General features: G+C 42.8%; 1 protein-coding gene across 2 annotated transcripts; it reads right to left on the bottom strand.

The window, feature by feature from the left end:
• Positions 1 to 17,177: 17,177 nt before the first annotated feature.
• On the bottom strand, positions 17,178 to 36,094 carry Prdm1 (PR/SET domain 1). Of its 2 annotated transcripts, XM_027401898.2 has the most exons (7): positions 35,877 to 36,094; positions 34,071 to 34,322; positions 27,581 to 27,700; positions 24,348 to 24,600; positions 18,465 to 19,570; positions 18,101 to 18,229; positions 17,178 to 17,753 (listed from the first exon to the last, which is right to left on the bottom strand). In XM_027401898.2, the coding sequence occupies exons 1-7, from the start codon at positions 35,916 to 35,918 to the stop codon at positions 17,178 to 17,180; spliced, it is 2,478 nt and encodes an 825-aa protein (XP_027257699.1). In that variant the 5' UTR covers positions 35,919 to 36,094. The 2 variants fall into 2 exon arrangements, with proteins under 2 accessions (XP_027257699.1, XP_035294986.1); XM_035439095.1 differs by lacking the exons at positions 27,581 to 27,700; positions 34,071 to 34,322; positions 35,877 to 36,094 and adding an exon at positions 24,819 to 24,827.
• Positions 36,095 to 72,089: the final 35,995 nt, after the last annotated feature.

Raw genomic sequence — 72,089 nt, forward strand, 5'->3', positions numbered from 1 at the left:
CAAAAAGAAACAGAACCAGCCAGCCAGCCAGCCAACCAGCAACAAAAACCTTCCAAAGAAAGCAAGTTGGATAAGCTGCCAGACCCTCAGAGAGAATATGCCAGCAGGAAGACAAAAGCCATGGAGCAGCTTCTCAGGGGAGGGGCCAGGGCTGTCCTGTGCCTGCCAGGCCACCAGTGTGAAGTGCAGTGTGCAACATAGTTCACTGGGATGGAAGACTTCATTGCTGGCTTTCCAGTGCCCCCAGATCTCTCTTTGCACAGGGGACTTGTCCTACTTTTCATTCCAGAAGCATCTGATTGGAGCAGGAAGCACTTTCCCACTCTACCCTCCTCTGCCAGCACTGCTATTTCAAGGTTTCTTAAAGAGAATCCATTCCATTCCCTAGACCTCTATGAAAAAAACCAGTCATTCACCAGCTCCCTGTGTTGAGAGCCAGCAGAGATTGGGGTGCATTTTAGATAGTACATTTAAAAAAAAATATATGTAGCTGGGTCAAAATTGAAAAGATCCAAAATAATTGCCAAGGTAGTCAGTCTCCCACTGCTCACCCTCCTCTTCTCCCCTTTCCAGAGGCTCCAATATTCCCTTAAGTCTTGCGTATCTGTTCAAAGATCATCAGCACAGAAGTGCAGGGTAGAGCTCAGAGGTACAGCCATTGCTTAGCCTGTGCAAGAGCCTGCATTTAATCTCCAGCACTACAAAAGAACATACTTAATGTATAGATAACACTTCATAAATCAACTCCTCTTTTCCTACCACAAGCAGAAGCAGGACACATGTCAATATATACTTGCTTTTCTTTAACCTATAGTCATGTTTGCATTTTTTTTGAAGCCTTGGCTGTCTTGGAACTTGCTCTGTATACCAGGCTTGCCTCAAATCCACACAGCTCCACCTGCCTTTGCCTCCCGAGTGCTGGGATTAAAGGCGTGCACCACTACTGTCTGGCATTAAAATTCTTTTTAAAGCAGTGTAATATTCCACTATGTAACTGATCATTATTTATTTAACCAGTCTTCTATTTAGTAGACATTTGAATGGTTTCCAGAATGAAGTCATAAAAAAACAGTGCGGAAACAAATGTCCCTCATACCTCTGATAGTGTCCAGTCATGATCTGCCTTGTGCTGTTATTTTATTCTCATATGTAAATATCTTTTTGATGAGATTGTAAATGCCTGGAGACCTGGAAGACCTGTTACACCATGATTGCCAAAGCAAGAAGCAGCAGGGTGCACATAGTTTATGTCTTACAATGCTGGGTGAATGAACCAAAACTCCCCAACCATTCCAGTGACCCTTTACACAGATAAATTCTGAAAGGTTAAATGGCCTGCCCAATTTCACAGAGACCCAGTCAGTCACAGCAAACAGCAATACTGATAAAGAGGTGAGTAAAATAATGTTGATATTTAGAATTTGTTCCTAAAGGGAGAATGTTTTCCTAGCATTCCCTTGTGCACCAGAAGTTATCATCTCATTGGCTAGCCCAGCAAGAAGAGTAAACAACTTCTCTGGAAAAATCTGTCATCTTGGGTGGTAGGCAGGTGTCCCAGCGTTTGGAGTTGCCCTTGGTATTGACTCCAGTTCTCCCAGTAGTGTCCCAGTGACCTGGAAACACTCAGGTTCAACATCGTCCCAAGATCCTGACTAGTGAGTAGGTCATTCTTCTCAGTAAGGGGACTAATATAGAGCCCAGAAGAGGACAAAAGAGGAGACAATGAAGAAGTGGGGACCAGGAGAAGCACCCTGTGAGCACATGCCAGCTCTGGAATAAATCAGGGAAACAGGGAAGGAGTGGGTGACTCCGGTGCTGCCGCCTCAGCTGTTGTGGGTGATCCGTGGATGGAATGCTCCTTTGTTAACAGACAAGGAGGGTGTTGTTATCACAACACCTAATGAGCACTCATTATAACCGGGTAGGGCAATGTGTGGTCTGATTGGTGGCCCTCAAAACAATTATGTCGACATCTCATAGCTTAAAGATAGGGCTCTGTGGTTTCGCAACCCCACACCCCTAAAAAACAGAAAGATTTTCATACACATCAGTGTTGCATGAATCTCTATGACTCCTTTCATGGATTTCCAAGATCCCCACCTAGAGTGACTCCATAGGACACACCCTTGCCTTTTTGTTTTGAGATAGTAAGTTCCCTTTGCCCTCACCAGAAAGGGAAGGGGAAAGGGTTCCATAGCTGCTGCGGCTGCTTTTCTTCTGTTTTCCTCTTTCCTTCCTCTCTTTGGTGACATGGATGAGCAGGCCCAGTTGGATTTGGAGAAGTCTCCCAATTCACTCAACTGGAAAACAACACTTGAACAGCACACCAGGGAAGAGGAAGTGTGGATGCCGTGCAACCCTGAGATGCAAGAGTCAGTGGAGGAGTGTAATTACTCAAGGCTGCAGTCTGATGGATGGGGATGGAGGGTGACACTCCTCAGCTTGAGTACAGTGCCCTGGAATCTGAGTGCCTATTGAAATAGCCCACATCGCAAGTCTCTGGCTCACCTCAAAGTGCTGGCCGCAACCCCATACCAAGGCCCACCTGGGTACTTGTAGCCCTGACCCATAGGGCAGAGAGCCACATGCTGAGTCATCAGTCCCTTCAAAGCAGAGCCAAGAGCTACAGGACAAGGCCACCCGATTTTTCTTTGCTACCTTGACCAAAACACCACAGAGAGCAAAGTGGCTGAACCGGAGTGCCACAGGCTGATGCTTCAATGATACTTTTAAACTTTAATATGTCTTTATTAAGATGAGCAATATGTGTTTAGCTTGCTAGTTTGTAGTAATAGACTCAGAGGTCACCTGGTTTACTTGAGGCATTTTATAGATGTGGAGAGGTGACATGTTTTGCTGAACTCATCCACCTGGCCAAACCAGTAGCAAACCAAGTGTCTTGGTCACCTGCCCTCTAACAGCCCCTGATACAATGCCTGTCCATCTCCGGATACCAACAGTCCCCAGGATACCAGCTTTTTATCACCATTTTTTCAGAGTACATTTTTTGAAAAATAAAATAATGTCTAGTTACAATGACTTTAAGCATCCTTATGAAACAGTAGGCTGGCTTGAAACTAAAATCCCATAGTATCTCAGCAAGAGGTGTTCCATGTGATGCTGGAAAATGAAATCAAGTCAGTGTTTTGTTTGTGGATGGACATATCTAGAAACTCATGTCTATGAATAGCCTCACAGAGAGCACCAACTAGCCACACCCGAGTCATACTGTCATCACTCACCTTTTCATTGGAAGACACAGGCAGATTTGCCAGTGGTTGATAGTCCTCTAGCCTTGTCCCATTGGGCCAGTATACTAAGTGTTATACGGAATTTTCTACTAAACATCTGAACCTAAATATCAGCAGAATGTGCACTATTCATATTCACAAAACCCCTTGAGTCCCAGATGAAAATATGTGATGATACTTCTTAAATATGTAAAGTTAAAAGCTGGGTATTAGTCTCTTGATATCAAGGTGATCCCCCTTAGCATGTATTCATATAACTACTTGACTTAAAAAATACCAGTGACATGAACCAAATTACACACTGCACTTTTCCCCCTGAAGCAGGTAATTCCAAGGTCAAGGTCCTGGTCTTGTTCATATCTGACTCTTGACCTGGCCTGGCCCAATACCTGAAGTGAAAGAGGCAGGCGATAAGGGTCCTTGAATGAGTGAGCAGACAGCTTGGAAAGCATAGTTTCCTTTTGTTGTTAGGATGACAAATCCATAACCTGGAACAAAAATAAAATCAAATAATCTGAAGGCTCACATCTTTATGTATTTGACGAGAGGACTTAAAATTATGAGGAGTGGTAAGAAGGATTTCCTAAGCAGTTTCTCTTGGGGAAAATGAACCCAAATGCACCACAGTGTGTCAGCCCTAAGTTTCGGCTCCTTCCTAAACTCTCTAAGTTGGTAATACACAATAAAATGTAGGTTTCAGTATATATTGTAAACTTTATCTCACTTCAAAGATCTAGGCCTTTTTTTCTTTTTTTTTTTTTTAAATAAGGTTGAACTTCTGAGAAGGAAAAGTGTTGGCCATAATTTAGAAAGGTTTTGGTCAAGTAAGTATGACATTGTTACTCAAAAATAGTTTTGGACAGGGCCTTTTGGTACACATCTTTAATCCCAGCACTGGGGAGACAGAGGCATGCAGATCTCTGTGAGTTTGAGGCCATCTTGGTCTACAGAGTGAGATTGAAGACATCTAGGACTGTTACATACAGAAACCTTGTCTGGGGAGGGGAGATTTTTTTTTTTTTTTTTTTTTTTTTGAGTAGCTGGGAAGATGACGAAGTAGTTAAGAACACTTACTGTACTTGCAAAGGAACCATACTGGATTCCCAGAATACCCACGTAGAAGTTCATAACCCCAGTTCCAGGGATCTGATGCCTTCTTCTGATCTCCATGGACACTAGACACACATGTGGTACAAATACATGCAGGCAAAACGCTAATACGAATAAAATTAAAATACATACATCTTTTTTAAAAATATATTTTTACACCAGGCAGTGGTTATGCATGCCTTTAATCCCAGCACTCAGAAGGAAGAGGCTGGTGGATACCTGTGAGTTTGAGGCCAACCTGGTCAACAGAGACCTAGTTCCAGGACAGCCAGAGCTATACAAAGAAACAATGTCTCAAAAAACAAAAGCAAAAACAAATAATAATACTAGAAATAATAATAATAAAACAAAAAATATTAGAGCCATGCCTAGTGACACATCCAGCTACTGAGGCAGATGGACTACAAATTCAAAGGTTACCTAGGCCAGTTAGTAAGACCCTGTCTCAAAAAAATAGAAAAGTAAAATTACAAAGAGAGCTGGGCATTATGGCTCAGTGTTAAAGCCATAACCTGTCCTATGAGGTGCTAGGTTCATCCTTCAGTCATATAAAGGAAAAGATTCTTATATGCACTGTTGATGTTTCCCTAAATCATCTAATGTTTACCCTTTTGGGTATTCTTTTTCTATACAAGTGAAATGGACCCAATAAATTAACTTTAAGGGGCATTTGTGAGGATAAGTTAATGATTGGAACCAACTTGGTGACTTCTACAGGAGCTCGAGGCACTATGTTGAGAACTACTGGCGTCACAGAAGCTGTGTTTAAGGTTCATTTTTACTTTCTGTTTGTTCTACTGGAACCATGCCATTTTAAATGAATACTACGGAGGAAAAACAGACATGACTCATGAATCAGATGCTCTTTGGAACCTTAATCTCTTGCTTTCTTCATTTATCTCATGAAGGAAATGAACCAAAGAAGGAAAGACAAGAGTGGACACAAAGTCACTACAGGGAGTGCTAGGCTAATTTCTAGAAAGCTCATCAGCCAGCAGTGTGGGCAACTAGTTCAGGGTACTTTATAGGTCTGTGAGATGAGTGGAGTGTGATTTGTATGTCTGTTCTTGTCATTTATTTCCCTGGCATTTCTACTTAAGTGTCTCGGAGTAAGAAGCGTGTTGTAAAAGCCTTCAAGCTTTGTTCTGTTCTGGGCGGGACTATGATCTATTGAAAAACAAGTTAACTTCATTCTGAGCCTTGAAGCTTGACAGTGTCATTTACAGCGTGACATAGTCATGTCACGCTGTAAATGACCAGAAACATTCCAGAGTTCATGACTGTTGTGTAACAACAACACTTCAAGGGTGGCTGCAGGCACGAGGTACAGCACGCCCAGTGTGCGGTGAATGCGGAGGAACCACTCCCCTGGAATGTGGCCTTGCTCAGAGGCAGTCAGGCCTTCTCTCCATCCCCACCAGCCAAGCGTTGCTGGGGGTGGACAGGCCAGACTGGAGGGACAACTCTATTTTCAGGGAATGACAAACTGTTTGTGCTGATTGGGTGAGAGTACTTACCTGCCCTTGCTCTGGTTCCAGGGACAACCAGCAGGGAGGATTTGCTTTGTAGTAACTTACATGAGGAAATGCCACCACACAACCTGCTACCGAAGAGGGAAGAGGACTTCAAACGATGTTGACACGAAAATTCTCCTCCTGACAACCCTACAGCCACCAGGTTGAAGAAGAGGACATTCCATTCCTCTGAGAAGGAATAGGAGACAAGATGGCAACTCTAAATTACATGTGCAATAGCCCAAGAGGCTTATAAACTTTTAAGGAGTTGATTGTTATTTTCATTCCTGACTAGTGTGCTGGTGCAAATAACAACTCCATAAACTGCTGCAGCCCACTGGAGTGCTGAGCACATGGGTTTGTGATTGAGGTCTGCAGTGAACAGTGAGCACTCAGAACGAGTGAATCTGAACTGCTCCTACAGCATGGCAGTTGGTGTGTGAACTCAAAACAGGCCTACATATGGAAATCAAGCTTATAGACAGAACTGAAGAAAAGCACTCACCATCAGTGGCATGATCAAGAAACATCAGTACCCAGGGGGGAGGGGAATGAGAACTAGAGTTTCAGTTTTGCAAGATGAAAAAGATCTATTGCACAACAAAGTACCTACAGTAGATACCACCGTACTAAACACTTGTAAATGCTTAAGATTGTACATTTATGTCTTTTATAACAATAAAGAGAGGTCACAGATGTCAGTTGATAGAAGGCTTGTCTAATATACCCTGAGTCCCGGCTTGGATTCTCAGCATCACATAAACTGGGTGTGGTCACAGACACCTGGAATCCTAGCACTTGGGGGTAGTTCAAAATCACTCTTGGCTACTTAATAACAGGTTTGAGGGCAGGCCAAGATACATGAGGATCTATCTCAACACAAGAAAAGAAAAGTAAGAGAGAAGACACACAGTCAATCAGACAGACAGACATGGCACTATGGAAATTATCCCCAAATAGGCACCTGTGCTCCCACCTGCCTTTGCCCTTCTGGGCCCCATTAGCACCTGTGCCAAAGAGTCAAGCATAGACTGTTCTTAGGCTACCCAGAAGTCATTGTGGCCACTCTATGGGCTTCTCAGAACCACAGAGCTCTTGAAGTTAGTGTTCTTTTCTTTGTCTAATGATATATTTCTCCTCATCCTAACATGATGAGAGGTAGAGTGCACACCCCAAAAGACATGCTCGGCTGACTAGAGGACTAAAGTCTGAAGTCTGTGTAGGCCAGAGACAAGCTTCAGGCCCTCTCTGCTACCCTCTCCCCTATCAACCCTTCTCAGTGCTCTATACCCTCTCCCCCCACAAGCACCATCAAAGGGACTTTCCCTCTCTAACCACCAGGGTCTCCAGCGGTGAGCAAAGACGATGACAAAAGAGGTGATGTGGTTTCTTCACAGTTAGAAGTGCAGAGAAAACTTTCAAGCAGCCCTTAGAAGGGAGAAAGAGCAAGTATGGAAGGAAGTCTGTGCACCTTCAGCACACGCTTTAAGGTTTCTTCTGAATCTCCCAGAAGGACCTGCTGTTTTGGAGAAGGCCTTCAGCAGAGCTCAGGGTAGAGTCTATACCAGCAAGACTCACTTCCACCGCTTTCACACTCCTTTCTCTGATGTGAATCAAGATTCAGGCCAAGATTTATGAGGTGTTTCTCGCCTCTAAGTTTTAAAGGGGTCCTTCCTTCCTCCTTCCCTGCCTTCCCTCCTTCCTTCCTTCCTTCTTTCCTTCCTTCCTTCCTTTCTTCCTTCCTTCTTTCCTAGTCAGTTTTTGAAAACTCACATAACTCTTCAGGCTACAGATAGACAATAATATGTTTTGTTACTACCTTCAAGTTGGAGGAAGGGTTGAAACAGCTGGAACTTAGCTGATATGGGCTGGTTTACCTCAGATAATGTAAGTTTTAGTCAGGGACACACATGTAGGTCAAAACCAGAGGAGATAAAAACTGCCAATTTGAAGGAATACAACTATAAATGTTCTAGGGTTTCTGTCGGTTGCAAAAGCTGTGTGACCGGTGGCCATGTGAAAAGTCTTCACACAGCCCCGAAAGGAGTTGTGTCTGTTGGGATCTCATTGCCTAAGAACAAAAGGTTGATCAGACCTTTCCTTCTAACTTCTGTCTCTGCCTCCAGGTACACTGGTTAACTCCACATGGGGAATATTCAAGGCAGGGAATGAACCACCTTAAACTCAGGAGCAACCTAGGCCCTTTCTATGTATCTGAAATAGAAACATGTTCATTCATATGTCTTCCTTCACGTGTGGACAATATCCAGGCTCCATGCTCAAAGCTGAAGGAACATTTAAAAGCAGTTTTTCTAAACAACAAATGCCTATCTAATACCTGCTACCCAGAAGCTGAGGCATGCTCTGAGGTGTGGGCTAACTTAGTGCCTCAGTTTCCTCTCTGAAAAACAGTTGATCTGAGGCTGGCTTACAAGCCTGACACCTACCTGTCTACAAAAGCAACAGAAATACAAACTCCTCGAGGGAATCCACAGAGGACTTGCCAACCTTAGAATGACTGAAGTGGGGAGCATTCAGAATAAGAGGACTGTGGCAGGACATGGTTCTCCAAGACTCCTTTCTCTTCCTTCCTGACATGACTTACAAATAGTTGAGATTCCTGGCCATGTGGCTGCAGGTCTAGTTCAGTGGTAAAACACTAACCTAGACTCAATACCCAGTACAGAAGAGCTCAGCATCCAACAAAGCAACAGGCAGCAATGTAGTTCCATAAAGCCCTCACTTTGGGTACCTGTCTGAAGTACAAGCAATACAGCAGCTCCTTTGTTTGCTCAGCTACAGCAGGAGCTAACATATTGCGCATAGTCAGTTTCCAGTTCCAGCATGCAGGTGTTAGATATCTTGACATCTTCCTTGACCCTTTGCCCATGTCTGGGCTGGAGATACTCCAAGCCCAACCCCTTCTACATCCTTCATGGAAAACCCCTGCAAGGAAAGCACATAACCTTTAAGCTTCCCACTAACAAAGGCAAGGGACATCTTCTAGTCTAATAGGTACCCAGGGCCCTGTGGGGTTTCAGGAAAACCTCAGCCTCACTGGCCAGTGGACAGAACTACATCCACATGATAGTTGTTAAAGATGAAAGAGGTGCATTAGGAGAAGACTCATCCTTTGGTTGTCCACCCAACTGCGTGCATGGGTTAGTAGTTCCTTGGGTCATCTGGGTCAAATGTCCCCTGGGCCTAAGCTTCCCGAGTGCCTAGATCACTAGAGAGGCACTTAGATGAGGGTGTGCTCACAGAAGGAAGATGCTCTCCAATGGAGTGGACAGAAAACACATCCACACAACTAAGCTTGGGATGTGTGGCCACCTGCTTCCCACCACCTAGCTGTCTGCAAACCCACAGTGGGGAACTAGCTATGGATCTGGTCCTGGCCATTTTCCACCACACCAGGCCTGGCTGATGGGTACTTGGGCACTTCCTCTGGTATCCCTAGTCACAGGAGGGTAGACTCATACTGGCAGAACTGGTCCACTTCCTAGTGCTGCCTGTACTTACTTCCCCAACTATGCAAAGGGGTGGAGGAGGGAAGTCTGCTATGATTGGCATCTTTCTTGCTACACCTGAGCCCAGGTGTGCTCAGGGAAGGGTCATCTGTTGGTGTCATCAGAGAAGGGACTTGGGGCAAGACCACCATGACTTTGTTGGGATCATTCTACCTTGTGGGAAAATACCACCAGGAATGACAAGAAGCCCTGAACAGCAAAAGGCAGGTGCAGGTCATGGCTTCAGGTCTCATGAACCCCTCTGTTTCTTCTTTATCACTCTGCCCTCACCCTTGGCTTGTCCCATTGGGTGTTGTTTGGCTATCACTTGCCTGTCATGTCAGCAGGTTGGAAAGGTGACCAGTCATGTTTTCAGTGATCAGGGCGGTTAAGTGTCCCATACCGTCTGTGCTGGAGGCAATCACAATGAAACTCAACAGTCAAGTAGAAAACAGTGTCCGCCCACAGGCCCCGGCGAGCCAAGTGCTGCAGTAGAGGGTAGGGACTAGGACTGCTCAGGCCAGCCTCTGCCACAGCCTGTGATTCAGTAATAACTGGAAGTGTGATTGCTTTTTCACTCACTATTTTTCAACGGTTTATTCATAAAGCAATTTTTCACTTTTCACTTATTTTCAGCCCCTTTCACATCTATCTACTCACAGTTTCTGTCTTGGCTTAACCTTTCCTTACTCCTCCCTCTCTCTGCTCAATTTTTCTTTATTCCCCTTTTTAAACTTTGAGCCGTTAAAGTGGTAGCAAGGCCTCAATGGCTTACTAACTGAAATATTTCCTTTCAAGGTCTCCTTTGGGATCTCCCTACTGTGTTCTCTTGTTCTTCCTCAGCTGTCAGGGTTCTGTCTCCTGAAATTTTGGGGGCAACAAACTTCAATCTTCTTCACTTGTCTTGTAAAGATGACTTTGCTTTACAGAAATTAAAAGAAAAGGGAAAAGACAAAGAAGGAAAAACAAAAAACCCATTAGACACTCTAGAATTCTGATATTGCAGCCTAGCAGGGCTTTGGCTTGACTACAACCCATTATTTCTATTAAGAGAATGTCGGTTTCTTTCCCAGGAGCATATGAAAGTGCATTGTTTTCACATGTTAGATGGGCCAGCAAGCTCACTCACTGTTTTTTGCCAGAAGACACAGTAGTTGGCTCCACACCAGTTTGCCCCTCATTTCTGAGTCTCAGTCTTCTACTCTCTTACTTATAGCTGCCTTCCTCAGCAACCAGACTTCAAAGGACAACAGGAAATCATGGAACCTTAGCATAGCAAAGGTATAATACTTCAGAGAGAGCTGGAAACAACTCAAGAATGGCTCCTCGTTCTAAGGACCAGGACAGAGGCCCATAAGGCTCTAGGGTTTTCTCGACACTTCTGATGACGGGCAGACCTAAGGCTAGAGCTATCCTCCTTATTCTGGGTACACAGTGTGTCCTAGGAGAGGACGGGTACAAACTCAGTTTGCACCTTGAATGTATTCCTAGACTATGGGCCCAAGACACGTGGGAGCAGGAGTTAGGTGATCCCATTATTGACCTTCAGTCAGTGGGTGTTTCCTGGCATCTCTGTCAAGTTACTTGTATTAAAACTGGGTGAGAAAGGTTCACAAAGGAGAAGATGCTGATGCCCCATACTTCTTTGCCTGTGTGGAAGGGAACTTATACTCAGGACCATTGTGTTAACACTGATGGGAGAGGAGAGGTCTGAGGGCCCCTTCTTCCCAAGTAATTACTGCTCCTGAACCTACTTGGTTGGGGGTTTCTCTAACAGTGTCAGATGTTTTCATTGCCCTGGGAATTGCAACATGGAACTTTTTTATAATTACATAACTTTTTTTTGCACAGTGTTATGGGTTCTTCCTCAGAGTTAGGTAGGCTCTCCTAGTTTGTTTACTTATACACATCACATCTGGGCAGTAGTGGCACATGACTTTAATCCCCACAGTTGAGAGGCAGGGGCAGACAGACCTCTGTGAGTTCTAGGCCAGCCTGGTCTACAAAGTGAGTTCCAGAACTGCCAGGGCTGTTACACAGAGACAAAAAGACCTCAGGTATGTTAAGGAAACTGAAGTTCTCCACAAAAGCTTTGTATGTGTCTTGGCCTTCACTTGCACACAGAATCAACAAATGCTTGGATTGTAGCTTTAGAAGAACTTGCCATGTCATCTTAGGCTGAGCTTGTGTTTTCAAGCCAAGTGAGTCTTCCTTAAGTCCTGCAAGCAGGGAGGCTCTGTCCCTTCCCTGGGAGAAACTCTATTGCCAACCTCAGAGTAGTTAGTTAAGTTAGTCTCAGTTTAAACCAGTGGTTCTCAACCTTCCTAATGCCATGATCCTTTAATTAGTTCCTCGTGTGGTCTTGACCCCCAACCATAAAATTATTTCATTGCTATTTCACAACTGTAATATTGCTACTGTTATTAATCACAATGTAAATATCTGATTTGCGACCCCCAAGTTGAAAGCTGCTGGTTTAAACTCTTCTGCTGAGGGCTAATTTCCTTTCCTTTTCACCATCCTTGCTCACAATGGAGATCAGCTGCTAGCCATTATCCACAGGTGAGCCCTTCTGATGCCTAAAGATAGGGCGTTTTCCTACCATTTCACCAAATGAAGAATATCTTACCAAAATTGCTCCATGGTGCTTATCTGTCACTTCCTCTTTCTTTCTCGATAGGGTAGAGGAAAACTAAGAGATGACTATGCCACACTTGTACTGAATAACACCTTCTATCTTAAATACACAGAGGGAAATGTGCACATGGCCACTTCTGACTCAGCATTGGCAAGCCTGGAAGGGGCAAACAAGGAGAGGGAGGGCTTGTTAGTTTACAGTATTCTGAGAAGCTGGGCTGAGCAGAGAATATTTGCATAAATCTGGTTAAAAATAACTTTCTGGAATCTTGCTGCAGTTCTTGTCTGAATCACGATAATTAAGGCTGTATTGAAATTAAAATCACTTCTCACTCATTTGAGGAGGTGTCAGCTGTACTTTGAACACTTGGACTCAGGGGTTCCGAGGTCTTGAAAAGGGTGTGATGGGAGGTTTTCCCATTGGTTCAGAAACTTTACAATCATCACTCAGCTGGAAGTGGATTTCAAGAAGCAGCCAATGCCCCAAAGTGGCCTGGCTGAAGGTAATGAAATGGACATATTATGGGAAAAGTGCCCCCTGGTTCTCCAAGGAAAAGGGGCACCCGCTGGCTGCTTCAGTGAGTGGGTTGTGATTTTCCTGCTATTCACACTTCTTTTAACTGCCCTGCCTGCTTCAGCCTTTCTTTCTAGATAGATCTCCCTGCATGCCTGGTTTTATGTCAGAAATCCTTCTCCATGTGCCTCTAATCATTGTCATAGTTCCCTCTGTCCTGGCCCTTTCTTGTTATCTGTGTGTTTATGTGTGTGTGTTTAGAGACAAGGTTTCACTGTATAGTTCTGATTGCCCTGGACCTCCCTATGTAGACTAGGCTGGCCTGCACTCGGAGATATCTGCCCACCTCTGCCTCCCACTCCAGAATACTGAGATCAACAGTGTGTGCTATCACACCTGGCATCATCATCTTTTAGAGAACACACATACACAGAAGAAGAAGAAGAAGAAGAGAGAGAGAGAGAGAGAGAGAGAGAGAGAGAGAAAACAACTTCATTTGTACCACTTTATGGGACATGAATTGATTTCATTTTCCCCAAAGAAAAACCATCAAGAGATGTGTTCATAAACTCCTAGAGTGCAACACATACAGTCTGTATGTTGTCCTTTGGGAGGAAATATCTCTGCATAGTTTTTATGTAATTAAAGAAAGGTTTGAGACATAGTGACTTCTGCAGACTTGTTTTGCCCCACAGAGGGCCGTGATGCCTAAATCTAACAATATGGACTTGGGAAGGTCTTGAACTCCTGTTGTTACTAATTTTCCGTCCACGTCAATCCACAAGTGTTCCTGAGACAGGCAACACTCAGGAAAACAAGAGTTTTGATTTATGCTAGTAACTGTTACACCCTAGATCTTATGGGGGCTTAAAAAATTATTACAATGGTTCTGCAGAATTTAGGCACTAACCAGCACCACTTGGTAATTATAACGGGGTTCTGGTTTCCTTTACTATACCATTGTATGTTGGCAGCACTTCAAATTCTTGGCACAGATATTCAAGTGAATTTAAAGAAACATGGAAAGCAAAGAAAACATAAGGGAGTCTTGAGTGTCTACATGTAAGAAGAATCATTTTCTCAACATGCAGTCAGCATGGACTCATGAACTTGGCAAAATGGGAACCATGACAAGCTTTTGTAAGGGGCTTTGAGATGTTCTCCAGAGAGCGCTGTCACTTCTTTAAACCTGTCTCTTGTTTTTATCCACCAAAGGCAATCAGATTTGCTTGAGCCTTCTCTCTTGGGACAGGTAAGGTTCTGGAACATCCATGAACAAGAAATGAAACATATTCCCACTGTATGATCCATGAGACCCAGAGCCATGCCACCATGAACCCTGGCATTCTCACTAAGAATGACTAGATTTGCCCAGAGTTTCGTTTTGGAAATTTACATTAAATATCCAAATTGCAAATGTGCTTCCCAAATTGATGGGGGGTGGAATTTAGAGCATTCCTTATGGCACACTTTGTATTAGCTTCAAACTGTAGAAAGAATACTGCTGTCATCAGTGGGAAATGTTTCTGAACCCAGCTTCCCAGTTCCCCTCATCCCAGGGCTGAGTAAACACATGCCATTTCTGAAATAGATCCTAGTGTTCCTTGGCTCCTCCCTGTGACCTCAAGTATATTGATAAATCATCATAACTCATAATGAAAGAAAAACTGCACACTATTGAGAGTCATGACATTACCACCCTGAACAGTCTTGGAAGCTAAGCAGGTTCTGGCCTGGCTAGTACTTCAATGGGAGCATTGAGAGATACTACAATCAGTAATGTTCACTTGCTTTCTAGCAGAGCATAGGAAGGTGGGAAATAGGGTGTTGTGGCTGGTACTGCTGAGACAAGAGGATGGCTGATGGGGCAGGGAGACAAATTTTAAAAATCTTCAAAATGGGGTTCAGTGACACCCTGGCAGTAGGGACAACAGGACAAGGTATCTTATTTCAAAACACTAGACAAGCATCGGTAAAGCATGAACATTTATATTTAATTTACATTTTAACAATTTGCACATAAATAACAATGTAAACCAGTACGTAAACATAAGATAGTTTGTTGTTCTAGCAAAGTAAAAAGCCATAACTTTGGTCAGTCTTAACTCTGAGGGAAAAAAAAAATAAAACCACTGTTAATTGTGGGCTCAACACTTACATGTAAGAGGCCTAAGAGGAAGACAGATGGCAAGAAAAGCAATTAGTCCTTGTAAAAATCCTCCCAACACAAGAAAACACAGGAAGAAAAACATCATAAGTTCACTAGAAAGAAAACCTATTTGGTGTCAATGTCATACCATGCTTTGGTTTACCTACAATTAAGGACAATTTTCAAACATGGATGCATCCAGAAATGTCAGTCTTGAGTTGGGCTGCAACTCAGTGACAGCTTGCTTGCTAGCATGTGTAGTATCTCTGGTTTTGATCCTTGTAGGTGAAGAGAAACCCATCTTGCTAGTCACAGCAACAGATAAGTAAGGCTCTCGGTTTTCCCTGGATGATTTGAAGTTTTCCTCTTTGTAAGCTGATAGATATATACAAAACACTACCCTAAGCATTAGACTGCAGATCGAGGAGGTGTCAGGATTCCAAAGGAAGGGGATGAAGAGTGTATAGTGGAGATGGAAAAAACGTTTTTCTTTCTGTGACCCAACTAACACAAATGTAGCAGAACAGTCAAATAAGACAGATGATATTACAAAGCAAAATGCTGTTTCCAGCTGGGCGTTGGTGGCACACGCCTTTAATCCCAGCACTTGGGAGGCAGAGGCAGAGGATCTCTGTGAGTTCAAGACCAGCCTGGTCTACAAGAGCTAGTTCCAGGACAGCCTCCAAAGCCACAGAGAAACCCTGTCTTGAAAAACCAAAAACCAAAAAAAAAAAATAAAAATAAAAATAAAAAAAATAAAATGCTGTTTCTATTCCTCCCTAGTCGCTACACGGCCCTCACCTCTGCACCGTGGTGCTATGGTCTCTGGTAGTAGGCAGGGTGGTGCCCGAGCACCAGTGTGATTGTGAGGTCATGGAGTTTCAAGCAAACCCTCAGAAAGAGGTTCTTTTTACTCTTTAGGAAAAGTAGGTTCTATTACATGGCTTGGCTCACAATTTAAGTGGTTATAAATATATATACACATGGTATAGTTGTATAAATAGATTCATAAATATACATAATTCTTTGCTACACCTTGAACACCAACAGGTAACCTTTGGGCTTAGACGAGTACAAGACAGAACAACCCAGCCTACCACTCCAGAGCACACATGCTCAGCTAAGTAGCAAGTCATGAGATAAGACATCACTTCCTGCACTCCTACTGGATACACTCAATGAGGTAATTGTTGTTGAACAACTTTGCAATGCCCTTTCATCTTCAATTAAATTAATTATAAAATGCAGAAACACAAATACTGAGAAAAGCTGAGTTTTACAGAAATTACAATTGATGTGTTAGGAATAGGAATGTTCATTACCCGCTTAACCTAAGATGACAAGAACACCCGTTTTTTATTTGTTTAGTTTTCAGTTTGTATTTTAAGTGTGGTCTGAGCTTATCTACATCAAATCCTTCTATGTAGGGCACCACCTTTGTGCAATTTTGACATTAAAAAACAAAGACAAGTCAACAACAAAATGACACCCAGCCTCAAGCCACCAACCCTCTCACACACACACGCATACACACACAATCATCTGTACTTCAAGACAGATTATTGGTGGTTTGTACATGGCATTTTTATCTTCTTCACATTTTCAGATAACACACTGGATGCCAAAATCATATGGCCACTCAGAATGGTCCTATGACACTGGAGATAGGAAGACCCTATGTTTTTGGAGGGACAGGCTGGCGAAGCCTGTCACTATTTTGGTTAAAATTGTGGCTAGGAGGGGAAAAAATAAACTATCATCGAAAAACATAAAATACTCTTTTTTTGATTCCTTCCCCTCAAATTATTGCTGAGTAATTCTGCACACATACCCTCAACTTACACAATGTTGTTCAAATGGTATTATTCTCTGAGTTAATACACCAACCATATGACTTTGGCAATATCAAAAGCTCATTTTAAAGCATTGTTATAGAGAAAGGCTGACTGAAATCACACGGTTGACATAAGTCTCAGGCATTTCAACAGATGTGCAGAAGTTATCTACAAAGAATGGCCACAAGACAATCATACATTTATACTCAAATTACAAAGAATCTTTCCAGTCATTGTAAACCTTTTAATTATTGCTTTTTAAAAGATAAACTGTATAATAAATTATGAAGGATTATCATTGAAAAAATAATTATGGCTAGGCAATAGTTTTAGTAATAGTAAGGCTATGCAAACATATCCACACAAATATTCAAAATACACATGTTCAAATATATAGACATGGCTGTAAATAAGTATATATATATATATATATATAATATGTATATGTATATATAGTTGAGTCTTTGCCTCATTTATGCCCTGAGATTTTGGTAACTTTGGAGTCCTTCTTAAATTCCAGAGAGGTGCAGGGAACCACCTGCTGCCAGGAGTTTTGCAGATCTGGAATTGTTTACAAGCAATTCGATACAGGCACCCTGACTCACCAAGTCATAACCCAAGAAGCAAAGCAAAACAAAACACTTATTTTCTGAAAATCTTAAGGATCCATGGGTTCAACTGTTTCTTGTTTGACCTTTACAGGTACCAGAGGTAGTGGGTTGCTGTGAGGCAACTTCATGAGGGGCAGGTCTGATGACTCATAGAGGCCACACCCTGAGGAGAGGAGTCCGTTTCCCAGGTTTCTTTGCAAAGACACTTTCAGACCAGTTTCTTCTTTCTCTTTTCTGACCACAGCTAGAATCTCCTTCTCCACCATAGAGGTCACATCCATGTTGTCCTCCATGTCCTCAAGACGGTCAGCATTGTCACTGATGTCAAACTTTTCAATCTCGTCATTGATTCGGGTCAGATCCTCCAAAGGCAGCCCGGCAGCTGGGGCCACGGGACAGTTGCCCTTCAGGTGGACCTTGAGGCTGCTGAGGTGGATATAGCTCTTGTGGCACTGGGCACACTTGTGAGGCCGCTCCCGGGTGTGCAGTCGCTTGTGCAGCTTCAGGTGCACAAACTGGGTAAACTTGGCAGGGCACACCTTACACTGGTAAGGTTTTTCTCCAGAATGCAGTCGAAGGTGGGTCTTGAGATTGCTTGTGCTGCTGAATCGCTTGTGGCAGACCTAAAGTGTGAAGAGGAAAGAATGCAGAGAAAGGAGAGAGGGAAAATTGTAAGATTAAATATTGCCAGTGGGAGCCCAGAAGCCTCATAATGGCACTCATGGTGGAGTATGCAATAAGGAGGGAGGGTGTAGTTTATCTGTGGCCATTTCCCCACCCATCACTGGAAGCTAACTGTCACCCACCCATCACTACAGCCTGTGAGCAGCCACAGAGGGCCCAGGAGCTTCGCTGTTCCAGCAGCCTGTGGCAAGGCAGGAATCGTGTGTTGGTGGAAACAACACTGGAAAGTAATGCCACAGATACTTTCTACAAAGGTCAAAAGTTCTACCCAGAAAACTCTGCCCACCTGGCATTCATGTGGCTTTTCTCCTGTGTGTACCAGGTAGTGTTTCTGCAGGTGGGCCAGCTGAGTAAAACCCTTGTTGCAGGTCTGGCATTTGAAAGGCCGTTCTCCACTGTGCACTCTCAAGTGGACCTGGGAAGAAGCCACAGGGGTTAGCTCTGGGGTTTGAGATGCAGCCTACCACTTAAGCTTCTGCTCCAAGAGCCAGGTGCTTCGATGCAACGATCTTAGGAAAGGCATCAAAATAAACCCTGCATTTTCATTATTCAGCAGGGAGCACCCGTGCAGCTCAGTCCCAAGCTGGGTCTCTTATAGCTCAAGTGCAATTAATAATCGGCAGCATGGCAGCAGGTGTATGGAGGCCTACCTTCAGGTTGGAGAGCTGACCAAACGTCTTGGCGCAGACATTGCACTCATACTTGATCTTGCCGTTCTGCTTCTTCAGTGGGTAGGGAAGAGTCTTGTAACCAGTCATGTTTCTTTTGTTTTTGATGAGATTCATGGCTCCATCAGTGCTGGGGGCTGCCATCACTGCTGAGGTAGCTTTGGGTTGTACCACGTGTTCTGACGTGGCTGCGGTTCCCGCCGTTGGCGATCCGCTGGGGGGACTACTCTCGTCCTTCATGCTAGCAGCAGTCCCAGTAAGGGAAAAGGCACTGTGGGGCGCGGGGACAAGCACCTCTCTGGGGTGCTCCGGTGGAAGCAGCCTTCGGGCTCCATCCGAGGGCAGGGAACTCGGTAGAGAAGCCGGGCTGAGCATGGGATGAGGCAGGTTGCCCCCACTGAGGAGGTTACTGTAGACAGGGTACAACCTGGGGAAAAGGCTGAAGTTGTTGATGCCATTGATGTTGTTCATGGTGCTCAAGCCATTGGAACTTATGCCATAGGGTGGCAATAGGAACTTGGGGTAGTGAGCATTGTAAGAGGGGATGAAAGCTGGTGGGAGGTGGGGGGCAGGTGCATAGCCGGGGTAGGAGCCCAGGCCCTCAGAGCCATAGGAGGCATTCAAGTAGGAGTAGGAGTCCCGGGGTTCTAGGGGGCCTGGCGCCAGGGGTGACACGGTGTTCCCTGGGCTGCTCTGGGGGCTGGAGCTCTTGAGGCTCTGCTCGGGGCTGCTACTTGCTGGGGGGCTCGGAGTTGTGGAAGACGGAAGGGGACTGTTAGTAATATAAGTGGGTCTCTCTAGCCCATAGGCCAGGGATGCTTTCAAAAAGTCTTCGGGCAGTGGTGCCCGGATGGGGTAAACAACCCGAGGGTAGAAGGGCATGTCAGGGCTCCCATTTTTCCTGAAGCCATCCATGTCCTTTTCTGAAGTGAGGGATGAAATGTCAGGACAGTAGAAGTCCTTCCTTTTGGAGGGATTCGAGTCCAGTTTTAGAATTTCTTTCACGCTGTACTCTCTCTTGGGGACAGTCTTTGGGTAAAGTTCATTTTTCCCACTACTGTATTGCTTTGGGTAGCTTTCCGTTTGTGCTAAAATGAAGAAGAAAGGACAGTTACTCAGAGACTGTGGAGAGCCGAAGTGAAATCAGAAAGCATCCTCTTCTTGAGAAACCCTGAGTAGCAGCTGGCAACACAAAGGCTAGACACCTGGCCCCTGACGCCTCTCACTCCAGAGGGCTTTGGGCCACCCACTCAGAAGCCTGCTCCATTTCCTCAGAGGGGAAAAAAAGTGGGAACAACAACAACAAAAACGGGAACAATGGCAGCCTCCACAGAGCCACAGCACCCCTTGGAAGATCTCCTTTCCGGTAGTGCAAACTATGACAGAAAGTGCTGTTCAAACTGGAACAGTAGAGCGCTCACTGACATGGGGTGGAAAAATACAGGGGTGGGGGGTTGTCACAGGTTAATAAGTCCTTCTGATGTTTGCAGTTCACCTAAAGGAAATAGGCACACTCTGCAAACTTAGATGGGAGATTAAAACTAGTTTTAAGTAATGAACAGTCATCAATTTTCAACTTAATTCTTTAACTAGGAACTCCATAAAGCCCTGTTCAAACCGCCTATGCCAAATAGACTAAGGACAGCACCAGAATTTCACCAAGCTCTGGTCTAACTAGGCTACCATCTGGGCTGTCTCCTGGAATTATGAGGCGTGACAGCCACCTCTGCCAAACCACAACAGGTACTTCCCAGGCCAGTTCAATTACTTACAGCACCAAAGAAAACAGAGGCAGCTAAGAGGAAAGCATTTACTCCTAAAGACGCATGTATTCCCTGGTAAGGCTCAGAAACAATGAGGCCCTTCCTAGACTGTCCACCGCCATCTGGCCCAATTACTCAGGGAAGATGAAGCCTGCAGGAGAAGCCTCAGCTCAACTTCCCTGGCCAAAGATAGCACATACGATGCACAAGCTGAGCTATGGTTCCTGGGGTGCTCTCTCAAACAGGCACTCCTACCCAGGAGTAGGCTGAGGGCAATGGGGGTGGCATGGGTACAGGGGAGGGGTTACACATGCTCTGAATAGAAGCAAGATTCTTGGCCTCTGCAATTGAAGATGTGGCAGGTTCAGGATGACATTAGGACACACACACACACACACACACACACACACACACACACACACACACACACAAAAGGAATCCTCTTCAGTCTTATAAAACAGCCCTGTCGGGCTTAACTGAGAAGGAACTCCAGGCTTGCTACCTGATAGGTCTGAAGATGAACTCTTTGGAAGCCCAGAATTAAATCTTCCCAATCTATTCTCCAGGCTGACAGGCTGGAGGGATTCAATTCCAGTTGGAAAGCCCTTTATCTCCTGCCAGCTATTATCAGTTCCCCCTGGGCAGCCAGAGCCCCAGAATAAACACAGGGGCCAACACTATCAGGACGATGCTGGTGGGGTCAGTGATGGAAAGCTTTCTGTGGGAGAGCAATTTCTCAAGCCTCTAAACCAAAATAAATATCCCCTTATCAGGCCAATATCAGTCTTTCGGTGAGGCCCAGCAGGCAGGAAGTTCAAATTGTCACTTTTGTTTTTTGAAGCTAAAATGGTAAAGGAAGAGAGACAAGTAAGCTGGAAAACTGATAGGCAAGGCATCCCACAGTCACAGGAAGGGATTTACAAGAGGTTAAAAAAAATAATGATTAGGAAGCATCCTCAGGTCAAAAGAAAAGAAAATCAGGTTGTGTGTGTATAACCCTCCTAACCCTGCCCTTTTCTTGGTCGGGGGAGGGGATAGGTCTTACTATACTATGCAGCTTTGGTTGGTCTAGAACTTGCTCTGCAGACCAGACTGGCCAAGAACTCAAGAGATTCACCTGTTTCTGCCTCCCAATTGCTGCCATTAAAGTTGTGCTCTACCACTTTCAACTCTGTGCCATTTTTATGTGGCAAATCACATCGAAGCCTCATAATGTTTTTGTTAGTAGCCCCACTGTGGAAATGTAACAAATGAAAGTTCTTAGTATAAGGAATTAGGCTCTTCCAATGCTGAGCCCATGTTTAATCATTGCTAAGCACTTCAATACTGAACTCATCTGAAGCTAATGGTTGCGCCACCACACAAAGAAGTCAGAACTTCATTTTCTCTGTGACACACACACACACAGCATCGTGTTTGGTGTCTCGTCTTCAGAAAAACAGGCCGCCAGCTTATTCGGAAGGAAGATTTTCAGGAAAATGTCAGTGTCTCTAAAATACTTCACAGCTGGAAATTAGACTGTATATGAAGGTACATTTTTAAAAACTCAGCCTTCAGCAGCTGAGTAATCAGAGGAGCTGGTATCATTTCTGACTCTCCCACTTAGCAGCTTGAGTTAACATGAAAAAGAAAATCAAGATCTGTTTTTGTTCTTAAATCTTAAATGGCTGTAGGCGGACAGAGTCATTTCAAGAGTGAACTGCCTCTGAGGTTCTCAATGGCTTCATTATGCCGACTCACATTTTCGATCTATAATAAGCACCCCTAGGACTACAAGAAAGAACCTAGAAGTTCTGCAGTAGGCAAAACAAAGTCTGTTTTCAACTGAAACCGAGAAAGCAGATTAACATGCAGAAGTCTATAATTTGGTCAACTGATTTCTAGATGGGTTAGTTAGATAGATAGAAAAAAATTACCAAAAAGATTTGGAAGGGAAGGAACTAAATTTAATAGTTCTCTTTTAGCTTCTTCCTTCCAGTTTCTTTCTTGCCAGTTAGCCCCTTCTTTCCTTCACTCCATCTCCACTCTCTCCCCCATGTAAGCCTTGGCAGGTTTCTGGACAGAACTCTATTGTGCTTTAAGCATGGAAATCCAGCACAAGTCATCATGGACACACTCTGCCTATTAGGCCTGATGAAATGGTGGAAATTTCCCTGATCACAGCCTCAATCATCAGTTACCACACCTGAGCCAACGGGTTTCACAATCGTGACAGGAGCCTTGTAGTGCAATGGTATTGTTAACTCTTTCTTTAGTGGGAATAGCAGACAAAGGAAGTGCTAACCTGACACTCAGAAGAACCCTGAATAAATCAAAGGGAGTATCTGAAGAAAAGATGTCGTTTCACAATACACATGACAATTACTTCCAAACACAAAGAATCAATGCCCCAGCCAGGCATGGGGGGCATATGCCTGTAACCCTAGCACTTTGGGAGTGCAGATGGGATCAGGAGTTGAAAGGCATCCTTGGCTACCTATCAAGTTAGAGGTGAACCTAAGCTGAATGGGGCCCTGTCAAAACAAAAACAAAATAATAATAAAAAACAAAACCCAAACACATTAGCCAAGCTGGGTGGTATCACCATGCTCAGCTCAAGGGTACTGAGTTAAGGGCCCTGGGCACAGAACCTATAATGGGATCCCACAGGGAAGGTACTGAAGCTATGATTTCCAGAAAACTGAAAGTTCCTGAAAGCCTGAACATTGTAGAATGACCATAGATAGCTAGCCAGTCAGAATTTGCTATCACTAGATCATTGGCCTTAAGGTGAAAATACTAAGATGAACATTTATTTCCAGTGTCTCAATGGTAAAATGTGAACTATATTTATCCTCCCGGGAAAGCGAATGAGGCTGCACAGTAAAACCTGGGTAAACAATAACTTGGAATTCTCTATAGTTTTCTGGAAATTTTTCCTCTAGCATGAGATAGTATCAAAATGAAAACTTGTGCTGGAGGACGGTGGCCCATGCCTTTAATCCCAGCACTCAGGAGGCAAAGGCAGATCACAGAGTTCGAGGACAGCCAGGGTTACACGAAGAAACCCTGTCTTGAAAAACCAAAACAACCTCCCCCCAACAAAACCAAAACTCTTTTTTTCTTTTTTTTTTTTTTTTTCTTTTTTTGGTTTTTCAAGACAGGGTTTCTCCGTGTAGCTTTGGAGCCTATCCTGGCACTCGCTCTGGAGACCAGGCTAGCCTCGAACTCTCAGAGATCCGCCTGCTTCTGCCTCCCAAGTGCTGGGATTAAAGGCGTGAGCCACCAATGCCTGGCTCAAAACCAAAACTTTTAAACCTTCAACATTTCATTTTAATCAAAGGATGGTCATTTTAAAAAGTGCTGCAAAATTTATCAGTATAACCCAGAAGATATATATAACCACAGAGGTTAGAATTGTTGATTCTTAAATTGTTGTTAAAACTACTTGAGAATGACTAAATAAAGGAATGCTTTGTAAAGGTCATGACAACTTTAGAAAAAAAAAGTAAAAGCTTATAAACCTAAGGAACCAAGAATCTGTCAAGATAAAGCGATAGGTGGTTACCGTAAGACTGATTCAAAATCGAGATTAATTCATTTTACCATAAGGAAGGAAGCCGAGATATGAAACCTTTTAGGGCTATTTGCTTAGACGACTTGAAAAATTATGACAGTTTTTCTAGAATCAGCCTTTCACATTAGATTGTGGCTTTATATCCACAGGTATCTTTATAAGATTTCAATGAACACTCTAAGCCCTGGCACAGGAAGGCCATAAGGGACTACAGCTGGCAGGTTCGACATGCCCATACCAGTCTGCATTATGTCTGCCTCTAGTCGCCCTTTTGTATAAATTAGAGTTGGGGATAGATTTCCTCTTGTAACTCTCTGAAATCAACACTCAGAACAGGTCACCATATATAATAAACATGTAATAAATATTTGATTAAATAAGGAATAGGGATATTAAAAATGTTTTCCTCTTCCTAGTCTTAGATAAAGCCACCTACTTAGTCCAACAGGTGATGAAGCCATATAATTAAACAACATGTTATTAGCTCACAGGGGCAGAACTGACATGACCGGCATTTTTCATTTTTTTGTTCTGTAATCCACTTACTAGGAGTCACCATTGTGAGCTCTCCAGGATAAGGATAGTGAAGCCTCTCTGCAAAGTCCCGACAATACCACACAAGAAGTTCCTGGTTGGCAGGGATGGGCTTAATGGTGTAGAAGTAGATGTTCATCCCGTTCTGACAGGCAGCCAGGTTTTGCTCCCGGGCAGAGTGAGCCGGATTCACGTAGCGCATCCAGTTGCTTTTCTCCTCATTAAAGCCATCAATGAAGTGGTGGAACTCCTCTCTGGAATAGATCTGTCCAAAAGAGAAGAAAGCTGTAGTGTGAAAGGCAGCTACCCAGAACCAAGGAAAGCCCCAAACCTCTCAGAACAAACACAGGCAAGGAACGCAGTCTCTGGGATTCCAGCCCTCATTGCCTAGTTAGAGAAAGAAGGAACTATTGGTCTGCTGGGAATCGCCTTGAATCAGCAGAAATGAAGGGTGAAATAGGTAAGGTACATTCTGTCAGCTACCTTTTCCATCTCAATGTTATGGTCTTTTCATTTTGGGGGGTAGGCAGCAAAAGAATGAAACAAAAAACTCTCATCTGAAGAGCAGCCTGGAGTGGATCAAGAGTTCTCTTGATACAGTAGCGAATGGGCACGCCTGTCAGCACACTTCCAACTATGCTGACTTTTAGTGCTTTGAGTCACTGGGCAGACCAGCCAGCAGAGGACTGCAGCAAACCGAGTCTCAGCTTTTTCTATGGCCTCTGTACTTGTGTTTCCTACACCTCCGCCCGCGGCGCAGACTCCGCAAACATCCTCCACCCCCAGCCCTGAGTCCCACAGCAACACTTGTTCAGATGAATACTTGGAGCCCTGCCTTTTTGTGGAAACACTGGGTGGGGCAAAGGTGAACTTCACCTGCCATAACAGAGTGAGCCACTGGCACAGAGGCCAGAGTTTGGCAGTCTGAGAAGTCACTTTTCCTCTTGGTAAACATGTGCAGCCCTGTGCCTCTCTTTCATGCCAAAGGAGTAGAGATTCCTCGGTATCTGTGAGGAGGCTGGCTAAAACAACACACACAGAACCATGTTTGGGGGCTTTTGGAAAAAATCATTCATATATATATATATATATATATATATATTATATATATATATATATATATCCTGTAAAGAAGAACACAGAGTTTGTGCTTCAGCAATGCTAACAGCTGCACTCACAATGGTTGGTAAAAGGCACAGTTAAGGGCGGGGGGGAGGGGGGACGACAACACTCTTATTGAAACCAAAGGGTAATAAACTCACTCCTTATCTTCTCCAGAAAGTTCCTTTCTTTGAAGAGGCACCACCTTCCTTCAGTCCCCAGAGCTTTCTTTACACACAGTCAGTCAATATCTGGAGTCTCCAAGAGGTGCCCTGCTTGCTCACCCCAGAGGCTGCTACAGGGCAGCAGGCTATTGCTTTATTCTTAGTCACACACTGGCTGTGTGATGGTTTCTCTATTTCTCTCCAATGTTATCAGAAATGAAAAGGAGCTCTGTCCCTTTAATACAGGCAGTAAACAGCAGAATCAGTTTCTTTTAAGAGTGACTTCCTGTGAATTGTGAGGGGGATGTATGTGGCTTCATCAAAGCAGCCTGTGAGAGCTTCCGCGGTGTGTCTTGTTAAGAGAAAATGTAACAATACTGGGTGAATTCAGCTATCAAGAGGGGTTTTCAAGTTTGTTTACTCTGACGCGCAAACTTCCAGGAACATGGGGTTCCAGCGCTCTCGCACTAGGGCAGAAACTGCTAGCCTAGGGTGTGTTGATCCTGGTTGGCTTTCCACAACTACAAATTTACTGTATCCTCATTTAAAAATAGACAGTTGGATGTCATAAAGTCACACACACCCCAAGAAAATAAAATCATGCATTTGTAAAACACACCCTGATGCCTGCCTTTCCATTTATTATCAAGAAGATTAAACACGTGCTGACTCATAGTACAGTTACAAGAAATGTCACTGGTTTCTCAACTTGAGCATCTCTTTGACTGTGTAATTTGCATGAAACCCCTTCATTCCTCACAACAGATGTTCATATTCCTGCCCTGCTAATCAGGCTCTTCCAACAAGTGAGAAGCTTTATTCCCTATACTGTCTTTGTTGCATGTGAACAACTGATTTAATAATTCCTCAAGAAAAGCCTTTCAGTTATTTATATTATTATAGATTTTAACACCCAAGTGTTTATTAAATAAATAAAAATTGAGAACAAATAATTCCTAACAAATCCTACAGTTGTAGGAGTAGCAAGTAAGTGTCTGGAAATAAAAGTGTCTAGACATAGAGGAATCTCTCAGGAATAGCTTCATGAGTTCCTAACCAAAAGTCTTTGTAAGTTACTTATGCAAAAATATCAACCAGGGCAAGCATGATCCAGTCTTGGCTACTAATGTATCTTCAGGTGGTATGTGCTCTGTGTTGTATGAGGAAAAGTGCTCACTAAATTTATATAAATAGCTCTTCATTCCCAAACTGAGCATGCCAGAGGCATCTTGGGGAAAGGGAGGCTGACTTTTCTTTAGAAAGGGAGGCTGACTTTTCTTTATCCACTCAATTCAGATTTTATTCATGAATCCTATCTCCTAGGTCCCCCACCTCCAGAGTCCTTGAAAAACCCTGACATTCCAAGGGAGAGTGCATAGGCCAGACCTTTTAAATAGCTGTATTAGCCAAGTCTATCATCTCACGTGAGTATGAGCATTTTCCTTAGGCTTAGCAACTTAAGATACTGTCAAATGTAACAGTTTTACGGTACAGATGGATTTAACGAAATGACTTCTGTGGTTCTCTGCCCCACTAACCCACCTTCTACCTATTCTTTCTTAGTGACATTTCTCTTCAAGATAATTCATTTATCATAACTCTTCCATTCAATTCAAGTGAACTCAGCAAGAAATCAAGAAAGGGTGAAATCTAAGACTCAGTGACTCATTACTACTTCCTCGAAGAGAAATGCAAATGAACCTGCCCTTGAAGCAAGCAACAAACTGTTTCCTTTCATCACAAAGCTGTGTGTAATGAGTTGCAAAAATCTAGCTTCACATGCAGTCCCATCTAACCACCCACAGCTACAGTTTCCAGGCAGAGCATTTAACCAGTTTCATCAAACTTGCTCAGAATTCCAGGGTTTTCTTGAGTGAGCCCCGCCCCGCCCCCATCACAGTCTGAAAAGGAAGGAACCCTGCTCTTTAATCTCCATCTACCCCCAATATTTAAAAGTCTTAAAAATGTTTCCTTACTTACCCGCCAAAAATATTTCCTGTTAGCATTCTTGGGAACTGTGTCATTGGTATAGATTTCACCTATCAGGGGTCCAAACCTCGTTCCCTTTGGTATATACTCCTTACTCACCACTCCAATAACCTAAAAAGATAAAGCATGAATTCATTACTCAAACTCTGAGGTGTCAATCTTGTATGTCAGTTATTGAATTGTCCAATGATAACCCAGCAAGACATCAGCGATGCCTCCACAGTTAACAGCAAGCTTCCTTAAAGTCATCTGGCTACTGAAATAGTCCAGGGAATGAATTGCTTTCTGATGTCTGTGGCTCTTTGCTGTATTGCTTTTCATGCTAGAAGACCAGATCAGCACTCTGTTCCAAGAGAATAAAGCAGCTAGGGAGATGTCAAGATTAGACCCTTCAGTTCCCTAGGTCCCTCCTTCTCCCTCAAACCATAAACACAGTGTGTTTGGGGGTGGGGGGTTTTAACCTCAGAAACCAAAATAATGCTCTTTACTTGTTCTACAGAGGCCAAAGGAACCAGAAACCAAACACATTAAGTTTTTTGTTTTTTTTTTTTTTCATCCCAGATGAGGTTTTTACCCCCTCTTCTTTCCCTCATAGCTTGTAAGAGTTCTTTACTAGAAGAAAGATCTTGCAAGTAACTTTGTTCTTCTCTAACATCTACTCAATGGTGGTCAGAAGTCCCTCTTTGAAATGGAATGTGTAATGAGGAGACTGTGGCTTCTAAAAGATGTGGCTTCTAAGATCTGAGGAAACGACCTGTTCAGACTAAAGGCTTCATGCATTACGACTCTGTGGTGTTTGCTGAAGAAGCATGGTAGCTGTGGCAGTTTTTTCTTGATCAAAAAAAAAAAAAAAAAAAAAAAAAAAAAAAAAATCCGACACAAACTAGGAAGCAATTCAAATGAACTCCTAAGAACTGCTCAGCTTGCCTCTCACAGTACAGATGGTTCTCTTAATTTTCCTTCTGGCTCAAAACAGAAATACCTCACTGAAATGACCAAGGGCAGTGCAAAACATAGGATTTTTATTTCTACTTTTATTTTTCTTGGTGGCTCTTGTATAAATTATATATCTAAAATAGCAGGTGCAGATAAGTGAAGGACTGTTCAGATAGTCTGCAGTGGAATCCAGGACTTTGGTTATAATACATGCTGGTACCTCATTCAATCCATCAAAAAATTAACCACTGTCTAACACGGAATAAGCAAACTTGGACAGGCCACTCTTTCTCATGTCAGTTTTTTTTTTAAATCATCAAATACCCTTTATCAAAATAATATTTAATATACAGTTAATGGTACAGTCTTAGGATAGGAAAGGGGGTGGAGGAGGAGAAAACTCTCTTTACTCACTACAACTCGAAACAAAGTTGCTGAGTTAAAAGTGTTATTTTTGGTCCTATATGAATTTGTGGCAAAGGTCTGAAAAAGGCAGATGTTGGTCTCCTCTGCCCTCATTCCATCTGTCTATGCTTCTAAGAACACTTCATCACTGCTGCTGCCGGTTACAGCCCAGCTTTGGGGAGACAGGAGCATCTCATCTCAGAGCTGAGACTTTGGAGATAACAATATACAAAGAAAGCCTGGCTGGCCTTCCCTGGTCACGGGCTTATTTAGGACAAATTATTGAACCTACTTTGTAAAACTCATGAAATTGTCTCCCATAATACACAAATTATTAGACATTTACATTTGAATGCTTATTCCATAACATTAAAATGCCAAACAGGAAAAACAAATAATGCCATTTGTCAGTGAGCCAATAATTAGCAGCTGATAATTTCAACATATCCACTTTAAAGCAGTAATTTTAAGAAAGGCACTCGACTGGTTCATCAACTTTGTTTTAAATTATAGCCTCCTGCAGACAGTGTCTTCAGAGTCAGAGCTTGATTACCAACAAGGATCATTACATCGAGGTCACAGTTTCCCTTCCAAATTGCTATTCTTATTTCTACAGAATAGCCTCTTGGTTTTCACCTATCAATCTTACACTAAGAAAACACCTTTTCCTGCATCGAAGAGGAAGTTAATTAGAATCTTGTTCCTACAACAAAAGAATTGTAGGAAGGCATAAGCTATCTCGTACCTTTTAAGCACAACTGTGGACTGGGCACTGTACATGTTTAAATCAGTATTGGAAGCACCTGCCATTTATAACCTCACAAATGCAAATGAACAGACAAGGCATGAGAACAATTAAAAAGTAGCCTTTTTAAGAAATTAGTACCAGTGTGGCTTCATATCCCAGCTACTCTGAAGGCTAAGGCAAGAGATTGGTGAGTTCAAGGTCTGTCTGGGAAATATAACCAGAATGAACTTCAATATTAGATGATTTTTATGAACAAAATAGAGCCTAATATTTAGAATCATTGCTATACACAGAGATGAGGAATACAGAAAAATGAACCCTGAAAGATACACAAAGACACATAATTCAGTATTCCGAGATTAGAGGAATCCTGTTGCCTCTAAGGCACCTATCTATCACTAGTAGGGGTGTATGCCTCTAATCAGAGCACACAGGAGGCAGAAAGATCACCAGTTCAAAGCCTGCATTCAGACTACAGACCTCTCCAGAGGCTATCTCAGAAAACAACAATTAAACCATCTACAACCATCCAAGTTTAGCACGCTAACAACACACAATAAACACCTCCATGTCAAATCCAAGAAGACAGAAAAACTGCAACTCTGAGGTGGGGATGGGAACCAGAGTTGTTCTTAATGGAAAGTAGAAAACCAAGTTAGAGGTCCTAAAAGATCTAGATGAGTATAGTAGCCCAACTCCACCTCCCTAACCCATTGTTTATAGTTATAGTGTTCTATCCTAGGGACAAGCAAATGGTACAGAGAAACTTGGCCTGTGCTTTGAGTTCCACAGTGCTAAAAACACTAATTAAGTGTGTGCTCACCTAACTCGGGAAGGAAACTTCACTGGAACTGACCAGGGTCCTAAAGAATTACTGCTGGAGACTGGCTGCTGTGTGCCTTCTATAAACCTATCAGTAAGAGAAAGAGGCCCCCAAAGGCTGCCCATGCTTCGTCGGCCCCTACAGAAGCCCTTCGTGCTTGCTTTATGTGCTGAGCTGACCTCTCTGCCACCTGGGCACATCTGTCTCTGTCAGTGCTTGGCTATAGCATACAAACTGTCTGTAGCTTTGAGACAAAAACCAGGGTTTCTTTTTAACTTTACAAAATAAAGTTTTGGGTTTTTTGTTTGTTTGTTTGTTTTGTTTTGTTTTTACAATTCAGGCTGGGTTAAATGGGACAATGAAATGAAAGTCTGATAATAAGAACAATATAGATTTGTTTGTTTGCTTTAAAAACAAGTCCTCCTTTGGACTCGGTGCAACATACAAGCACAAGAAAGCATTGGGATTTGAAAGAGACACTGTTCAGTTCCAAATGTGGTCTGAGCTTCTGCACTTCAAATTAAGAGGATTTTCATTACTTGCTATCTTTCTCCTCTCCAAATCTCACCCAATTAGATTTCCCCCCTGTATTTCTACTGTAAGGGTCAAGGTGTCAGTCTGTATTTTACTTCATTTTTCAAAGAAATGAACAGGTGTTTTTGAAAGGTTTCCAACTTCATTATCCTTGTATTAAAGACAGTGGTAATGCCTTGTCATACACTATCTAATAAAGAATCTGGAGGTGGAATTGCGTGTGTTCTGGTGGGATCCTTTACAGATGGCTCAGCAGAGTAATGGACCTCAGTTGGAGTGGTCACTAAGTCCCTATGATCTGCCTGATGTTTGTCAGCACTCAACTCCAGATCAGAGTCTCAGAGAGGCCAAGTGCCTCTTTAGGACAAGCCACTTCAGCTGACAGCAGAAGCCTGTCCTGGACACTGCTCCTAAGCCTCCAGTGATTTTTCTGTAGTCAAATACTCACAGATTATTTTGGGAGGCCGAGGGGAAACTCCCCACAAAAGAACAACCGGCCAGGTTAAACGTTCTAAGAGTTTTAAATAGCATGTCTGTATTTGATTTTAGATCTGGAAATAGGAAGTAAGAACAGCCTCAATAAAAGTGCAGAATGATTCTAAGCTAGATCTAAAAATTAATGTTAAGATCAGAAATACAGTTGGTATGTTTTGTTTTTAAACCCAGGGGGTGGGGGGGTGGGAAGGTGCTGACACATAGCACAAATTCATAATGAAAAATGATCTTGTTAAAAAAATTCCCCAGGATGTCAGCACATAGTACATAAAGTAACAGCTTTTGCTATTTTAATGAAAACATTTAAAGATGAGTGAGATAAATCAGTCAGATAAAACCTACATGTAGAAAAGCCTTTTACCTGTTTCCACGGCTCATGGGACTCGCAGAACTAACTGAACAATGAAACAATGATAATCTATGTAAACATTTAATTGATTCTAGATGCTTCTGCCCTGGTGCTGGTTTGCATCTATCACGTACTCAATGGCTCAATTCTGCCATTTCACCATCCCTAAGGAGTTATCCCAAAGTTCAAAACAAGGAGGGGGAGGAAGAGAGGGAGAGAGGGAGAGAGAGAGAGAGAAAGAGAGAGAGAGAGAGAGGGAGGGAGGAAGGGAGGAGAGGGGAACAGGCATACCTTTTGGTGTAAGCTTAACACAGGATGGTATTTAATTCTGTTTCCTGGTTGCCTTTATGACTGAGGACTTAAGAGGTACTACCCCTTATTCAACTGATTCATTTAAGTAAAATATGGGGAAGAAGGATAAAAGAGTCCCAATTTCCCACATGCTATGAAGGACACCCTTCAGGAGGAACACAAGTACTGTCTCTATCTGGTTGCTTAACATTACAGAAATAGGGAGGAATTCAGCAGAAACAAACCAGTAAAAAAGATGGGTCAGAACTATGTTTAGATGATAAATAAAGCCACAGTGACACCAAGAGGGACCCGGGGAGCATGATCTACAGACACCTGGAACAACCAGAGAACTTTGCTCCCAGTCTGTGCCTGGCTGTAACTACATAGCCTTTGGGGAAGTTGACTATCTTGCTCTGAACCTTGAACTAAATGATCTAATAGCATAACTCCACTCAGCCATGATTTTCAGTAGAAAACTGAAAAACTTAAGCACTGAACTGAGAAGGACATTGCAGGATAGCAAAGCAGATGACCCACAAGGTGGGGGTCTTTACTTCTGTCCTAATAGGCTGTAGAGACAACAGGACATGAATGACCCTTTTGAGTGGACAAATATGTTTAGTCAAATCTGATGTGGCAAAAAGCATACTAGACTTTTTAAAGTCACTGCCAGGCCTCAGACACCCAAACAAATGCTACATAGACTCCAAGAGCTCCAGCTCAGAGGCTTTCTATTGAGAACACTACTTTCAGGAAGAGGTATAATTAAGACTGACTTCTGGGTTTACATCTTTTTGATAATATTTATAATACATACTACAATTTACCTTTTATAAAACTGAATACTATTCTCCCAGGAGTGGAGCTTTAGTAAAACTCAAAGCAGAATTCCTATCTTTCTCTCCCCCTCCCGTTTCCCAAAACCACCGAACTCAGATACACAAACAGGAAAGAGACAAAGTGCTTCCCTGGACTCATTCACATGCTGCTCCTCAGGGAAGGACGAGAAAGTGATTTAGCATGGCCATAATGAACACTCCCAGGAGAAAATCTTGATTTTTATAACACGGGATCCCCTTTCCACCACTCCCCAAAGACAGTAAGTATCTGAACCCACCACACTGTGGGGATTCTGTGGGTGGTGTGGGGAATCTGCTGAGGGCTGTCCTCAGCAAGGAGTCTCTCAGGAAAGGGAGAGGTGATTCTGCAAATCCCTTCCAGCCACATATCGCCCGACTTTAATTGTTATATAAAAGGGCAAACACAAGTCAGGTGGCTCCTCAGTTGCTTGTCCCTTTGAAACAACAAAGTGTACCCACTTCAGAAGCCATACCGAGTGGGCCTGCCAGCCTGGCCAAGGTGAAAGAGCTACCGCAGGTAAATAGTGGTTAGTGAAGTCATCTTGACAGAGGACACTTTTAAGTGACCTTCTTCCTCCCGGTTAATGCCATCACTTCATGGCATTAATAAACATGTCAAGGTTTTGAGAATAATTTTAGAAACCCAGCTAATAAAGCTGGCTCGTTAAAAAGAATAAAGTCATCTCATGAGCAAAAGGAGACAAAAGAAAACATCTTTTTCTCAGAAAATATCCTTCTTTTACAGCCGTGGACAACAGGGCCAGTGTGAAGAGCAGAGCCCCAGCTCCCTTGTGGAGCTGCCCACCGGAGCCAGCTCTTCAAGATGTGTCAATTTGCCAAAAGATTTCACTGTTTACTAATTAGTATAGAACTACTGACAGTGGGAGGAAATGGCTAGGAATTGGCTTTAAGAGAAAGCAATGAGAACAGTGACCAGAGATCAATTATTTGCCAATGCATATAAGTCCTCATGGTTCTCAGAGATAGTAGGAGAGCTAACTCAAGTGCCTGTCAGTCTTCATAGGGCAGATGCTTACCTCTTTGCTGTTGTTGGTAGCATACTTGAAAAGCAGGTTCCTTGGTAGGGATGCCTCTGCTTGAACACAAGTACCCCCGTCGGCGGCGCTGGAATCCCAGGAGTAGTCGTTCACTATGTAAGTACATTTCTCTTCAAATTCAGCCTCTGTCCATAGAGTCATATCAGCGTCCTCCATGTCCATTTTCATGATCCCCCTCGTGTCTACCAACCCTTGAAACTTCACGGAGCTGGAGCTACTCTTAGGGGCAGCCTGGAAGAGAAGGGAAAGGCCTTTAATCCCCATTGTCCGGCGTTCCTGTGGCTCCCTCTGAGAGCTATGACTAACACTGTAGTCTGAAGACTTTAAGAGCTGATGGAGTACTTGTACAGTTGAGTAAGAGTCCAAAGCCGTATAAAGCAGACTGCCTTGAAGAAGCACGGTTTTAAAATGCAACCCTTGGCTAAAAAAATATATATATATATATATATATATATATATATATATATATATATCAACCTCATCGGGAGAAAAAGAACCTTTGATCAATCCTTGATTTTACCTCTGAAGACAGAAATACGTTGTGGGCGCTGCTGCGTCCTGTGTCCCGGGACGCCTGGGGTCATGGCCGCCAGACCCTCAGCGCTGTGGAAAAGCTGCCTCAGAAGTGTCACAAACAAGGAGAGGAAGAGGAAGGAGCTCTGTCTGCCTCTGAATGAAGCTAAAAATGGAAAGCGCGTGTGGTGCAGGAGCGGAACCCAGCCTGCCTTTTCCAAATGGGGAAGACTGAACTTTCCCACCAGCTCCAGACGCGAAGCAACTTTCAAAACAACTGGGTTGTCCCCCTCCCTCTGGCGCGCTGTCTTTCATCCTCTAGCAGGGAAGCCCGAGAGGGGTTGCATCCTGTCAGCATCCCTGAGCACCAGCCTTCCCAAGCTCCCAGGGACCACAGGAAAAGAGAAATGGGTGAAGGGGGAAAAAAACCCTGTAGCCCTTGAGTCGGTGGGCACCTCGAGCCAGATAGGAAAAATAAAAACAAAACAGAAAAAAAAATTAAGCAGAACTCCCTAAAGAGAATTCCTTTAGGAGCTCTCAGCTACAAATAGCACTTTCCATTTAAATGTGAAAGTGCATGAATTCCCAGAAGTCATTGAAGTGGCACAGCTTACTGTAAGTAAGTTATGCAGAAGACTCGGGGATCCTCCTGGAATCTACCCTCGGAAAAAAGTGCTTTCCAAAGAGGAAAACAAAAGGATGAACAGCCCGTGCAACGTATTCCCACATGGTCTCGACAGATAAAAATTAGGAATAAGGATATCCATGTAAGAACATGCTCTAGGAAAATGTAAACACTGTGGGAGTCCATCGAGGAGTTTTACACATTTCCCCACATCTTCCCTAAATATCATGCTTCTGGAGTGGGGGTGAGGGGATATTTAGTTGACTTTGCCCCAGTTACAACTTAAACTCTATTTAGCTCCAACATGTAAGTCGTGTTGTACAAACGATGCTAAAGTTAATAAAAATGAAAACCTAAGCTAACCCGGGATAGTTGCTTTGCTGGCAGCGGGTGGGGAAGCGGACTAGAACCACTACTGAAATTTCAGTGAATTGACAATTATGTCTAGAACTGAAAGGGTTAATGATTCATACAGAAAAAAAGTCTTAAATGTTTGACAGTGCTCCGCGCACTAAAGCAGAAAGAAGCGTTGGTTTCTACTACGGCAGCATTCTTAAAAAAAAAAAAAAAAAAAAAAAGTAATAAAGAAAAAAAAGAAAGGAATAAAAAGTTTTCAAATCAGATGAAAACAGAATCTAGCTCCTTACCAAGGTCGTACCCACACGTTTCTCCAAGAGAAGATCCAACATCTGAGACAAGCCTTGCTCATGTCCACCCAGTCCACATCCTCCCGCGCGTCCCGGCCGGCCGGGCTGAGCAGCACTGACGCGCACCTCGGCGGTCCGTCCTTTTCTACGCCGCCGGCCGCCTTGGCTCCGGGCGGACAGGTGCTGCGCGCTGCTCTTGCGTCTCGGCAACACTGGAGGGCCGAGTGTCACGGCAGCAGTGTCTGTGCTAGCGAGCGACGGCGCTTCCCCTCCCAGCTGCCGCAGACTTCTTTACCCACTGACTGGTCTGATTCACTCCTACCCGCCGCCGGGATGGGGGCGTGGCCGCACCTGGACAGCCCAGCCGTGCACGCCGCGCGCGCGGGGTTCAGGGCTCCCCACCCCACCCCCGCCCCCGATTGCGAGCCGCGGCAGCTTCCTCTCTTTGCAAGTGGATTTCAACACGGACTGGGAATCTTCTTACTTCCCTTTGCAGGCGCTTGCCCTCCGCATTTACTCACGCTGCGATTGAATGTATTCTAAGCACTTCAGATCGCTTGCTTCCTGTCGCGGCAGAAAGAGGCGGGGTGGGCGACTCCTCGGAAGAAGAAAACCCAAGTCACCTAGACTCGGTGTCTTGGTTACAGGATCCGATGTACTTTGAAGGAGAGAGTTAAAAGTATTTTGGCATCACAGGCAACACCAGGACGCTGTGTAGTCCTGGAGTCATTGCCAATGAAATAAATAGAATATTCTAAGGCGCTTCTCCTCTACTATTTAAACATGTGGGATTTCATTTTTCCTGCTAACTGAATATATTCAGCTTGGGTAGACCTAACTTCCTTCTTTCAACCATTTGGGAATAGGGAAACAGGAAAAAGTTATAATCATATATACTGATTTTGTTGTTCCTGCCGCTCATCCCCAAACCCACAGGCAGGATTCTAAGCACGTACTACAATGGAGAGTATGAATGGTTTACAGTTAAAAGGGGGATATTGAACTGATCACTGTGAGTGGAAAGCTGTTGGAGGCAGTAATTAGTGGGACTTGTTCTGAGCCTGGGTGGCTTTGCCTTCAGCTCCAGTTAGTCCTCCGGAGAAGGAAGGACATCCTGTGATGATGGCATACAATGTCCTGTTTGTTTATTATTAAGAGCGTGGACCTTGCATTCCTGCTTCTCATTACAAAACAAACCAGATGTTTTACTTCCTTAAATAGTCTGTGCCTTCAGCAAAGACTCCTCTTATTCAGAGAAACAGTGATGCAGAGGGCCCATTTATAGTCAGCACCCCATCACTAGGACTGTATAGGTCACAGAAATTCAAGTAATCCACTTTTCCTGCTTGCCTCATCACAGGTTTTTTTGTTTTGGTTTTAAAAATCCTCTCTCTTTCAACCTTAGGCTGTCATGTCTTTCCTAGTATTTTAAACACACGAGACACACATATCCACACCCACATCCACACACCCAGACCCAACCTAATGATACCAACTTAGTCATACAATGAAGTGGACCTCTGAGTATTTGTTTACAGGAAGAAATGAAACTAAGCAAAACAAAAACCCAACTCACTCATAGACAGGCCTGCTTATCTTTAAGTTTTCTTTTAAGAAACTTTCCCAGAATTTTTTTTGGGGGGGGAAGGATGGGATTGGGTGAGAGGCGGAAGATTGTATCACGGGTAATGGTATGTACATCTAAATATCCTACAATCTTTGTAGTTCAGAACAATCAAATTCCTACCAGGGGACAAGAGTAGCACGCACTCCCTGGGCGTGTAGGTCCACCTGTTATTGCATTTTGGGCCAGAGGGGGCGCTAGCACCAAAAGGAAACAGGCTGTTAGCGTGCTCTTGTGCCAGGGGTATAAAACTGAATGAACAATTCTTAAGAGTTCTCAGAAAGGTCCAAGTGATAATTAAACAAAAGAAATCCAGCTTCTGCAGAGGGTTTATTAACTAGTGCTGAGTCAGCACCACGATGGACAGAAAAACAATGTAGTCATCCCGAGGGCTGGCCTGCTGCTAGCTGTCTCCACTGCAAATCAGTTAACACGTTTTCTCACTTCCCTTTCAGGATGAACTCTGCTCCTGGGCCACAGATACTGCGCAAGTGTCAGTGACTGCTCCACTTTGGCGTAAAGGAATAGAAAAAGGGAGGCAGTCAGGGTGGGAAGAGGGCTATTTTAGGCCAAATATTTGCTTTAATGACTGGAAGATGCCAGTGAATCAACTCACGGTTAATTAGTATCAGCCTGCACTCACCTTCTGAGGTGTTGAAATGGGCTTGAGTCTAGGGAGGATGCAAACATCAAATACCAGTGTGAGGCTTAGCCAGGCAACCCTAGAATTAGTTCCAGGTGTTTTAGCTGAGCTGGACAAAGGCATAGGTGGAACTATAAGGAAAGTAGATTTTGGGATTCACTATTGGAACATAATGTCCTTTAAGTGTTTGCTTCATTTTTCAAAGAGATGAGGGGAAAAAATCAAGCAAACAGCTCTAGGCCAATTTTTAATGATTACAGAGTTAAGGACACATAGTGATATAACTTAAAATGAAGGGCACAAAAAAGATGAAAAGATGAAAGAAAGCAAGACCCATATTCAGAGAAGTAATGTTCATATTACAATACTTAGGTGTTGTCCAGTGCAGAACTGCTAGGCAGGTGAAAAAGGTTGATGGCGAGTGTCACCCAGCCCTCCAGAACGCCAGAATTTAGACTAAGGCTGGGAGATGCCAGCACAGGTACTCCGCATAGAGAGCTGAGGCTGCCGCACTCTGCAATCTTAAGTATCAAAATGTTTGCTCTAAACAATCACTGGGTACATCTGTAGTCACCATATCATCTTCTCCAGAGTTAGAACACCCCAAACTCCCTTGGCAGTTGTCTTTATTGATGAGCCTTTCTCAGGTGGAGTTTCCTCATGAGAGTGTATGAAAGGGTAGCACATCACACACAATCCCAAAGCTCTGCTCTCAGACACCCTGGTCCTTTTCTTCTGATGCAACATTACAAGCCAACATTCATTCAGTTTCAGCTCCTGGGCCAGGTTCCCCCGCCCCCTCTAGTCCCTGGGTGGGTTGGGAACACTATGTAGGCGGTTAGATGACTGTATGGGGAAAAGGACTATTGTAGCTATTGCGGCATGAAGGGAAATTGAGCACCAAATCTGGAGACCGGACTCCACTTGAGTTAAAAAATCCCCCCCCGCCCCGCCCCAAGGAAAGTTTAAAAAAAAATGGGATGAAATATGCTCAAGATGAAACAAGTTTTCATTTTCTAATTCAACTCCTGTTATACCCAAACAAGGTCAATGACAGGCTAACCACATCAATAGAGCACCCCCCACCCTCTTCCCCACTCCCTACTCACCCACCCACCCTCAACCCCCACACCCATTTCCCACTTCCTGTAAGTTAGGCATCTTCATGCTAGTAAACATTTGGGGACCAACTGTAAGCCTGAGCCTAAGAGAGGGGCACTGTGGCTTTGAAGCCCTCCCACATGTCTCAAAGCCAGGATGAGAACTGGAGGGGCATTTGGCTTTTAAACTTTAACAGCCTTTTCAACTCAAGTCATTGGGCTTGGCTTCTCTGGCTGCCTTTCTTTCTTTCTTTCTTTCTTTCTTTCTTTTTTTTTTAAAGCCGGACAAGAAGAGCAAGTATGTGTGTGAGTGAGAGAGAATGTATGCATGACACATGCTGTATTACAATGCAGCGTGTGTGTGTGTCATGGGTGTGATATGTGTATGATATGTTTCAGTGATGTGTTAAATCAATTTAAAAATAGCTTCAGCTCCCTTTGCATGACACAGCTTACCTCCCCAAAACTGGGACAAACATTGTCAGGGCTTAGACTTTGGAATGGTGATCCTAGGGGCCTGTGAGATGTTTAGAATGATGTCAGTGTTTTGACTTCCTAAAGAAGGGAAACAAACATTAAGTAAATTAAAGCAGGGCTTCTTTTCTCTCTAGGAATGTAGCAAAGATAAATGCTTTTCTAAGGCCTGCACAAACCTCCAAGATGGCTGCCATGTCAGGGCTTCCCAGAGTTGTCCATGTTATGACACCTCAGAATATTTTGGTCTGTCATCAGAGTTACAGTTTCTTTTTCCATTATTCACATATTTTAAAGTTATTCATTCAGTTAGACACCAACTTAGCAAATAATGCCAATGGTCATCATCTCCCAGGCGTCTGTGGGGGAAACCAATGTGGGTTTCCAAGATCTGATTGCCTTCCTAATGATGCTTTTATTATGGTGATTCAGACCTGAGAGGGATCTTCATTCCTGGAAAGGCTGTGGGAAGAGCAATCATTTCTGAACTCAGGAGGTGTCTTCTAAGCCTGAGTTTGATTTCTGAACTCAGAAGGTGTCTTCTAAGCCTGAGTTTGATGGGAAAGGAATGAGCTACACTAACAGGAGGTGAGCAGAGACCCTGGTGGAGAGAGGGGCATCAGGGCAGGTACACTTGCAAATGCAGTTTCTTTGTATCTCCTCTGGGAGTCTGAGGGGGAAAGCAAGCTTCCACCTATCTGAGACCCTGGGGCAAATGTTTGCCTGACTCTTCCAGTGGGAGGAGAAACTTACAGCAAAAGGAAAGGCCCAGAGAAAGAAAAGGAAGGTGGTGTGGCAAAGCCCTGGGCTCAGTTCCCAGCACTTTGTAAAAGCAGATAAAGTGACAGGTCCCCACATGGGGGTGCTGAGGCAGGAGGTTAAGAAATTAAAGGTCACCTTCAGCTACAAAGCAAGTTAGTCCATCATGGAGGCAAAAAGGGCATATGAATACTTCTCATTGTTTCTAAGGGATGATTAAAGACAGTAGAGGCTTGGTGTGTGTGTGTGTGTGTGTGTGTGTGTGTGTGTGTGTGTGTGTGTGTGTGTACATGTGCCTGTGCATGTGTGCACATGCATTCCAAGGGAGTTAGAAGCAGATAAAGAGAATTACAGGGGCAATAATGAAGCCTTCGAATCTCTGACTCTGCTCCAGGGGGTTTAGTACTTTACCTGAGCTGAAGACAAGATCTGTAACAAAACCCCACTTTCCTGCCAGGAAAACTGAGGGCAGAGTTCCAGAAGTACCTGCCTCCTGGCTTTGCTTACAATGATAACTAGATCTGACCTACAACTATGACCCTGGGAGATGCCAGCTCACAGACATGGCTACTACCTAGGAAACAAACCCAGACTTTGCAGGACCCCAAATCCAGAGTTCTGAATATTATACAGTATTGTATGAGGCTTAGAAAGAGGAAGAAAGCCCATGGCAGAGCCTTTTAAGTTGGGCCTGGAGTGTAGAGGCAAGTGACTGGTCCTCAAATATACCTTTTCCACCTGAGAGGTTGAGAGGTGATAGAGGAAAGAGAAAACAATGGTGTTACAATAACAGGCCTCCTCTAATAGACAACTTATCTTCTAAAACAACTCTCTACTGTTGACTATGAATAAGCCTGATAAGTCTTTTAACAGCAAGATAGTGAGGGGATTCTGACCCATCAGTCCTGACAAAGATAGTGGGGGATTCTCAAGCCATCAACCAGGACTTATCTGGTCTCCATCTACAGCCCATTGTTTTCTGAAAGTGCCTACCAGGAAAACAAGCCACCTATTAATGTTCAATAGGTACCTTCTCCTGTGCACCTGTGGGGACGAGGGACAACACTGCATTACCTTAGAATAGGATCCTCCAAAGAGAAAGTAACAGCATGGTGTTTGTAGGGAGGCTTCCCAATAGCTCCTTTCAAAAGGGCAGACGCTGTTTTTAGGAGAGCTAAGCCCACAATGGAGAGCCATTAAAAGTATTAGAGTGTAGACTGCCACCAGGATCCTCTGGAGGAGAGCTGGATCCTGACAATAGACAATTAAAGCTGATAAATCCAAGCTACTTGTTGCAGGTCTAATTCCTCCTAATTGTAGTCCACTTGTATTCGGGGATGAAGCAAGCTAGTCTAATCTCCCAAGTACCTGACCTATTTCCTAAAGGATCTTCCCAGCATTCTTTTCTTCCCATCTGGACCCCTTTCCCTCTTCTACTATGTCCCTCTTCCCTGTGGCTTGAAATGCACAGAAGGACGTTAAAGGGTGGCAGAAGAGGACAGAGGCTGCATTCCAATCAGGGCCTCAGTCACTACACTAATAGGTAACAGCTAATTGTACTAAAGGGCCAGTCATCGATCAAGCTGCACTTTGTGTTAGGCTCAACAAGTGGCACAGGAGACACTTAGGGTCCCACTGCTAGTTCACTTGTAGATGCCAAGGGCGCATGGCCTCAGTATAGCTGATGTCTCACTGGTCAGAGTGAAGGTCCATTTCACACAGCATCTTAAAGGATAGAATTCTGTCAAAATAGCATTTTGAATGCCAGAGACCCCTGCACACCCACTCAAGGCCTGGCCTAGGTGTTGACTTTGTATTGGCATGCAGGGAAGTTAAAATGAGCTCAGAACATGTTGTATGTGTATGTAAAGGTATCACAGTAAAATTTGTTACTCTTGTGCAGTTGCTATGTGATGCAGAAAACAAATGAAGAAGTCAGAGCTCACTGGAAGTCAGAATGGGGAGAAGGTGCTTCCTGTCCTTGTAGTCATTGTCCCCCCACCCCCACCGCATGCCAGCCAACAAAAGAAGAGCAAGTTTCAGGGAAGCAATTATTCAGAGAAAGCACTTTGCCAGTGCTTGCAAAAGAAAGTACTTTCAGCGCCCTTCAAATATGGATCAGTCACCAAACAGCTTTAGTTTTGCCCTTTCCATATAACTAAAAATTGTGTCTCATTTCTACATTGACTCTGCTAGGAAATCACCAAGGACACATCTCAGGCTGAAACTTAAGCTCCATGGGAGGCAAACCCCCAGCCACCTGAATCTGTCTCTGCTCCTTTTAGACTAAGGAGTAAGAACAAAATATTGCAGATAACTCACTTTTGCTCTGCAGTAGTCGGAGCAAGCTGAACAAGTGACAGGCAGCCCCCAGCAGGGGCTCAACTGATAAACGGTGTCAAACTCCAGCCATTTGTCAGCTCCAGAGAGGGGAGAACAAGTTGAGAGATGGACTCAGGAAACAGATTTATCTGGTGTAACACATTAACCAGTCTAAATACCAGCAGATAAATGTAAACGCATTTGTGGGAGAAGAACTCATTGTGGTGCCTCTCTGAACTGGGTGTTCTCCAAGATTTCACCTCCTCAGGTGAGTGACATGGATGGCTTCTTGATGATCTTTCTAGAGTTAAACAAGCTGAAGGTTTGTTTCCTTACTGACCATGAGTTCATTAGTTTGCAAGAATATGAATAAAAAAAGTTTCTGCCAGACTTGAAGAGGTCTCCCTTCTCTAGAATAGAGGTTTTCCAAAGTGCCATTGGAAAAATTAACATGGTGTAAACCGGAACTCACACCCTCAAGCTGCTATGCACAGTAAATGTACATATTGCCTCATGTTATTTCCAACATTCTTGGAAGCCTTTTTAACTTCAGAAGTTCCCATAAAAAGGCAAGACAGAGGCCACTGAAGTATGCTTATTACAACAAGCCTAGAGAGCTGGCTAAAGCACAGAAACAAACGCGAGTGTTTTCAGGACAGGCTGTGCCTCTGTAGAACACAAAGCACGGGCTTCCCTCCCGGACGCTGACCACTTTTGTTTCATAAGCTTTACCAGGGAAGCCATTCCTGTAAGTGAAATCTCCTGCTGTCTTTTACTGCTATGATCAGCCATGGTGATCATGAAAACTCAATACTCAGCTCAGTACCTGGTCTATTATGTCTGCTGAGTAGACTAAAAGTGTTCTCCGACTCTATTTGGAAATGAGGCACTGAAACTTGCTCTGTAGACACTTTTGCTAGAGAAAGTATAGGGCACTCAGCCCACAGTCACACAACTTAGGAAGTATTCCAGGGCAGAAGCCATTGACATAAGAAAGGACCTCTGACCTCACCACACAAAATTAAATTCTTTCATTAAAAACAAATGAAACAAAGCCTCACCATGTAACTCTGGCTAGTCTAGATCTCAATGTGTAGCCCAGGGTGGCCTTGAACCCACAGGGCTCTCCCTACCTCTGTTTCCCAACTGCTGGGATTAAGATGTCTGCTACTGTGCCAGGCCTAACTGTAGTAGGATTTGCAGGCACAAATGCTCACCCATTTCTTGTTGGGTCTGCTTATGCTCACTGTCACCTGTATGCACATCTCACTGGAATTCTTTCTGGAAGTTTCTCCTGCCAGTCTTATGCCCTTCCTCCACTCCACAGCCACAGCTATTAGTCTGAACTAGAGAAATCAACAAAATAGATTCCTTGGTGCTTGGTGGGCTGATAATTCTGATTGCAAAATTATTTTTGGATGTGCAGAGCAGTTTAAAACTAAGGTAAACAATACACACAACTATGTGACATAGCATTTGTTTATGTGTGCAAACTGTTCGATAAAGTAGACTAAAATCATACTTTGCTAAGTGCTAAGACTTCCTCATATAACACTAGTTTATATCTAGTTTGGATTAGTGCTCAGAGTATTAAACTCTTCAGAGACAGTGGCCTCTCTGTTTTCTGCTAATAAGTAAATAACACCTCTTTAGGTGCCTATAAAAGAATGATGAGACATAATCAATATGCTCACTTTCCTGAACAGCTTTCACACAAAATATTATGCTTCAAGTTTCACAGCCACAGTTAATGTAAATTCAAGTTTCACAGCCACAGTTAATGTAAATTCCTTTTGCTAGACACAAGAGATGGCATCAGGTCCGACTCACTTATCCAACAACAGTGTAGCATGCAATCTCAATGTTAATCTGGAGTTACAAAGACTCTAACTTTTCTTTACTTGTAGTGATTCTTATGATAGCCTTATGTTGGCCAGCTTAAATTTTGGAAAAAGAAGGTGGTGCTAAAAGGAAGAAGCTTGATGCATTTCAACCCAAGAAGGAACCATCTATGTTCAATTAAGAGCAGGGCTCCTTCCTTTGTAAGTCCTGGTGAGCATCCGACAGCAACAGAAGTCAGTGTGTTAAAGCCATGGAGACAATCACAGAAATATCCAAGGGCCAGCAACGAAACTTATCAGAACCAGGGACATGTTGTGGTTATTGTAAGGCTGTGTTTATTTATTTATGTTTGATTTCCCAAGAAACCATTGTTGCTAAATATTATGTCCTTATTTTATCCAGAATACTGAATATAAAAAGGCAATTCTTTTAAAATGTACACAACTGCTGGAGTCAGAGCTAAAACCATGGCAAAAATATAATTTCTCTTCCTAGAAATCTAATTTAGTATAGGAAAATGAGTTTTGGAAATTATTTGCTTTGGAAATGAAGCCACCGAGAATAACAAACTGTTCTTCCTTTTGAATGTGGTCCAATGTTTACTATTTACTATTTATTTGATTTTTCTATGGTTATAAGGATGCTTGGGCAAGAGCACTACCACTGAGCTACATTCCTGGTACCCAAGGTTCCATATGTTAATAGTTTAGTTTTAGGTAAAATTTATTTAGCCCTTCTTTCCTTCCTTCCTTTCTTTCTCTGTAGTATCCACTGGAGTGTGGATCTGAGTTCATATGTAGGGATGCAAGTGTGTATGCATGTGTGCGTTTGTGTGTGTGTGTGAGAGAGAGAGAGAGAGAGACAGACAGACAGACAGACAGACAGACAGAGACAGAGAGGCAAAGAGAAATGGACAGAGACAAAGAGCATAGGTGTGGAGGCAAGAAGCTGATTGTCAGGTGTTTTCTTGGTTTGTTCCCTAGCTTACATGTTGAGCAGGGTCTCTCACTTGAAACCCAAGCTTGTGTATTTCTCTGGGGATCTCCGGTCTCTGCTTCTCATGTGAGGGGATTACAGGCAGCTGCCAAGACCACCCAGCATTTACATGGGTGCTGGGATCCAAATTCCTGTGGTCCTCACACTTTCCTGGGAAACTTTTTACTGCTTTTTCCGTATCCCTAGGCCCAGGGGGATTTCTAATTGAGACATGTTGATCTATTACATTAATTACAATAGTCAAAATTAACTTTGTTTCCAAATTGATTGATTATCCACATGGTGGATGCTTTCTCATCCAGTACAAATGGGACCAATCATTTTAAAATTATGGAAACAGTCAACCCAAAGACAGTTAAAAATAATAATTACTAATCTTTAACACTGAAACTTAGAGAACATATCAATGTGTGACAATTTTCCCATCTTTGATTCAGGGCCAAGACCTGACAGTTGAGAATTTACTTCTCCCTGGTCAGCGCACAAAATGCCCCATGCCTGTGTAAACCCATCCACAATGCTGTTCTTTACAAGTTACCAAAGTGCCTGTGGTGGTTTAAATGCAACATGTCTCCTACAGGCTTGTGTATTTAAATAACCAGTCTCCAGTTGATGGCACTGTTTGGGGAGGTTATGGAACTTGTAAGTGGTGCCACTTTGTTGGAGAAAGCATAATGTGGGCAGGCCTTTAAAATTCATATCCTCACCGCATTTTCAGGTTGTTCTCTCTGCTTCATGTTTGCAGTTGAAAATGTGATTACTAAGTTTCCTGACAGGACCTCCTGCTGCTAAGCCTCCCCTGACACTATGAACTCTTATCTCTCTGGAATCATAAACACAAACAAACTCTCCTAAGTTGTCTTTGGTTATGATATTTTACCATAACAACAACAACAAAACCCTAAATAATAAGGCACCACATCCTACTATGTTTATATCTTTCCACAGCATTTTATAGTTTTACACAAAGCTCTTTATATTACAAGATTTTTAAACCAGTATCAGGTCTTTCAAAAAAAAATTTCTACTTTTCCTTTTTAAACAACTCTTAACAATATTCTATTTATGGTTTATGTAATAGTCATGTCACATAAATACAACAAACACTAACTATTCTTAGTAAGCACATAAGAAACGGGGTCTATGTGACAACTCAAGAGGCACTGGCACTTGCTAAACACTTAACAACCCAAGCTCGATACCCAGAACCTACAAAGCAGAAGGAGAGAATCAGTTCCCATGAGCTGTCTGTCACATGCCTGCCATGGCATATGTGCACTTGCTTCCAACACAATAAATAAACAAACAAATAAATAAATAAATAAATGTAATAAAACAAATACAATGTAGACATGCTCAGGATTAATAAAGAACTGCCTAGACAGAAGATGTGAGGTATATTGAAAAATATAGCAGCTTGGTCAATACTTTTCAGTAATCAGTAACTGAAGTCTAAGCTCACTAAGTGGTTCATAAATTGTTTTAAAGAGCTTAAAAAAAAAAAGCCAAGAAAACTTCTGATTTAAAATTTTAAAAAATATGGCCAGGTGGTAGTGGCACACGCCTTTAATACCAGCACTTGGGAGGCAGAGGCAGGTGGATCTCTATGAGTTCGGGCCAGTCTTGTCTACAGATCGATTTCCAGACCAGGCTCCAAAGCAATACATAGAAACCCTGTCTTGAAAAACAAAACAAAACAAAAAAATAAAATTTAAATATTTTTCTCATTGTTCACAATTTTCAATTAAGCAAAATGATCTTTAACGAGTGAATCTATAAAATAAATGTTCCAATCTAAATGCTAACACCTATGCTAAGAGACTGTCCCCTAAATTGTTTTTCATACTCCAAATTTCATGTCCACTGATGTTTTGTTTGCTTGCTTGCTTGCTTGAGGCAGAATATTACTATGTAGCTCAGGCTGGCCATAAACTCACTGTGAGCCCAGGCTGGCATCCAGTTTTCAGGGATCCTTCTGCCTTAGTGTCCTGAGTGCAAGAGTTACAGGCTACAGGCTTGCCCCGCCATACTTGGCAGGTTCATTGAATATATTGACTAACAGTTGCTGGTAGAACTCAGATCACAAGCGAGCTGCTTCTAGGATTGAATGCTGGGAGTTCAGTCAGCAGTGGTGCTGAAATACACAGCAGGCAGGTGGAAGTTCAGAAACATTTATACTGAAAAGAAGTTACTCTTTTACCTAATACAAGAACATCAAGGCAGTGGTGGCACACACCTTTAATCCCAGCACTCAGGAGACAGAGGTAGACAGGTCTCTGTGAGTTTGAGGCCAGCCTTTTCTACAGAGGGAGTTCCAGGACAGCCAGAGCTACACCGAGAAACCCTGTCTCGAAGGAAGGAAGGAGGGAAGGAAGGAAGGAAGGAACAGGGACTGCTAGAATGAATCCGGAGGAGTCTGGGAGCTTAAGTTTTCTACACATAAAAGCTGGAGGTCTGTGGCAAGTGAAAATGAGCAGAGTAGGAAATGATGGAGAGAACAGAAGGAAAGTCAAACACTGTCCTTGAGAGAGGATAGCAGCCATTGTGGATGCTGGCAGTCAGGCTCCCGAAAATCCCCGGGAGGCAGCTTTCCTGCATTTGCCTGTAGGCATCCAGGAGATTATCCTGCCGGTCCTGTCCATAAATCCCGCTGAGGGCCCCACACAGCCCCTGGGGTAAACAGGTCAGTTTATTATTCTTCACTGCCACATTGGCCTTTTAAAGAAGCCAGTCATTGTTAGCAATGTGGTGTAGATTCTAGCACTTACTTGTCACTTCTAAATGGACTTGTCTAACAAATAATGGTTTTGTTTATTTCTGGTGTTTGGAGTCAGAGTCTCACATTAGCCAACTTGAACTCCTGATCCTCTTGCCCCTAGTTCTCCACGGCTAGGATTGCAACTCTGCAGGTTAGCCCTCTAGTGCACAGCAGTGTTTCATGACTGGCATTTCCCCTTACTGTGGTGAACACTTCCCAAGTCCACCTCACTCTTAATGGCCAGTGCATTTCAAGCTGCAAATATGTATCTTTTTTACTTAATTAATGGTCAACATATATTAATTGTTTGCAGTGCTGAAGGTTAACCCAGTGCCTTCCTAAATACATATTCTACCACAGAGCTTCGCCCCAGCCCTAATGTATTTTAAAACTATACTGAATGCTTTGAAAAAGTGGGAATCTGAGCCTGAAGTTTAGGATTTGAAAAATTCTGAATTCAAAGTCACATCTAAATTTGGGACCTGAAGCAGGATCACGGGAGTCAGGGGACTTTCTCTCTGCCATAGGGCCCAAGGTTTCTTGGATAGTAACTGATTCTAGTCCCAACACACATACTTGCTCAAATTAATGATTAAGCATAAGGCTGTCTATTTTCACTCAAACTTAAAAATATGAAGTATCTGGGTATTTTGTTGTTTGATTTTTGTTTCTGAGATAGGTTATCTCTAAGTGGCAAAGGTTGAACTCATGGGCATCCATTAGCCCCAGGGGCCTCCTGAGTACTGACATCACAGGTGTGAGCCATCAGACTCAGCTAAAAATAACTTTTAAATTATTTTGCCAGGTATTTCTAGGCAAAACAATAAATGAAAATAATAAACAGTAAGTATCATATACAATGAATATACACAAAAAATTAAAAATAATTTAAACTTTTTCCCCAAGTCAGGGTATTCTCTGTGTAGTCCTGATTGTCCCAGAACTCATTGTGTAGACCAGGCTGTCCTCAAACTTACAAAGATCCTCCTGCCTCTGCCTCCCAAGTGCTGAGATTAGAGGAATGGAACTGTAAGACCCTCGGAAAGCTGAGGCTTCCAGAATCTTAGCCCAGGACCTCGGCCACCCCAATCACAGAATGGAGGCGAAAGCTTGATGCAAATTGCATGAGGCTTTATTGTAGTTTAATGAGCTAACCCCATGTTAGCTCAGGTCTTTGACCCACCCACCATGACGGATGGCTAGCAAAGACAGTTTGAAGCCGCTGCGCACAGATCTTTATAGGGCAGCGTAAGGGGAGTGTCTAGGGGTACGCACAGGCTCAGGATTGGTATGCCTCCAGGCTTGGAGGGTTTGCCCTGTGTTGATTGGTCAACTGGTTGTTATGGCCCATAGGCCCTCCCAGGGTGGTTGCTATGCTCTCTACGTCATTGCTGTGTGCTTGTCCGTAAAGCACACCCAGGGCCATAAAGCATAGCGCCACCAGCTAACTTCTGATTGGTTCCTTGTCACGAGGCAGGCATCTGACTTTCTAGTGTCTGGGACAAGGTCATAGAAGCACATGTTTGGCCGTTATGGCTGCCAAAAGGGAAGCTGGTTCCTTCAGAACAGTACTACCTGGCTAAATATTTCAATATTTAAAAAAGTACTTTCTCAGTATTATTCAGCTGACCAGAGGGTACAGACTGTAAAATGGCTCCATCACTTTTTAGAGAGTTTTTAAATTGAAGAAACAATAAATACCTGGGGCTGGAGAGATGGCTCAGTGGTTTGGAGCACTAGCTGCCTGTGGGCCTCTCGCATTGCAGCTGGGTTCCCAGCACTGACACTGTGCCTCCCAAGCATCTGTAACTCCAGCCCGGGACACTCATTGTCCTCTTCTGTCTTTTCTGGCGCCAGGCATGCATGCGGTGCACAGACATATGTGCCGGCAAAATTTCCATACTCCTTAAATAAATATATCTTTAACATAATTTTAAATTAGTAAATAAGATAGTCTCCTTAGCACTAAGGTAATGTTGAACAACAGCTTGATCCTCTTACCTTTGGAATCAGACCATCTATGCACAGTCACACACTCTTTCACCTCCTGGAGTTGAGCCCTATATCAAGCCCCGGGCTCAGCTGCCTCATGTTGAAGGGAACAGCCAGCAGCCAGTTGTCATGCCCTCTCCTATTCCCATAACATCATTACTTCCCCTTTTTGGGAGAGAGATCTGCACACAGCACAGGCTTCTGGGGAGGCTCTAAGGCCTGCTGGCATAAGGTTCCCTTCAAAGCAGCCCTGCAAGTCTGTGTGGGATGAGGAGGATTGAAACCATTCTCTTTCCAGAGAAGAGTGAAGTCTGCCCCACCATGTTTCTGTTCTCTTTTACCGGGAGCTCAGGACATAAATGGTTAGAAGGTTGTTGCTCAACTCCCACTACAGACAGCAAACGTGATGCCATTAGTGAAAGGCCTCCCAAAAGTCACACATTGACTCCAGTTAGCTGGCATTGAGTTTTTATTATAGATGGTTCCCAAAAGAAAAAAAAAAAAACTAACTGTACTATTAATTGTAAGATGGAATAGAAAATCTGTGTGTGTGTCTGTCTGTCTGTCTATCCATCCATCTATCTTTATATTTTTGTCTGTTATAACAAACAATAGACTAGCTGTGTCTTCAGTCTCAGGTGAGGTGACTCCCAACTGTATGCAGAATTCTTGTGTAGCTGGGACAAGAAGACTACAATTCTCAGAGCCATCTCATTCACAATCTAAACCCTTGCAGAAGAACTGAATAATACTCCCATGACATCCTCATGAGATAATTTCCAGGTGATTTCATTGTTGTTGTCTTTTAGAAAATGAACTTGCTCTTTGCTCCTCTTTCCCAACTACAAACAGCTAAGAGGTATAAAAACAGCTTTCCCCCCCTTACACTAGATAAAAAAAGAGACATGTCAGCCAGGTGGTGGAGGCACACACCTTTAATCCCAGCACTCGGGAGGCAGAGGCAGGCGGATCTCTGTGAGTTCGAAGCCAGCCTGATCTACAGAGTGAGTACCAGGATAGGCTCCAAAGCTACACAGAGAAACCCTGTCTCAAAGAACATTATCATTCATATTGAATCTCATACCAATGAAATCAAATGATGAGGTGGGAGCCAGCTCCCTCCATCTTCGAAGTTCCTTGGGTGATTTGAACCTGCTGTCAAATGTGGAGCCTTTGCTTTATTTAACTAGATCTCCACTTTTTAGATATTATATGCAAATAAAACGTTGTCTCTTCTAATGATTCCTGCAGAGATAATGGATGCCATTCTGTTGTGTGTAATGGCTATTAAATATTTTTTATCCTAGATTTTAGTTACAAGGTAATGAATTTCATCTTCCTACATAAATATCATTGAATTTTCTCATATTTATTTCCTTATTACCTCCCTTGCCCCTTCTCTACCCTTTTAGTTTCTCCTCTTCTGCTTTTGCATATATATATATATATATATATATATATAGAGAGAGAGAGAGAGAGAGAGAGAGAGAGAGTCTGCATGAGAGAAAAATGCAGTATTTGTCTTTTCTCTGCTTTACTCTTTCATGCCCCCATCCTCTCTTCCTTTTAGCTGCCACTTTTCTTACGCACAGTCACCCTCTACTTTTATGTCATTCAAATCTAGGTACACAGACAGCTTCTAAGTGTGGGCTTGGATTGACCATATAGTCTGCCTCTGGGATGGACAAGGATGTAGGGCAATGAGGTTAAGCATACAATTTCTGTACTACTTGAGTTGTGGCCCCAGACTGTATGCTTATTCCAGTCACAGATGAATTTGTGACTCAGAACAGAAACTACCACCAAGAATGTGGATGAATAAACAATATATACCCAAATCTGGAAAAGTCAACTAAAAATTATACATTCTGTGACTGGTTTATAGCTTAGTTGAAAGAATGCTTGTCTCAAATGTATGAGATATTGGGTTGGAGCCCCTACACTTCCAAAATAATACAAATTCAGCATTCTATTGAAAGCAGTTGGGTATCATCACCTTCATGTATTGAGTCATATGTATATATATATATATATATATATATATATATATATATATATATATATATGTACTTACACACATATTCATAACACACACACACACACACACACACACACACAAAACACACAGCAGGCCTATCTCAGACTCATAGATACTCAAGTGCTGAGATCAAAGGCATGAGCTACCACACCTAGCTTATAAGATATATTCTTAAAATATGTGGTTCAAATATACCATTACAAATTGCAATTGTTTGAAGAAACAGTGGAAGACGGTCATTAGAGGGATTAAAAGCTACTCTTTGCGGGTATGGCATGGTACCTCAAACATAGTCAGACATCACCACAAAAGACAGAAAGACAGTTGCCCATCAATAATGTCATCAACACCTACATAAAAATAAATATCAAGAAATATTAGTACTTAAAATTTAGGATTAGTCTCAGTTTCTAGGTAATGGCACAACATACTTTGTTTATATACATTTTCTCTAAAAAAATTTAAAGACTTATTTATTACATGTATGCATGTTTTGCCTGTACGTATGTCTGTGCACCATATGTGTGCCTGGTGCCTGTCGAGGTCAGAAGAGGGCATCTGATCCTTTGGAACTGGAGATAGGTGGCTGTGAGCCACCATATAGGCTATGGAAACCAACTTGATCCTCTGTCAGAGCAGCCAGGGGTCTTAACTGCAGAGCCATCTCTCCAGGCCACACATTACTTTTCTAGAAATAAATTTAGCTGCATACACCAAGAACCTTGGAGATCCATAGCCTTTGGTCAAATAATTCATATGCACAGGAATAGATAATTTGAGCAGTCATAGTGATATAAGCATATTTAATTAGAATGTCACACATGGTTGTACTAAATTAGAAATGGTCTGAATACTGAAGTTTATGGATATGTGCTACTTAGATTATGATGTTGCTTCTGAGATTGCTATTATTCAGTCATTGAGAAGGTTTTGAGGTAAAGGTACTGGAGAGAATGTTCACAATAAATCACAAGGAAAAAAAAAACAAGGAAAAAAGTCCTATAATTCCATTTGCTCCTTCAGACACTACTGGAAAATCCTTTGATGTAAAGAGAAACATCTAAAGCCATTAGACGGGGTATCCGAACTTGCTTCTCCCTTTTCCTCCTCTAATTAGTCCTAATGAATACAGCAGTCATAAATTTCAATTAACTCTAATCCTCATCTGGAACAAACCCACTGGTCCATATGTTAGATCTTTCAATTGACCAAAGTAACAGCCTTGAAAACTGATTTAGCTAAAAACAAAAACATGCAATAGATAAAAAAAAAAAAATGACAGACACTTAGGAAATCTGAAAGATAATAATAAAAAACAAATCAAGGAGTAATTACTGAAAGAAAGAATTTCACATTCAACATATTTTCAAAATCTTGGCCTTCGTTCTTGCATAAGTTCATTTAATCATAGCGGATAAGGAAAGTTTTGTGGTAAAAAAAAAAAATACACATGGGTGCTGAAAGCCAGCTCCTTGGCTCCTACTCACTTCACTGAGGAAAAACCCATCACCAAAGTCAAGCCACCAGTTGGAAGTGTAGCACAGTGCATTTTTTATCGAACAGAAATATTTAGCTTGGCTGTCTGCCAGAGAACGCTGGAAGGGCGAACTGAATTAGGGGATTTACCTTCCACGTGCATGGCACGTGTCATTCAGTCTCTAAGACTATTCCCACTCTCAGGTGTCTACACAGGACAGAGTACTGTCCGACTCTAGGAAAAGGGAAGTAGCTTTCTGTCCTAACAAGCACACCATCATCTGAATGGACAACCGGAAGGTTTTCTCATGCAAGCTTTCTTTCCACGATTGCTCCAACTGTAAAATTGGAATATTAGGGGCTGGAGAGATGGCTTACTGTGCAAGTATGAGGACCTTGGCCTGATTGCCCGGAACTGACCATAATAAAAATAAAAAAGCAGATTATATTCCAAGTTCTGGGGAGGTAGAGACAGGAGGATCTCTGATTCTTGCTGGCCATCCAAGTTAGCCCAAAGAGCTCCTGGTCAGTGAGATACCCTATCTAAAAAAGTAAGGGGTAGAGCAATTGAGAGGGATACCTGATGTCAATGTCTGGCCTCTGGGTACACACACACCACAAAACAAACAAAACCCAGGCATGTTCTAGTTATTGATGTTGGAAGGAAAAAGCCTATGATATTTTCACAAAATTCCAAAGATGCTTCCATTTAAATCTATCTCATTTCATTTATTTATTTATGTGAGTGTGTGCCACAGTGTGAATGTGGAGGAAGTCAATCGATCCCCTTCTTCCACAATTCGGGTCCCAGGGTCATCGGCCTTGGCAGCAGGAGATTTCATCTGCTGAACCATTTCACCATCTCTCAATGTGGTTTTTATACAAACCAATTCTATGTTACTTTTGGGATGATGGCTAAAATACATCAATGAGGTCATTATGTGTATGTTAAGATCTTAACTCTCCTAGTTCCACATGGCCAGGCTCTAGGCAAGTTAATTGTCTTCTTTACTCTTCCTTCTTCCTCAGCAGAATGGAGATGACGGCACTAAGGTCCTCAGGAGGGTTTGAAGACGGAAAGTTGTAATACCTATGAAGCATCTAGAAAAGGGCCTAAGGCACAGACTGTGCTCAATAACAGACTCAAGGCTTCACAGTGAGCTTGGCTTTACAATACATACCCATTGGGGCTGGAGAGATGGCTTGGTGGTTAAGAGCACTGGCTGTTCTTCTGGATCACCAGATTCCATTCCTAGCACCCACATGGTGGGTCAGAACCAGTCCCAAGGGCTCTAATGCCTTCTTTTGGGTTCTGTGGGCATAAGGCACACACACGATATACAGACTAAACACCCATACAAATACAACTAAATTTTTAAAATATAGTTTTATAGAAGACATATAATGGGTAAAACACTTGGACTTATGGTTGACATCACTGTAATAATTTTTGTTAGAAAAGACATGCTTGCATTTCCATAGGAATTAGATGGCAACATGTTGATCATCAATTATTAATAGGTGGTAAAATGTTCTTATCTTTTTCTTTCTGCATTTTCTAAAAGCTTGGAGAGTGATCCTGGAGAGAGTTTTGAGGGTAAACACCAGGTTTGAGCTTTTTCCTAGAGCCCACATGGTGAAGAGGGTGCTGGCCCCTATAAGGAGTCCTGATTTGGCATTGCTGCTGTGCCACGAGCGCCAGGGCACATTCATATGCACATACAAGCGATACAAAATGTACCGTAAGTTTTCTGAAGAGAAAAATCCAAGGAGGAGCAGAGGAGCTGTCTTCTGGTTCACATCTCCATTTCAGTTTGTATTCTTGAAGCAAACACATTTTGTTGCACTGTCATTTGAAACGCTGGCCGTCATGCTCCAACCATGAAACAAAAGATTCTCTCCCACACAACTGCCTACTTGATTAAAATCTCACGTAGCATCTTTATTAAAATCTGCTAATCATCTGTGGTGATGCTCTAAGACACATACAGCCTAGACCTCTTCTCTGTGCCCTCCTGTCTTACAACATGGTCAGTGAGGCTCTGTCTACCCGAGTGATGAATGAAATGCATGACAGTTATGACAGGTGAGGAGTACATGGAGGGGCTTAACCAGCAGGGATAAGACAAAGCCCCCACCAAAGCTGGCCCATTAATGACCACGCTGGGAATCTCTTTATTTGTCCCATTTGGAAGGAACAGGCAGAAACTATAGACAATGGGTGGCCAGGCAAGCACTGTCTCCAAGGGCCTCCAACCAGCTAATTGAAAATTCTTTATATTTTGCTAAACATGTCTGAAAGGCGGGCTCAGCATCCATGGAAAGCAAGGCTTCCTTTCAATGTTGCATTAATACAACAGACTTAAATTTACAGCTGGACTGAGTGGAATTACTGTGTATAAACCATAATATCTATCTGCAGGGATCCAGCTAAGCCCCAGAGAGACTAGACTAGTTCAGCAGGACAAATCCAAGGAATTTCGGAAATCAATCCATTAGGATTACAGGGCAGCCCCCTGAATTTGGAAGTCATGGGCTCAATCTATAGAAGCAGTGAAGCCCCAATCTTCTTTTATCCCTACCTCTTATCTGCAGACTTGTTGACCCAGTTTTTAAAGTACAGATGAGATAACGACCGTTTTCTATAATGTTTACACAACATTCTGAGACAGCCTGGTCATGTATTAACTTTGCTCCAGTAATTTCAAACATACTTTTGAAAATTGTTTGTATGCCAAAGGTGTAGCTCTTTTACTATGTAATTAAAACAAGCAGCCTTACCATCTCAAATGGTATACCCCGACAACCCATATAAGAAAATGTGAACTGGAGCTAGAGAGATGGCTCAGCAGTTAAGAGCACTGGCCACTCTTCCAGAGGTCTAGAGTTCAATTCCCAGCAACTATATTGTAGCTCACAACCATCTGTAAGGAGATCTTGTGCCCTCTTTTGAAGTCCAGGCATACATGAAAGCAGAAAGAACACTATATACATAATAAGTAAAAAAATTAAAAAAAAATGTGTGAACTGTTGGTTATGGCTCCCCGTGAAAGACTTTGAGCCACTGTTTAATTCATCTTATTAATAATAGGCATTATAAAAGAGTACAGTTATAGAAGGCCCTCCAAAAATGTACAATAACCTAGGGCCTAGAGCCTGTGTATTAGTCTGTGTGGGAGCAGGTAAACATAGATAGTTAGCCAACAAACACTTATGAATCAATAAGAGCATTGACAGAAAACTTCAAAGCCACAGACCATACCCCAGCCATAAAGGTAACCTCCAAGTACTCTAGTGATCAGAATAAATGTGCCAATGGGAGCTGCTGAGTACTTGGGGGAGAGGGGGGAGGCTAGTCTCCAGGCCACAACTGTGGCCAGAGGGAGACCAAGTGAGAACCAAGTGGATTAAGAGCAGGAAGCAGCATCCCTCTTCTTCGTGAGGATACAATGGCTCAGGCAACCAACTGCTCCATATAGAGAAAGTGACTCAGGGACCATAGTGAGGACCCTACATCATATGGGAGGCTCCAAAGGCTCAGGAAGGCAACTTTTGTTTTCCTGGTCCTACCCCAGTGCAAACTTCAATTCAGAAGTGTCAAGAACTCTGGCCCAACACACTCTCTCCAGCTCTCTAAGGAGAGCCCAGGTCCAGAAACATCTGAAAGGAAAGGTCCCAGCTTATATCCACACTGTCAGGAAAACCAGAACTCCACTGTGATTGGTAGCATAGGCAATGCATATTGCCCTTGTCCTCAGCACCAACTGCCCCTTGATCCAGGCAAGAGAATCATTCCCTGGCAAATGGTTCAACTGGCAAATGCTCTTCAAGGCTGTGTAGCTGCACCTATGCCAGAAACATCCCGTGGAGTTTTAACAGCCCAACGGTTTCGCTGTTGGCTCAACAGCTTCCCCAACAGCCTGAGCAGTTGCCCTCTCGCCTTCCGACCAGGCCTGGATTTTGTCTGTCCACAGCTCAGCACCATGAGGGGACATTTTGCAGAGGAGCCGACAGACACGAAAGTGGACCTCTTCAGGGCCTTATCTGAATGGTGGTACTCAACTCTCACCACCTGGGCCTTGCTGAGGAAGCAGCGACACTCAATCATTGCCTCTTTTCCCAGACAACTATCATCTAATCCCTCCTCCAGCTGATAGGAACCCTGGAAACACAATGCTATTTTTAGATAGGGACATGAGTTCTTTCATCTAAGAGAAGCGCACGCAATTCCAGCTACAGTGAGTCAAGTCCAGATGCTGGGTGGGAGGTAAAAATGTAATACCGTTGCCATTGTTACCCTTTTCAGAGTGAGTGAGTTTTGATCATTTTAAAATGATTTTAAATTCAAAGTTTTTCTCCTCTTTGCGAAAGGCTGGAGGAAACAGAACTTGCAGCTAGCCCACAGGGGACATATTAGTAAATACCCTTGTAAGAGCTTCTTGACAGGTTTCTGCCTTCTGAGCTGTTGTCCTCACCCATCCTTTCTGTGAACAAATGATCTGAACAAGAGCTTGCTTCAGCTATAGTAAACTGAAAATGGAATTTTCAGAATTGGCTGGTAGTTTGGAGGCTGATTAGGATGTATCCCCCCTGCCCATGTCTGACAAGTTAGAATTGATGCTTTTGATGTAACTTGTGACTGCTTGTGTCTTCATTGGAGTGGGGGCAGAGTGGGAGAAATTTATAGGCAAAATACAGATGAAGACCAAGAAAACTCTACATGTGAAACTGACTTTACATCACAGTAGTTGGTGCCCAGATGGTCTGCTCTGCTGCTGAACCATGGAAGGCTGGGAATGTGAATGCTTGCTGTACCAGGAGGCTTTGAAAGTCCAGGCACATTATTTCCCCTGGTGTTTTCTTGCCATTTGAAGAACAATCTGGAAAGGAGGTGTTGAGTTAGTTTACATTGACCTCCTCCTGACCTGGTGTGAGAGGTTTTAAGAGCAGAGCAGCAGTCTCAGCCAGGAAGGCCCAGGAAAACAGCACTCGGAAAGGGCTTCATTTGTGGGGACCCAGAGTCACCCCACCATTCTTGTTGTAGACTAAGGGCATCCCCTTCGCCCTCTGTGGGAAGGAAGCCCATCCATCTTCATTTAGACTGTTTTGGGGGGGTGGGGTAGAGTGGGGGGACAGAGAGACACGACTGCCATTTCCTTTGGCTCTTAAAAACAAAACCCAACAAGCATTATTCATTTCTATCCCTGATGCCACCCCTCCCCCACTCTGGAACCTTCTAGCAACAACAAGTGAAGAATCAACATTCTCTGAACACATTAGCTCTCCTGTTGAGCTGTGGCAAGCAAAAACTTACCAGTCAAAAGGGGGGAGGGGAGGTGGGGATGTGTGTGCATGGGATGGTGAAAGCCACTCACTTCCTTTTCTGTAGTGGACGACTCTAGTTGGGACACTTCATCATAAGACATTGTACTCTAAGAAACAGCTAAGAGACCCCTTTGTATTCACTCCCCCCCTTACTATCACCTTACTGGTATCTGGGAATGAATCTCACTTCACTCTGGAATATACACACCAGTGCAAAGACTAGATCTAGATACGAATTTTCGCATCAGGATTACTCTAAAAGGGGGTTATATGCTTTCTCCCTCCTACCCCCCCCCAAACGAAGCTGTTCAGTTTTCAATAGAAAAAAGAAATAAAAAATTACCTTGAGTACTTAAACATTAAGGAACACAAGGAATACTGTATAACACACACACACACACACACACACACACACACACACACACAGTTGAATCTACGGGCGATTCCATTTTTAAAAAATGATCAAGGATTACTTTTTAGATATCATAAAAGTTATAAAGAACACATATAAGAATCATGGTAAGGAACAAACCAAAAAAAAAAAAAAAAAAAAAAATCAGTCGGGTTGTGGTGGCTCACGCCTTTAATCCCAGCACTCAGGAGGCAGTGGCCAGAGGATCTCTGTGAGTTCGAGGCCAGCCCGGTCTACAGACCAAGTTCCAGGACAGCAGAGAAACCGTGTCTCAAAAAACCAAAAATAAAAAAAAAAATAAATAAATAGTAAAAATTAAAAAATCAAAATGGTCACCTGTTTTTCTCACACCAATAAAGGTATTGAAGAGAGTTGCGTTTTCATTTATTTTGAGCTATTTTCATTCTTGCAGATATGATGAAATGTGTTCCAATTGTTGGGGTCAGACTCATTTCCTGAGCATATCTCCTGATTGCTTTGTAGCCGGTCCGCTTCACTCCGAGTCCTACTGCACAGGTCTAAATTCCAAGTCCATTGTCCAATGCAGGGCCAGATGGATCATGGATGGGATAGAGCTCAGCTTTCCTGGTGGATATCATTAACAACTCCCAAAGCCTCTGAAATGCATGAAGACCTCTGCCCCTAATTAGCTGAAAGCTTTAAGCCCATCACTCAATGTCTCTGAGCTTTGATTTCCTTATTAGGATATTCAATGCAAACAAGACATAGCATGTCTGATACTGCATTACACATTGTTGGGACACCAGGTTTAAATTTTTGTAGGCAATGGCTAGAATGAAGTAGAGGAGCTCAGAATCTATATTAGAAATCATATTTGAAATGACATTAGTGGTGTTTTATAATAGTAACGCCACAATGCAGGTAAATTCAACCAGAAGCAAAGACTGGGAGATGCTGGTGAGGCTGGTGAACTGGTCCCTCCTGAGGCAGAAGGGTCAAGGCAGAGGCCTGGAAGCTGCTGGAAGGCACAGTTCTGGGTAGTGGAGCCCCTTCCATGCTTTGGATAAATCTGTGGGCATTTAGATAGAAGCCAAAGAAGCCTGGGGATTTAGGATTCCCCTCATTTCTGTGACTGCTATTAGACCACAGTTCTCAACTTCAACACCAACCCTAGATCTTCTGCAGCACATGACATCAGAGATCTGCTGTAACACGGCTTGCTGCCATTTCCCTTAAAGGCTCAAGGACTCTATGCGCAGCTCATTCTTGTCTTCTCTACCTGCAGTTCTTGTTACCTATGAGATCATGGAGGCTTCTCCCCCTGGGTCCCCTTCTCAGCCATCTGCTGGAAATCTATTCAATCAACTTTGATCATTACACCAAGCAGCATCATGGTGCTTCTGACAACAGCTCCCTTCAAGCTAAACATTCCTGAAATCATATTAGTCTTCTAACCCAATGACTAACTGCCTTGCTCCTCAGTTCACAGATGGAAATCCTGACCCTCAATGTGGCTTTATTAGCAGGGAGTGATAATACAGATCCCCCCAAACATTAGTTGACTCCTAAATGGGACAACAGATAGTTTCTTTATTCTCTTTCTACCTTATGAGACTATCGAGAGCACAACAGTGTACAGCATGGAAAAGAGTGCTTACCAGAAGCCAAACCGTGCTGCCAAGGACCTTGGACTTCTAGATCCCAGCTCTGTGAGGCATACAGTTCTGTTATTTGTTGCACTCTGGTAGAGCAGTTCCAACAGCCTTAAAGGTTATTGAAAGAATCACACAAGAGTTGAATTGAAAAGAACTTGTGCCAAGTCACGCCATAGGGTGATATATACTATTAGGAGGTTGCCATGTAGACAAGAGTCACAGAGAGCTCTGAACCTAAACCTATACAACTAAGAGGCACCCACCTCCCTCGCCCCCCCAGGTGGGAATGTTCAGAGAGAGGACAATTGTAATGAATCTTCGCGGAGTACTGCCTGCTTGGAGCAAAGCACATAGAAAATAGCTTTCAGAGTATACCTATCCTAAGTTTGTTTTCTCAACATTTGTATAACAAAAAGCAGGATAAATTTTCTCTTTTCATAGAGTAAGAATATAAGAATAAAAATGGAATTGTATTGCATTCAATGCCAGCTCCAAAATCTGCAGCCAACGACACAGTGTTACATAGACTGAATGGTTACTGTCCCCACTTTCATTTCAAAGGATGACTTATGGCTCTGCTAGAAATTTCCTGTCATTGCAAATAATTTAAAGTCAGTCTTTCACATCTTTTCCTTTGAACAGTGAACCTGGCATTCTCTGCTTTAATATCTGAAAAGTAATTTGTTAAAAAGAAAAATCAATGTTGTTCAAGAAGCCAGTATATTTCCTTTCAAATTCAGGCACTTGAACATACAGACAGATTATAGACACAGACAGATGACAGGCAGACAGACAGACAGACAGACAGACAGACAGACAGACAGACACACACACACACACACACACACACACACACACACACACACACCCCAGCACACCAAGTGATTTATACTTCATTTACTATGTATCCCAAATCAATAATTGTGATGAAAAATTCATCCCACTGCTTCTTCTCAGGGTCTACAAGAAAAAGCAGCACTTACACGAACATATTTGGCAGGTGGATGAGACAAAACCTTCTTCGCCTTTTTGTACCAATACAACATGAACAACAGGGTTTGGACATGCTTTTCTCTAAACTCACTCATAAAAATTCTTGAGGTTCTTAACCTTACTGGAAAAGAAAACCTCAGATGACTATAAAGTAAATACACAGCATATTCTCAATATCATGGCCATCTTCAAGCAATTTCTCACACTTATAATGCATTTATTTTTATATAAAGCAGATGCATGTCTTTGGGGCAAACCATGCCTTTTATTCTTATGTTGTGAAAGTCCCTTCTAATTAAAACAGGAAATACAAATTTCCTTGTCTAGTTCTAAGGATAAATCTCACTTAACGCAAGCAGCTGTCTGCAATTTTGGGTGAACACTTTCTGGCTCTTCTGAACGTGCACTCTTTTGGAGCACTTTTGTATGCACATCCATTGTCTTACCCAGCCCTCACATACCTCCCGCTCCTACTCACACAGAAGCCCTGCTTCAGCATTAAAACCCGAAAATACAGAGCAGAGGAGGTGGCCTATGCTTTGGAGGAGGCTGTGGTAAGTAAAAAACGCTAAACTGTAAAATGAGAAGTCTCCTAAAGAAGGTTTGGGGTTGAATGCAGAGAGAATGGCCATGCACGTCTTTTTAAAAGCCGCTCTTCTGTAAATGCTTTGTATTACAGCTCAAATTGCAATTAGGAAGACTCTGGTCCCACCCTTCTAATTAAAAAGCACAAGTAGTTCCTTTACTGACCACAACAAAGGGCAGGCAGACTCACACCCACTTCCTCCACAGGAGCTTCTCTGGTTGTAGTTTCCAGGCTGGTTGTGAGAGGCTGATACCCAGGCTGCAAGGTCTACAGAAACTAAAGCCCAAGAGAGTGGATCCCCACTGCAGGGGGGTAGATGAGTATGGTGGCTTTTACAAAATTATATAATAGATTATAATTACTTCTAACTGCATATGGAACCATTAGGAGCTGGGGTATGACTCAATGCTAGTGTACATGCTTGGCATTCATACAGCTCCGCATTCTAGCCCCATTGGCCTCCTTCCCCAAAAGAAAAATGGCCACTTAATTCACTTGCACAGAAATGACAGGAGGTGGCTGGAAGTGGGGAGGCCAGAAACTGCAGTCCTTTTAGAGATGGATTTCTGCTCCTGTTCACCTCGGGACCATTCTCTCTCGGTGCCCTTCTAATTCGAGAAGGAGGCCACTACCCTAGGCCTCTGTGGTGATGGAGGCCTGTGTTTCAATAGTGGAGTAAAGCTGCTTTTGTAGACTCATCTGTAAGAAATTATGATATGAGAATTTCTAACTTGAAAGTGTTCTCTTTTAACCATAAATACCTTCATTTCTCCTATCTGAGGCAATGTGTTTTCCCTTGAGGGAAATGTTCTCTTGCGTGTTCTCATAGTGCCTTCCCAAGCACAGCTTTTGTCTGTACTCTCCAACAAGGCTCTCAATATTTAGACTCACATTTACAAACCCAACAAACCAAAGGAGATGCACTGAAATAACAACACCCATGTTGGCAAGTCTAACTGCTGACGCTAGTCTCTTGAAAAATCCAGCTAAAGGCTGGGAGTTGTAACCATCATTCTCCACAAACATGACAGAAAAGTTAATAAACACTAACTTTTTCAACTCCAGCAATAAATCGTTCAATTGGTGAAATGTCTTCAAGATCTTCTCAAAACACCTTGTGAACTGTTTGATTAGCAAACTCTTGCAACACTCAACAAATAGAAATTGGCAAGTTAGAGAGACACAAGGTTCCTCAAGCATTAGCTGTGCTGATAACCTAATCCAAAGGCATTTCAAAGAGACACATAATCCATTCTTCTTTCCACCTAAGGTTTGAGGTACTCAGAGGATAAACATTTTCCCTTAAAATATTCCAACAGTAAATAAGACAAAAGAGATGTTTAGACAATACTTATAATCAATCATATACCGGTCTTCATCAAGATTAATAACATGTCTCCCAGTGTAAAATAGTGCAGGACATGCATGGATCCTCACAAAGTAATAACAGTATTTGTTTTGAAGGAATATTTTCAAAAATTCTTTAAAAGCCGAATCTTTTTTTCCTCACCAAGCTGTGAAGGGATGCAAAGTATCTGTTAATTCGGATAATCCATTCAAGGACATCTATTCAGATAACTACGTGATACTGGGGGTTCAGGTAGTGATTTAACAATCTTATATCAAAGCTTCATGGTATGTTTTGAACCAGGACACTGTGGCTGGAAACATGTCATCATCCTTCACCATAACCTTTGTGTTCTTGGTAATGACAATATTTAGGGGAGAGTGAGCAGTTTGGGTATAACAAGCCAAGATGAATCCATTAATTATAGGGGACCCTGAAATAGGGTGTTCTCTGTAAGAATTATTTCCCTCTCAGTTCAGACTCATTAGGTGGGGAAGACAGGTAAGGGATCATCAAGTGATGGAAGCCATATCACAGACCCAAAAGCAGTGTTATTTCAAAATGCAGGGCCCCAAGCGAACAGAGGGATTATCAGTGCCTATGACAGCATCATAAAGTGTCAAAGGTCCTCTCACTATGGATAGAAACAAAATCTGTTTGTTCTATTGAAGATCTATCTGTACAACTCTCTTGCTAAGAAAACATTCATGAAGGAATACATATGACCTATTCTCATAAGGACAAAGGAAATCAGGCCTTTTCTTGGCATAGAAAAGTTTAAAGTGCTCTAAGTAAAGTTCTTTTTCCTTTTTGGAGAGTCCAGCTGCGATTCATTATAGTCAACATAAAATACCTGGGTAAGCTGAACGAAGCTGTTGCTAGTTCTAACTGAACAAGTAGAGCATGGCCATGGTCCTTATCGTCACCGGGTTTCCATGTTAATCTGACAGTAATCTTCTTACACTGGGTTATCTCAGTGTTAGTCTGCAAAGCACAAGAGGGCATGGTGCTGTTTAGTGGGAAAGCATGGACTGGTTTTCTTCTATTTGTTTGATTGTTTCAGATAGTGGACATATTACTGAAAGAAAATCAGATATCCTCAGAAACAATCCCTACTTCTTCACCTCCAATTAAGAATTATTTATTAGCTGGTCATGATGGTGCACACCTTTAATTCCAGCACTCAGGAGGCAGAGGCAGAGGCAGAGGCGGAGTCAGAGGCAGAGGCAGAGGCAGAGGCAGAGGCGGAGGCAGAGGCAGAGGCAGAGGCAGATCTCCATGAGTTCGAGGCCAGCCTGGTCTACAGAGCAAGTTACAGGACAGGCCCCAAAGCTACACAGAGAAACCATGTCTCAAAAAACTAATAAAAAAAAGAATTGTTTATTTGTTTGTTTTTGGAGACATGGCTGCCCTTGAATTCTCAGTCATGCTTCAGCCTCCAAGCGCCTGGAGTACAGGTGTGTGCTGCTATACCTGGCCTTGGGGTTAGTTTTAAATGAGAGACAGACAGACATAAGGGAATAAGTAGCTTAAAGTGGTGTACTAAGTGCACATGGAAGGTTTTTACAGTCCTTTCAGGAAGAGTCGGAGCAGTTTCCTTCAAAGCCTGGACGCATCTTGAAACCCTTCTGTAGAATATCTGAGTTTGTACCTTCCTTCACTTCTCTTTAGACACAGCTGTAAAAAATTTCTCATTTTTTTTCTCCGCCTGTCTGCTACCATGAAATAATTGCAGTTACTGCATGATGCCATCAGTCTCTGGTCAGCCACTTAACCCAGCAGTAGGCAAATGCTGCTGCAGATGATCCATAAGCCAAAGTTAGCGTCCATGAAGAAAAAGGAGATGAAGCTGGTGACCATGCTCTCCAAGCAAACCTGAATGGGGCTTTTATTCTGAACTTTTTACAAGTAGTTCATAACCTTTGTCCTCTAGACACCCATTCAGACTATTTCACCACTCTGTAAAGCGGGCTGAGGATGCTATAAGACATGAACTTTCTACCCATACTGAATGTTGTAAACATCTGGGGGAGGCATGGTGCTACTACTACTAAAATAAACCATTAAAAAGGACATTAACCATGACACTGGTATTCAGGCGGTCTCTCTATTTAGTGAACTCCATTTTTGCTTCTTCAAGAACTGTGTTTGGCAGTGCTAAGAGGGGATGTGAACACAAGGCCCCATCCTTAACCCAGAAGCTACCTCCAATTCATTTTCTCTAACAGAGGCTCATCAAGTATGCAAAACACCTTCCCAGCAGCAGATGACCAATGCAAAGCAAATTCATTTTTGGAGATTCCTTGTATCATAATGCTTTGTCTTGGTGTTATTTCTTTATTTCTTACAGCTCTTTTGTATAAGTATTATGAGTTTCTGATGTGTTTTTATGGGATTTCTTTGTGTGTGACTGTGTGTGTCTCTGTATCTATATGTGTTTTCTGTGTTTCTTCTTTGACTCCTTTTCCCCTGGCAGTTTGCTTGTTTTGTCCTATTCCGGTTTGTTTGTTTTTTATTGTATCTTATAGTGTTATTTTTTATATTTATTTATTTATTATGCCTGCAGGTCAGAAGAGGGAACCAGATGTCATTACAGATGGTTGTGAGCCACGGGATTGAACTCAGGACCTCTGGAAGAACAGCTAGTGCTTTCATCTTCTGAGCCATCTCTCCAGCTCCCTTATTTTGTTATGTTTTTAGATGCCTATTTATATTCCAGTGAGAGAGAGAGAAGGGAGGGGAATATGGATTTGATGGATGTGAAGTTGGGGAGGATATGGAAAATATTTTCAATAAAAACTGGGATTGAGTATTAATATTTTGTAAGCATCCTTATCCTTAGGTAATAAAAGATCAATTTAGAAGAATTTAAACAGCTAGGATACTGTGGAATAAGATACACACTGTACACACACACTGTACACAAAAACATGAGCATACACTATTTCCTCTTTCTCAAACAGCAGAGGAAACAGGCAAACACAACTAAAAGGAAGAATTGCTACATTCAAGAGATTTCCACTTAATATTTCCACTCTCTGATTTGGTTATTTCAATTTTAGCTTTAAATGAAGAAGTATTCTTTCGGACAAGAATGTTTGAGTTAGAAATTTAGAACAAGGCAAATGAAATGGCCAAGACTGAAGGCCCGGGCCACACATGGTGGAGGGAGAGAACGGTCTCCTATGAGGAGTTGTCCTCTGCCTTCTTCACACATACATTTGTATGAAAATGTGATAAAAATGTAACAACTTTTTCAAAAGAAATTAAAATTAAATTATTTACAGTAACTTTTTTCTTTATTTGGAAGAGGGGTCACCAATGCTTTTTAAAATTGTGTAAAATTAAATAAATAAACTCCCCAATGAGACAGGAAGTAAAACTTTGTCCACTTTATCTACATTGCATAAAATAAAAGAATAAACTTAATTTAAGATTTAAAATTTTATTAGAGAAGTTTTATTTTAAAAGTTCTGGAATAAATTTGTGAAAAACAAAGGTTCAGCAAATTTTGTGTTTTCATAATGTCTCTGTGGTGACTGTGGACTTTTATGTTACGTGTTTTTACACACCTAGGAGTGTTTAAGGATAAACTTCCCTTCTTGCCAAATTCTAATAATCGGGAGACTTCCAAAGGTCCCCAAATAACTGGTGAAGTTAACATGGTGCCTGTTTAGCTATGCTGCAGGCTGATGAGCCAAGATATAAATCATTAACATCAAGCTGATAATTATTTTTAGAGCTGTTAATTAAATGTAAAGTACATGAAACATAAAAGACATAATTAACTAGACATTCAAAAAAGTTCATGCATTTTACCACACAGAGCATGGAAAGTCTTCCATAAAGCAAAAAAGGGTGTGCTGGGGGGCGGGGGGTCACTAAATCAAGTTTTTGCAAGTTGACTTTGGTTTTATAATTGGTATATGTTTGTACAATGATTACAATGGATTTTCTTATTGTGGTAAAATATACATAAAGTTTACTATTTTTACCACTTTCAAATGTTCGGTTCCGAGGCATTAAGTATAGTCACATTGTTGTACAACCACCATGTTATCCAACCTCAGAACTTTCCATTGCCTCAAACTACTTAATAGTCACTTCCTCCTCAACTCTAGTCTCCATTCCACTTCCTACCTCTAAGAACTTGACTGTTCCAGAGATCTCCTATGGAATGGAAGGATACAACATTTATCTGTTTTGTGCCTGAGTTATCAGCATAATGTCAATGTTTTTAAATGAAAATCCTGACCATCCTACTTGCACATATAATAAGAAAGAAAATAAATTTATTATCCAGAAAATATATATGTAGCACCTTTCCCCAGATACAATATAACCAATCCAGGCCACCCGCACACCTTTTGAGAAATAATTTTACCTTCTATAAGGAAACTCGGGCTTCAGCATCATGTCCCGCTTTAGGACTTCAGCATCTTTAGCCAAGTCACACTTTGTCTCTCCTTTTTGTCCCTTTCTTCTAGAAGGAAAGGAAGCTCTGCCTGCTGTCCTAGCAACCCGTGCTGCTCCCACACCTGTTCAGACAACCGGGCAGGAAAAAGGAAAATAACAGCTGAGAAAGGAAGGTCACCCACTCTGTGATCTTCAAGACATTTACAGAGCCCGTCCCCTCTTTGCCTTCTTTATTTGAAAATAGCAATTTAAGTAACATGATTCCTTTCCTTTCTGTTTGAAGAGACAGTGAAAGGCCGCCTGCTGTGAGTTCACTCTGGGTCTGGGGAAGGGGCTGCCTCAACCCTCAGGCTCAGCCCCCAGGCCTGACTCTATGGGGGAAACAGCACCCTTCCTTCATTGACAGTGTTTGCTCAAGGAGCTAGAGGCAACTACCAGAGTTAACCGTTAACCAGGTCCATAGTTTATCTCACATATTCTTGTTGCCATGACTTTTACTCCTAGGCATAGTTAAAGACATTTCTTGTTTTTCTGATCTTCTCTTAACTTTCTCTTTATAAGTTTTGGACTCCAATGTTCCAAATTCAAACACACACACACACACACACACACACACACACACACACACCCCAAAGATTGGGGTGCTGCTCAGTGGTAAAGTATTTGCCTAGCATGTTTGAGGCCCTAGGGTTTGATCCTTAGCACAGGGTGGGGCATTTGAAAAGAAATGTCCAATGCTTTATATTCAGACACACACACACACACACACACACACACACACACACACACACACACACACACACACTATGGCTCTGCTTTAGGCTTTCATTTAATATTTGCAACACTCTTATGTTCTCTTTGAATCATCCATTTTATCTTGTTTATTTGGGGGCGGGGTGAGATCAAACCCAGGGACTTGTGCCTACTGGAGGGGTGTTCTACTGAGCTCTCTTATCAGCCCCAATCACACTGCTTTAGAATTCTGCAAGTAGCACTAGAGACAGAGCTGAACAGGGGAAGACCATCAGGTCATTTCATCTCAACAGTGGAACACCTCCGGTTAGCTTTTGTCTTATTAAAGTTTCTGAAATCTTAAAATAACTCTAAAGTAACACAGTAGACAAAAGCTGAAATCCAGTTGTGGAAGCAACCCCCAGATTCATTCAACCCCCTAATCTGGTACAGTGGGAACAAAAGCCCAACAAGATCAGGTGACTTAGTCTAGTATGCTATCACATGCTTAACTGTTTGTAATTCCAGCGCTGGGGAGGCAGAGTCAGAAGGATCAGGAGTTCAAGGCCAGGCTTAGTTATGTAGCAAGATTCATGCAGGGCTGCTACATGGGACCCTTCCTGAAAACAAAACATAATCACATGACTTTTTAAAAGTCACTTCTCGCCTCCATTGGGCTCCTTTCTTAGCACTACCTCTTGTGTTCCTGCCCATCAAATGCTGATATCCTGATGTTGTCGAGGTGCCTATTATGCATTTGGAGAACACGACAGTCAACATACCAGTGTGGAGAGAGATATGGGTTTGACATTCATTCTATTACATTTACACACACACACACACACACACACACAAACACACACACACACACACACACACACACACACACACACACACGAAGATTGGAAAGACAACCTGTGGGACTTGATTCTTTCCTTCTCCCAGTGGGTCCCAGGAGTGGAACTCAGGTGGTCAGGCTCATCAGGGAGCATCTTTACCTGGTGAGCCATCTCACAGCCTCTGAAACTCTTGATTCCCTAAATTCAGATTCTCAGATAAGAAATGAAAGGAAATGGAGACTTGGGAGAACAAGGGCCCCTGAACTTAAGGGAAAGGCAGTGAGCTTCTTTCTGTTCTCTGGTACTCTTTCTTTTCTCCATCCATTACTCACGGGGGCCACATGTGAAACAGTCATTAAGACTTACTGTGCCATTGTTTTTGGACACAGTACATGTAGGTGTGTATGAGACAGCATGTGTGCAGTCCTAATTATGACATGTTGGATGTCCCAAAAGTGCTCTGGAGAGCCAAGAGGAAAGGAGGAACAGACACGGTGCGGTGGCAGAGATGGTGTCGTCTAAGCAGAGCCTGGAACAGCATCTGAGTTGCAGTAGCTAGCACTCACTGACACACATCTTTCCCACCAGACTGGTTTCTTGGTGTCATCTGCCAGAACTGTAGATGTGACTTTGGAAGTATATTTCTTAAGAAAGGCATGGAAACTTGTCCATTTGGATAGAAGATGTATACAGTTAGGTCAGCCACCCACGGGCTGTTTGTGGGTAAGAGGAAGTCATATATTTCAACATTTGTTGTCAAGATCTTCTATTATAAAAATAACAGAAACATTGTCATTTGTTCTCAGGGCTTTGATTTTCTTTTCCATAGTGGTGTCTTCAGATCACACACACACACACACACACACACACACACACACACACACACACACACACACACATCTACTTACATATTCAAAAGTGCTAAATGTAAAGCTTGAAGGCATTGCTTCACATTTAGGAAGAATGATAGTTCTAACTATGAAGGAATGGAAAAGGTTAAATATGAGGCAAGAGAAAAGTCCTAACAAAGAAAAAGAAAAAAGCCCTCCCTGGCTCTGGCCTTCAGTGTCCATAAAACACATTTCTCCCTGATAAGCCCTGTGCTGACCAGGCAGGCACACTTTACTGCAGGTTCACTAATTGAACTCAGCTGTCTTTTTCAAGGATGTCAATACATCCAGGAGGATCATAAAATTGTGAAATTGTAAGAAAAGGGGACTAAGTCAAATAGAGGCTTGGCCGAGACTGGCCAGTACAGGTGCAGCTCTCAACTGGAGACACCACAGCATGGTCAGCTCTGTGAACCCAAGTCCTGCCACCACCACACAAGCTTCAGCTTCTAGACATGTTGCTTTGGGCAGACACAGGGCCCATGCCCTCAGGTTTCAGAAAAGGCGGAGTACTTTCCCCCATTTCTAGTTATTCTTACATAATAGAAACAAAGGCATAGAACTCCTTTGTTAATTACCGCTCCATTTTAGAATTTCTGGCCCAAGTTGCTTAAGAAGCACTGAATCAGAACCCTCCCCACCACAGAAATCCATCCCTCTACCTGGAATCTACTCTTTGAAATAGTCCAGAGTTTTAGAACCACACAGCTCTAGCCTGGCCTTGGCATCTTAGCTCTGAAGAGTTAGAGGGTAGAGAACAGAATCTGCTCTCACTTGGCCTATTAATGTGAACAGTCAGCTACCTTGGGTATTAAACTCATAGTGCTTTTCTTAGCTACCAAGACAGCTGCTCGCTAGCCTTTAAGTCTTTAGGGAAGGCTCTATAATTTACTTTGGTACAAGTACTGTGACTACTTTTTAGCGAAATGTAACTTTGAGGATGAAGATGACAGAGGAGAGCATTGGCATGGAGGCACACTTCCAGGCACAGCACACTCTGACTCTGTAGCCCAGGCTGTCCTTTAACTCACT

The sequence above is a fragment of the Cricetulus griseus genome, chromosome 2 (genome assembly GCF_003668045.3).
Source record: "Cricetulus griseus strain 17A/GY chromosome 2, alternate assembly CriGri-PICRH-1.0, whole genome shotgun sequence".
Classification (NCBI taxonomy): domain Eukaryota; kingdom Metazoa; phylum Chordata; class Mammalia; order Rodentia; family Cricetidae; genus Cricetulus; species Cricetulus griseus.

Coding starts and splice junctions, on each gene's coding strand:
- Prdm1 (XM_027401898.2), bottom strand. CDS start 35,918: ATGTTGGATCTTCTCTTGGAGAAACGTGTGGGTACGACCTTG. Junction 27,701..34,070: donor CTACCAACAACAGCAAAGAG/GTAAGCATCTGC, acceptor TTATCTTTTTAG/GTTATTGGAGTGGTGAGTAA. Junction 18,230..18,464: donor GTCAGCTCTCCAACCTGAAG/GTAGGCCTCCAT, acceptor GCTTCTTCCCAG/GTCCACTTGAGAGTGCACAG.